Genomic DNA, 72,089 nt, shown 5'->3' with positions numbered 1-72,089 from the left:
TCTTGTTGATATACAATTTATAAGTAAAGCAATACACAATACTTGATTTTTTTTATATTTAGCTATCGGGGAGGCTGTCCGATGCCTGTGAATTCGGCAGTACGACAAAAGTTGTCAGACAGAGAGCTATCAAACTTCGGGGCGCTTGTCGTAGGACATGCAGTCGGTACGACTGTGCTTACGCGCCCTGAACTATAGAAGCCGCCTATCAGTCAAGCACGGAAGCCAGGCAAACCAGCGGCGAAGCGATGACAGTCGAGCATTGGCAAACGTCCAGTTAGCTCTCACTTTCCCAACACACACCTCTCATTTTCCCAACACACACACACGCACGTACACACACACACACACACACACACACACACACACACACACACACACACACACACACACACACACACACATTATACAACGTACATACACATATGTATCGATTGGACATTGGATTTCCCTTCTTTGAGCCATGTGACGTCAGAGGCCTACAAAACTTTATAATTGGGCGTTTCAGGTTGACCGAAACTTTAAAGGAACTACAAAACACACGTCATGTGTTTGATTGCATGTGTGTGTGCTGTTCAATGTCAAAACAACAACAAAGTCAGTACATGACGTGTGTTTTGTAGTTCCTTTGAAGTTTCAGTCAACCTGAAACGCCCAAATATGAAGCTTATGTGTTTGATTGCATGTGTGTGTGCCCGGGCTCGTTCAATCGTCAAAACAACAACAAAGTCATAGTACCTGAAAGGAATTCGATCGATACATAAATGTTATTTGCGTGTTTGACCAAAATATGACATTTTACACAGATCTCGACAGTCATTGTTCACCTCGACCGCTATCGCGGTCTCGGAGAACAATGACTGTCTCGATCTGTGTAAAATGTCATATTTTGGTCAAACACGCAAATAACGTATAATAATTGTGACCAGTATGAAGAGAGAGAGAGAGAGAGAGAGGGAGAAAGAGACACAGACACAGACAGACAGAGACAGACAGAGACAAACGGACAGAGAGAGGCCAATTTTCTGTATTGTGCTTGTAGTCTAGGAACTCGTGGCAGGATACTTCATATCATTGAACAAAGCACCAAAATTGGCATACATATACCTTTTTACATTCTCTATCGAATAAGAGAATGACACAACTGATCGGACGAGGTCATGACCTTCAAACCTATACTCTTCATAAAAAGAAATGCATCAATTCTTAAAGTCTCTATACTGCCAGTTTCTGTCAGAATCAGGTTTGCAAAATGAGAAAAAGAAAGCCCTTTAGTATTCCTAATGGCATGAGAGGATGACAATTTGATCAAATCATCACGATAATACTCGTCATAAAAAATAAAGCACCATTCCCTAAAATCGCGCACACAATTAGCAAGTTAGTAAAAGTGCAAAACAGAGCAAGAACACATCCTTTTTAGTATCCCCTGCGACAATTAAACACACAAAAGCACGCAGTCTCAAGTTCACAGTAAAAGAAATACACCTTTCATCAAATTGTAAACTCGGTTTCGGGGCGCGTGTTGCCCGCTTATACCCCGTCGCGATATAACCTTGAATGGTTGAAAACGACGTTAAACACCAAATAAAGAAAGAAAGTTGCCCGCTTATACAATAGGTAGGGGATTGTCTCCCGAGATGTACCCTCGGAGTACATTCTTAGTTGTCATAAACTGCGTGAGCTCTCTTTCTCTCTCTCTCTCTCTCTCTCTCTCTCTCTCTCTCTCTTTCCACTCCTCTCTCTCACTATGGCGATAGGTTCCCCCCTCAACTACCGTCCCACCGACGCTGCTAGACTGCGCCTGCCACGGCCTCTATACCTCCATCTCAAGGAGCTGGGAATCCTGCAGAGACCACCAACCGTAAGGGGCTGTCGCGCCGGCCGCTCGCAGCGTCTTCGAACCGCACAGCGACTTGCTGCCCTCAACCCTTCTCCTACCTCCACTTCTCTCACGCCCACCACCCCAACCCAATGTACCACTACCCCTCCCCAGCATCCCCCCACCCTTTCCCTGCTTCCTCTATCCCTCCCTATTCTCCCACCACCCCTCCCCATTCTCTCACCACCCCTCCCCATCCTCCCATCACCCCTCTCCCTCACCTCCCCACCCCTCCCCGTTCTCCCACAACCCCTCCCCAGCACCCGCCCACCCCACATCAGCATCCACCCACTCATTCCAAAAACACCCTACACCTCTGCCTCCTCAACTCCCAGTCAGTGAATCCAGAAGGCAAAGCAGATCTGATAGCAGACTACATTATAGAAAACAAGTTAGACGCCCTGTTCATCACCGAGACAACGCTGGGACCTGGTGATGACCCCAAGATCAAGCAGCTGACCCCCGCAGGGTACAAGACAGTCTCCTTCCCCCGCCCGGCTGGGCGTGGTGGTGGCATCGCCGTCGTCTACAAGGACCACATGCATGCTGCAGCGTCCTTCTCGGACAGCCTCCCCTTCCCCCACACCACCTTCGAAGCCGTGGAGATGACGGTCGCCACCACCACCACCCTCACCTTCCTGTGTATATATCGCCCTCCCCCTAACACCAAGAACAAGCTGAAGGACTCTACTTTCTTCGACGAGTTCTCCCAAGCCCTCGACCACTACAATGTGACGTCCCACAGCGCCATCGTCCTCGGTGACTTTAACATCCACTGGGACTGCCCTGCCAACGCTGACACCAAGCGGGCCCGTGCGCTGTTGGACAGCTACAGTGTGGACCAGGTCGTTTCTTTTCCCTCCCACTCCCGTGGCCACATCCTGGATTGGATTGTCACTCGACCCTCGGACAATCTGGTCTCCAGCCTCGTCGCCAACGACCACCTTGTCTCCGACCACACTGCCATCAACTTCGTCGTCAACATCACCAAGCCAGCACAGAAGCGGAAGATGGTCACACGTCGCAAGCTACGAGACATTGAGACAGATGCTTTTGGAGACGAAGCTGCCCTGCTGCTTGCCCAGCGAGACCTGTCCTCTGACCCCGCCCATTTCTTCAGCTTGACTCTGCGCCAACTCCTCGACAAACACGCCCCGCCATCCCTATGCGCAGTCTCTGAGCGACAGCCGGCTCCCTGGTTCTCTGAGGACATCACAGCCGCCAAGATCGAGAGACAGCGAGCGGAGCGTGCATGGCGACACTCTGGCCTGGAGGTTCACCGGCAGATTCTCAGGGATGCGCTGCTTCGAGTCACGCAAGCCATCACTGCTGCCAAGGTCGAGCACTTCCACGACCGCATCGCCAACGCCTCATCATCCAGGGAGCTGTTCTCCATCATGTCCTCTCTCCTGGGCTCCTCCCCCGCTGCCCCCTTACCCACTGCTCACCCACCACAAGATATCCCGGAGTTATTCTCGGAGTTCTTCAAGGACAAGATTGACAAGCTTCGGAGAACACTCGATCAGCAGCCCTTCGTCCCGTCCCCACCCTCCCCCTCCTTCTCCGGCTCCCCCCTCACGTGCTTTCAGTCTGTCACTCAAAACCACGTCAAGCAACTCATCACCAAGACGGCCATCAAGACCTGCGAGCTAGACCCCCTGCCAGGCTTCCTCTTCACAAAGTGTCTGGACAAGCTCCTGCCGTCTATCACAGATATCATCAACATCTCCCTGGCCACAGGCGTCGTTCCCGACTGCTTCAAGTCTGCCGTTGTCCGCCCACTCATCAAGAAGCCCGGCCTTGACGTCAACGAGTTGAAGAACTACCGTCCTGTGTCCAACCTGCCCTTCCTCTCCAAGCTTCTGGAGCGTATCATCCTGGAGCAGTTGAGCGCCCACCTTTCTCGGAACTCGCTGATGCCAGTGTACCAGTCAGCGTACCGCCCTCACCACAGCACCGAGACGGCGCTCCTGCGAATCACCACGGACCTGAACGCAACAGATAGCGGTCTCGTCTCTGCCCTTGTGCTGCTGGACCTTTCCGCGGCCTTCGACACGATCGACCATCACAGCTACTCGTCGATCGCCTCAGTTCCACGTTCGGCATTCACGACACCGCCCTCTCTTGGTTCCGGAACTACCTCCAGAACCGCTCTCAGACTGTCACCACTGATTCGTTCTCTTCTCAGCCTGTCTCTGTCCGCTTCGGCGTCCCACAAGGGTCTGTCCTCGGCCCTGTCCTTTTCACCCTGTACACCCAACCCCTCTCCCTGGTCATCGAACGCCACGGCTTGAACTACAACTCCTTTGCCGATGACACGCAGCTCCAGAACAGCACCAAGCCGGAGGACGTTGACCATCTCCTGGGATCCATCTCCAGTTGTTTCACTGACATCAAGAACTGGATGACTGAGAACAAGTTGAAGCTGAACAGTGAGAAGACGGAGGCCCTTCTCGTTGGAACACGACAGAAGATTGCTTCCCTCACTGTGACCGACCTCCAGCTGGATGACGCGACTGTTCCATTCTCCCCTGCTGTCAAGAGCCTTGGCGTCTTTCTCGACTCCACTCTCTCCATGCAGACACACATCTCCTTCATCATCAAGACCTGCTTTTTCCACCTACGACGCATCGCCTCCATCCGTCGCTACCTCACCCACGACGCCTGTGTCAAGCTGGTTGTCTCCCTCATCTTCAGTCGTCTGGACTACTGCAACTCCCTTCTGGCTGGCCTCCCCGCCTCATCCATTCATGGCCTACAACGAGTCCAGAACGCTGCTGCCAGGCTGACGTTGAGGAAGACGAAGCGAGACCACATCCCCCCCCTACTTTGCTCCTTGCACTGGCTCCCTGTCAACACCCGAATCTCCTACAAACTGTCCACTCTGGTCTACAAGTGTCTCAACGACTCTGCTCCCGAGTACCTTCAATCCTCCCTGGACCTGTACACCCAGCCCTCCGACCGTCCCCTTCGTTCTGCTGCTGACCCACTCCGCCTTCACATCCCTCGCTAGAAACTCGCATCTGCTGGTCAGCGTGCATTTCCCTCCGCGGGCCCCTCCGTCTGGAACTCCCTGCCGCTTGAGCTTCGCCAGAGCCCCTCTCTTGACGCGTTCAAGAGTAGGTTGAAGACTCAGTTCTTCCCGTAGCTGGCTGCGACTTTCATGTTCGACGTGATGTGTTGTGCCCCAAAAGACATTCTTATGCTGTGCTCTGTGAGAGGTGTTTTCTTTGTGTTTAATATTATTTTGTTTGGACCTAGCTATTGATGTGTACATTGTTGTTGTTGTTTGTTGTATGTTTATCAGGGTTTGCTAGTGTGTGATAGGGTTCGTGTCCGTCTGTAGATGTTAGTTTCTTTGTTAGTCCTGTGTTGACAACTCTTCGACAAGCGCTTAGAACTGTACCCACGGAATACGCGCTATATAAGCTTCATATTGATTCATATTGATTTACTCGCGAAAAGGGAAACAATGCCTACGCGACATCTTCTCAAACTTTCTCAAAACAGCATTGTTTGATGGATCCATATCTGCTTATCAGAGTAAACAATGTATCCATTGGAAAGGTAACAAGGTCACTAAATCGCTTGACACGCATTTTGAGTGATCATGAGCTTGATATCACTTACCTTACTTTCCCGCAAACAACAATACAGAACTTCACGCTTGATTACGTAAACTCACCTGTAACTGCCGTCTATCTCGATGTTTATGAGGCCTGGATGTCACTCCTGTAGCATGAGCCGCCACAGGAGCACATGACTTCCTTCTGCCTTGTTCTGAGGTATATAAGAAGGCCAGTATATATGGCCAGTGGTGTTTCCCTCGACGGTGAGTGAAATGACCTTGAAGATGTGGGTCGTTTACTTCTCTTGTCTCCTTTCCTTGTGTTGAACATCAGAACTTCGGAAACGGACGACACTGACTTCTGCTTGTTGCTGATCTCCGTCAAAGTCGAACCAGACACGTTTCCATGCATTATCATACCTGTGAGTGCACGCAGACTTTCGGGAACAACGTCTGCTGAGGCCTTAACAGTACCGTCAAAACAATAGTCTTTGGAAAGGATATCTTTACGGACAATCTGTGCGGCACGTGCAAGATGAAATGCGTCATCATCTAATGTTCTTGCAAAATTCAGCAAACTGCTGACGTCTGTATCGAAAATAAGGACTGTTTCTTTCCCTTGCCTTTGCGCTTGCAGATTTGGCACCATACGAAGAAGTCTTTCTTTGAGTCTTGTTGTATGAACCTTTTTACATGTTGCACAGTTCAGACATTTTGAACAGTGACATGGACTTGCTTTCTCTCTCTTCTTCAATGAAAAAAAGGAGTTGACTTAACACTGTTAACTCATTTTGTTCGTGTGCGTCATTAATTCCCTATGCATAGGCTTTTTTTAAAAGATTTATTGTACAAAGTCAACTTGCAAGATGAATGATATTTGGCGTCCAAGGCATGCATAATTTTCCCAAGAATGATCGGTCCTGCTCAATCTCTGCATATTCACGAATTGTTTAGTCGATGGTAAATGTACATGCGTTCACAAGTTTTTCACAAGTACCATCTTGTCCGCATCGCGATCACACACAGGTCCTATCGTCCTCCTTGTTTTGAAGGGGCTATGCAGTTCTTTCTGGTCAATATCTTCTTCTTTCAAGTATCTCTTCTCAGCACGAGCAACTTTCTGGTTATCAAATTTGTTCCTGCAGGTTCTGTGCCATACAGCTTTTTTCTCTTCAAAGGTTGTCTTCATATCGTTACCTTGTTCAAGGAGATCCTTGTTCAAAACAAACACAGACGAATCCCCAAGGGCTTCAAGTTTCAAAATATTGTCGACGACACGACCGTACCCAGTCTGCACGCCAGCTTTGGCAAATTTTGATTGTGTCGGATTTACTCATTTTTCTTCTGTTTCTGTTTGGCATATCGCACATAAAGCCCAGTCGATCAGGGCACGGGCAATCCTGAACTCAGGTCAAAATGAGTTCGGCTCATTCTCTCCCTGACAAGATGCCTTGTGAGTTTCCTTGTCTGGCAAGGAAACCGATTTTTTTTTACATATTTAGAGCTTTTTGTAATGTATTATTGATATAAGCAAATTCGCGATCGTCGATAATGATTTTTCATGGTGTTGTGTAATTTTTAAATTACAAAGGAATTGATTTGTAAGACAGTTTCAAGGGAGCTATTTTTTCGCGGCTGTATTTACTGTGCAAACAACTCTAGATATGGCAAAAGTGTCACGTGATAATCAACCGTTTTCCCGCAGTGGGGCACTGCGGTTATGAAATTAAAGGCCCCTCCTGTTTTTGGAACCGCAGGAGCTTTCTAGTTTGCTGTTAGGTAGATTTTTGGTTCCTCTTTCCTGTCATGCTCTCTTTTTCTTCATGAATTCTTTTCTTTTTTCTGCCTTCTTGCTCATTCACCTGTATTTTTTCCAAAAATCTCTTCTCTTGCCGCTTGTCTCGCGATTCATGTATAGTTTAATCTGTTAGTGTTCTGATGTAAGTCCAGCAGTAGATAGGTTAAGCCTATTTTAACATACTGGAAACTGGTAATCTTCCAGTAGGTATTAATTTAGTTTTACTAAAGCCTGCTGGGACACAAGTAATGGGTTAGTGCATTTGTAAACAGGAATCGCTTGACAAGTGGCCCCCTTCATCCCCCCCTTCCTCGTCCTGATATGGCTCTGCGTAGTCGGCTGGACGTTAAGCAACAAATAAACAAACAAAAATCAACCGTTTGGTTTCGGCGCTCGCTGAAGCAGACGATTTTTTCTGTAGTGATGCAACCATATATGTAGAGGTTACATGCCGAGTCTCAGTGATTATCAAAAATAATGGTCGAAGTTAGCGGATCATGAAAAATGCGAGCTTCAGCGAGCTTTTTCATGACCGCGAACTGAGACCATTATTTTTGAAAATCACTGAGACGAGGTATGTAACCTCTTTATTCCTCCTTTCTTCAGTTATTCAAAGAAAAGAGGAGTTTTTGTGCGAAAGTTTGATCGAATCATATTCACCCAACCAGTCTACCTGCGCAGGCGATCGATTAATGCGCTGTTGCATAGTTCCGTGCAAATCATTCAATTCCGTTAACACTTCTTGTCAGTTTCCATGTTTTGAACTAAAAATCAAGTACACAGTTATGTTGTCATTCTGCTGTGGCAGTAAAGGCAGATAGTGTGTGTTCTGTTCATGTTTTGGTATCGCTCAGGAAATGTTCTTTCCTCGAATGTGACTAGCAGACGAAGGTTTACACCCGTGTCCCAACGTTAAAAACTGTATGAAGTTCAGTTTTCTGGGGCAAAATAGTGTATGAAACCGCTGCATATTCTTTAAGTTGATTAAATGTTTACAATTGATTGCGTGTGATCTGTTTATAAAATGAAATATTGTTGAAAACTGACCGTCGGATTGCAGTCTTGTCGATGCAGCCGAAATCTGGAAGGGGAATTACTCGTGTCGCTAGACAAAATATGAGAGTTACTTTTCCTTGGAATCTTGCTAGCGATAAACGATTGTGCACGGCGGATCTGAATTCAGAAAACAACCAAACTCATGGATTTTATATTGAGATTCATGTGTTCAAGCCTGTAGTTGCTGGTTTAAATGCGGCATGGTTGTATTGTTTGCTCCAGAAATGTATATTTTGTACATTAGAGTGTTCTGAACTTTTGAGTCGCAAAAAGTAGATCCACAATGTGTACAGTACACTTTTGACACTCTACCAGAAAGAGGTGACAGCTATGATGAAGCTGTGGCAGCACTTGATGCGTACTTCAAACCACGACAGAACTTCACTTATGAAAGGCATGAGCTATCGAGGATTCAGGCCCGTTGTTGGGTAAGTGATTTTGGTTGTTGGGTAAGTTACCGAAAAATAACTAGCCCTACAAGTTTACAGAGAGAAAGAAGCAGAGGGGGAATAATACGGTCTCCTTCCGGCAGCAGTCCCAAAATTTCGACTTGTTTTGACCTTAGAACGATGTCTTTATCATAACTGTGAAGAACAGAACGGAGATCACTGTCGAAGTCGGCCAATCTGCAATCATTTTCGTCTCGCGAACACTAATCTCAAATTTAGATCAATGCTCGCGAAAAACATATGGGAGATAACTCTGTATTCCTAGTTTTGACAGATTCGCGTAGGACTGTCGCGTCCGGTCAGGGAGAGAATGAGTCGAGTTCAGTAGTGGAATGCATGAATGGAGACTATTATAGTTAGCAACTAAACGTAGGTTCGAACTACGCAGTTCGTAACTAAAGATTTAGTCAGTCTGCAATGCATGAGAGCGAACTTGGTCGAGACTACTTAGTTACCAGCTAAAAGAGTAGGTCATAACTTTCAGGTGACGTCATAGGGAAATCCCCGTCATTGCGCAGGCGCGGTGAACTCTTCACCTTCGAAAGTGGTAAACAAACCAGCATGGGATTGGGAGCATGGTAACAGTGCGAACTTGAGTGGTTGATCGATGCAATATTATTTTGGCGAGCAAACAAGACAAACATAGGCAGAACGCAAATGTTTCTCTCAGTTCTTCCGCACATTACGAGAGCTAAAACTGCCCGACCGGGGAGATGTACGCAGCATATAGGCTGAGTCAGTGTCGTCGAAGATTTGAGTGATGGCTCAGTCGGTATGTACTGGGAAAAAGTCCGTGTCCCTCATACTGATTGTGCATTTTAAAGCAAAGCTGGAACTTTGTAACAGACAATGATGTATGGATGTATTTAAGTTTGTGTTTCAATTTATGGGAGCGAAACTGACATTTCTGAACTGAAAAAAGTCGTGTTTTGTGGAGTTTAGAGTTGTCAGTAGAGACCGAGTAATCGTTGAAGAGAAATAATTGCATGGTTCACCGATGGAGAGTTAAACGACCATAAAACCGCACCACAGGTATGTCACGAAGCTGTCTAAGTTCTACACTATACAACAAAAGAAAATTGAATGAGGGAATCAAGACAATAGATCAACTCTCTCTCTTTCTTTCTCTCAGTCTCTATCTCTCTCTCACACACACAGGCATACGCACACACTAACACACACACACACACACACACACACACACACACACACACACACACTCACTCTCTCTCTCTAAACCGCTAAGAGGGAGGGACAAAGTTGAGAACAAGAGTGCCAGATAAAGGAAGGAATGTAATTTGGAGCGATCATGAAACAAATTAAGAAACAAGCAAGTTAGCAAGCAAATCCTTGAAAATGTGTGATGTCATACAAAAGGAGCCAACAATGTTTTGGCCTGGTGTTCTACTTACAAAATAAACTAGTAAAAGAATTGTGAGATGTAAAGACAAGACATCATCAGTGATTTGAATCATGCACTTATGATTTTCTTCCTTTTTTCCAGATCGGGTAGAATACTTTATGTCAGTGACATATTTAAATGATTGCAATTTTGTGCTGGTCTTTAACATGAATAATTAGATACAATGAATACATTATTCAATGAGTAGGAAGTGACAATATTTTAATGTGTATGATCTTGTTTGATGAATGCCGCAAACACTCTGAGAAGTTCTTCTAAGCAAGCAAAGAAACAGAGGTAATGAAGTTGGATACTGAGATGACTATATTTTGTAACTTAGACACTCTGTCTATAAGGAAGCTAGCTGTTTCTTGAACATCATTTGAAAATTAATCTGCGCCAGTTTAAATGCATTGCTTCGGTATGGTAGAGCTGATCATCAAAATGCATCTCATGTGTGAAATTTTAGCTTTGATGTTGCACTGACTTCAGAAGACTAACCTGTTTCGTGAGTAAAATCTGCAAACATTTCAAGCTGACAAGAACAGAACGATGTTAAAATATAAGATATGATAAGGGAAATGTGAAGGCTAAATTAAACAAAGAATGAAATTGTAACCCACTCTGTACAAGTGGCGCGTTTTGCTGCAGTGATCATCTTTTATTCTTTCATGTGTGCTTTTGAGTTTCCGACAACATTTGTTGTGTCATTGTGTATGAACGTTTTAATTTAAATGATGATAAACAATGATTGCATATTTTGTGTAAACGATTTCGCTCAACGTCTCAGATGTGGCATGCAGGCTTCACGTGGAATAAAACCATCCCTCCACTTTAACATATACCAGCTGTCAAAAACACGTGTGTTTACTTTGAAGTGTTGGAATGTTTGATCAATTAATTTGTTTAACTTCTACTGGCATCAATCCGCAAAATGTATTCATTCAAACATTCCAACTTTGCACATGACCCAGTCAGAATGTAAATGTTTGGTATGTATCAAAGTGTATAGATGGCCTAACCTCATGTAAGAGCCCATGCAGATATAAAATAGTAAGCCAAACTTGGCGTTTGCAAGAAGAACGGTGCCTTGAAACTGACAGCAGCAACAACAATTTAATTATCCACAATCACAGTGTCACTCAGCTTTTCACCCCATCCAAACCACCAGCCATCCTCTCACTAAAAACCAAAACAAACTCCCCAAAACACACACACACACATTAAAACACAGAGAATCATGAGATTTGTTTGTTTGTTTATTCATCCTGTAGAATGTTTCTTTAGCCACTGAGCCAACTATAATACTCGTCATAAAAAGTAGGCAGATCCGTTTGAGGGCAAATCTTTATGATGAGGCCGTTTATTAAAAAAACCAAATACAGGTTGACCCAAAAACAATGCAACCCACAACAAGTTAATAACCTACATTTGTGGACATAAACTTCAGCCTATGCATGACCCTTCTACAAAGTGACAATTTTGAAGATCAAATAGGCTGACTTTTGTGCAATTTTAAATTAAGTTCCCAATTTTGGGGATCGACTCAACGGTACGGGTTTTAAAATTGAGCGGTAGCCAAACTTGCCCGATCTAAGCGCTCAAGATTGTAACATTCGGGGCAATTCGAATCACAAAAGTATACAGCAGTACCTGCGATGTGTGGACCCTCTCGTGAGAGGACACCTCCCTTAAAAGGACACCTTCTCTTGTCCCTTTTTATATATTATCTCTACCAAAGTATACCTGTCATGAAAGGCCACCTGCAATGTGGGGACACTTTTGGCTGGTCCCGAGGGTGTCCTTTCATCACAGGTACCACTGTACCTTAATCAACATTCAGACCTGGGAATCCCTGTTTTGGACTTGGAGTATTCTCAAACAAACTTGGTGTATTTTTTTTTAAATGAGCGTACTCCACATTTAAACATGCTTCACACGCGTCTGTCTATGAGTATATAACTGCTTTCTTCAGGTCACCGATGATCTAGGGGGTGTATACTCAGACATTCAGATAATATAAAAGCTAAAAGTCTGGAGGGTTTAAATTAAGTAAGTATTGATACCGTTCATGGTCAAACTTCGTTTTAGTGAATCGACCGCCGAATTTGGAATTTATTTGTTGAAATAGAGCACAAAAGTCAGACCATTTGACCAGTTACATTTGATCTACAAAATGTCCACTTTGTGGAAGGGTCATGCACTGGCTGCGGTTTATATACCTTAAAAATAAAGTGATTCGGTCAACAGATGTAGAAGTTATTAGCATTGTTTTAGTGTTACATTTTTTTGGTTTATCCTGTATATGACTGAAAAAAGCCATTCATTCCCCAAACCTATTCAGAAAGCAGATTGGGTTTATATGACATAGTGTTTATACAGTGGAAAATACAACACAGACACCCTGCAAAATCAAATTCGCAAAATCAATGTTCCCGCGTTAAAATTGACAAAAAATAAGAACTGCCAAAACAAAACATCTTCTGCACGGCAATAGAAAAAACAATCAAATCTGCATCCAAATCAGTCAGTTTTGTTCACATATCTGGTCTAACACTGACATTAAGGCATGTTGATTTGTGTAGGTGTCATTCCTCTGAGAAGCTGTAAAAGGCAGTTTTAGTGGGTAATGAGACAAAAACCGGTACGTTTTCGTAACTCCTCAACGCATTGCCTTCAACGTTGCGGTGATTTGTGCTAACAGTAGTAACACATGTGGGAAAGTTCATACGGATTTTAAAGTCATTTGAGACATTAGTCTGCTGTTAATTGACATGCCAGAAAGAGTTCTTAAATTGATGGTAGGTCTTCGCTGACTCATTGAAAAACAATTAATTTGTTGTTATCTTCAAGAACAATAACAGATGCGCCACACAATTAAATTTCATGTACATATTTTATCAGACATTGGCGGTATGAGGATTTCAACGCGAACATTAATATTTTGCCTCATTCAGAGCGCTGAGCGCAAATGTAGGCCTACGCCTAGAAAAGCTCACGGCTGACACGCTTAACTGATCATGGCTCTTTCATTTTCCAAGAATGTGTGTGTGCGTACAAGTGCGCTGTGAACAGTCATAGTTGAAAATGTATGAAATTAAAGGTAAATTGAAGCTTTCATTTTTCTTAATGCATGCTAATTACATTTAGTCAAGTTTTGACTAAATGTTTTAACGTAGAGGGGGGAATCGAGACGAGGGTCGTGGTGTATGTGCGTGCGTGCGTGCGTGTGTGTGTGTGTGTGTCTGTGTGTGTGTGTAGAGCGATTCAGACTAAACTACTGGACCGATCTTTATGAAATTTGACATGAGAGTTCCTGAGTATGAAATCCCCGAACGTTTTTTTCATTTTTTTGATAGATGTCTTTGATGACATCATATCCGGCTTTTCGTGACAGTTGAGGCGGCACTGTCACGCCCTCATTTTTCAACCAAATTGGTTGAAATTTTGGTCAAGTAATCTTCGACGAAGCCCGGACTTCGGTATTGCATTTCAGCTTGGTGGCTTAAAAATTAATTAATGACTTTGGTCATTAAAAATCTGAAAATTGTAAAAAAAAATAAAAATTTATAAAACGATCCAAATTTACGTTTATCTTATTCTCCATCATTTGCTGATTCCAAAAACATATAAATATGTTATATTCGGATTAAAAACAAGCTCTGAAAATTAAATATATAAAAATTATGATCAAAATTAAATTTTCGAAATCAATTTAAAAACACTTTCATCTTATTCCTTGTCGGTTCCTGATTCCAAAAACATATAGATATGATATGTTTGGATTAAAAACACGCTCAGAAAGTTAAAACAAAGAGAGGTACAGAAAAGCGTGCTATCCTTCTTAGCGCAACTACTACCCCGCTCTTCTTGTCAATTTCACTGCCTTTGCCATGAGCGGTGGACTGACGATGCTACGAGTATACGGTCTTGCTGAAAAATGGCATTGCGTTCAGTTTCATTCTGTGAGTTCGACAGCTACTTGACTAAATATTGTATTTTCGCCTTACGCGACTTGTTTTTATATTTAGTCAAGTTTTGACTAAATATTTTAACATCGAGGGGGAATCGAAACGAGGGTCGTGGTGTATGTGCGTGCGTGTGTGCGTGCGTGCGTGTGTGTGTGTGTGTGTGTGTGTAGAGCGATTCAGACTAAACTACTGGACCGATCTTTATGAAATTTGACATGAGAGTTCCTGGGTATGATATCCCCGAACGTTTTTTTCATTTTTTTGATAAATGTCTTTGATGACGTCATATCCGGCTTTTCGTGAAAGTTGAGGCGGCACTGTCACGCCCTCATTTTTCAACCAAATTGGTTGAAATTTTGGTCAAGTAATCTTCGACGAAGCCCGGGGTTCGGTATTGCATTTCAGCTTGGTGGCTTAAAAATTAATTAATGACTTTGGTCATTAAAAATCTGAAAATTGTAAAAAAAAATAAAAATTTATAAAACGATCCAAATTTACGTTTATCTTATTTTCCATCATTTGCTGATTCCAAAAACATATAAATATGTTATATTCGGATTAAAAACAAGCTCTGAAAATTAAATATATAAAAATTAGTATCAAAATTTTTTTTTCGAAATCAATTTAAAAACACTTTCATCTTATTCCTTGTCGGTTCCTGATTCCAAAAATATATAGATATGATATGTTTGGATTAAAAACACGCTCAGAAAGTTAAAACGAAGAGAGGTACAGAAAAGCGTGCTATCCTTCTCAGCGCAACGAATACCCCGCTCTTCTTGTCAATTCCACGGGCACTGCCTTTGCCACGGGCGGTGGAGTGACGATGCTACGAGTATACGGTCTTGCTGCGTTGCGTTGCGTTCAGTTTCATTCTGTGAGTTCGACAGCTACTTGACTAAATATTGTATTTTCGCCTTACGCGACTTGTTGTACTTAACGACGTGTGTTAGCACAAATCACTGACAGTTTTAAGACAATGCGTTGAGGAGTTCTGAAATGTACCATTTTTGGTCTCATTACCCGCTAAAACGACTTCAAAAACTGAGAGGATTGACAACTACACGCTCAGCATGCCATAGCGTTCATGTTAGACAAGATATATGTGAACAAAACGGACTGTTGTGGATAAAGATTTGATTGTTCAGTCGAATGACATGCAAAACATGTTTGAGTTTCGATTTAAATGTTCTGATTTGTGTTGTTGATTTTAACACGGGAAGCTTGATTTTGTGAATTTGATTTGTGGGAGGGGGGGGGGGGGGGGGGGGTGTGTCTGTGTTGCAGGTTTCACTGCATAGACACTACGTCATGAAAACCCAATTTTGTTTCTGAATAAAGTAGGGAAATTAATGGCCTTTTCAGTCATATACTTGGTTTTTCAATCAACAGCCTCATCAGTAAGATCTGCCCTCAAACGCATCTGCCTACTTTTTATGACGGGTAGTATAGTGTAGAAACCTCTGCAAGCATTCTCAGCCGAATCAGATGGAAAAGCACAGAATTGTGATGGTACTCTGAATTTGATCATCGTCCCCAGCGAACCCAGGAACCAAGGTGCAAACAGCCTTCCCTTAATGTAGCGGTCCTTCCTGAAAAATAAAGAAAACATATAACTGAGCACCTTCAGTATTCACGGGGTTGGGTTTTGGTTAGCGAGGGGAGGGTGTGTGTTGGGGGGAGAAGGTGTGTACGTGTTGAGCAGTGTGTGTGTGTGTGTGTGTGGGGGGGGGGGGGGGGTGAGGAAGCACTTGCTCTTCACATGACCATTGGGATCGGGGATGGTGTGTGTGATATTGTAATCTAAACTATTAAAAAAAATCTGTGCGTGTATGAACTTTGTGCTCGGCAGAAATGTTTCTCGATTTTAGTCAAAAACAAGTGTGCCCTCAACCCACACACTTTCGCTCTTCAGCATCAACACTATACAGTTTGAGTTTCATTGGGAAATGTGTCTCGATTTCAGTCCAAAACAGAACTTTCAGGATCCAAAGCACTCGCCTGTCAGCCTTTTTATTAAAATACATTCAACCCACTACATTTTCCAGTGATGAAGATTCTGGGGATGTGTGTTGATCCCATTGATTTTGGCCATTTCAGATCTGGCCAGTTGTACATGGGATAGGAACATAACTTCACCCAGACACATAAAATATTGACACCCTGACAGTCAGTGACTGCTTCATGTGCATAGTTGAATTTTGTTTATGAACGAATTTCTCAAAAGTCACTCGCAGAAGTAAAGAAGTAACATTTTTGTTAATCTGAGAGTGGTTTCCACAACAAAATCTAACTCTGAGCAGGAAGAAGCCAGGGTGTTGAATTTAGAAGTATCCCAGTGAACAGATTCATTCTTATTCCACGTAAAAGCCTGGCAAGATCTAGGATGGTGAGCCAAGGGAAGAATAACTGTATGTGCCTTTAAAATAATTCCAGTAAATTAGTACAGTAAAACCTGCGAGCAAAGGACACCCTTGGGGAACCTTGCCACTGTCCTTTGTACAAAGGTGTCCTTTCTTTTGAATATGAATGCGCAGACATTATTTGGGAAGAAAAAACCCAGCCAAATAGTTTTATTCTAAACTGTGCATTACATTATTATTATTTATTATTATTATTCTCTTTATTTATATGTAGTCATACAGAAAGTGACAAAGAAAACAAGTTCAACAATGATGCAACATGTACAAAACCAGAATCAGTCTGGCTTGGTTCAGACGCACATCTTCAGAATGCTACTCAAGTTCATGACAGCTGTCAGCATTTCAGGGAGAACGAGCGAGAGAGAGAACGAGCGAGAGAGAGAGAGGGAGACTGAGAGAGAGAGAGAGAGAGAGAGAGAGAGAGAGAGAGAGAGAGAGAGAGAGAGAGAGAGAGAGAGAGAGAACGACTGAGCGAGAGAGAGAGAGAGAGAAAGAGAGAACGGAGAACGAGCGATAGCGAGAACGAGCGAGAGAGAGAGAGAGAACGACTAAGCGAGAGAGAGAGAGAGAGAGAGAGAACGACTGAGCGAGAGAGAGAGAGGACGAGCGAGAGAGAGAACGAGCGAGAGAGAGAAAGAGGTGCAATCGGTTTCTTATCTGAAGCAATGGGCCATTCACGGGAATATTCTTTGATCGAGCTCTCGAAAACCACTCGAAGAGTTCGCCGTTCAATTTCTTTATCACATCGACTCTTTCTTCTAAAGTCAGAAATTTCCGTTTTGACATGATGAGACCGCGATCGACGAAGGATGAGACGAAGATGCATCACAGTACAGAAAGTAGAAACCCTAACTTGTTTTTGTTTGTGAGTTCAGTTCAATTCACGGCATCGACCAATGAGCGATCAATCTTTCAAGTGCTGTCGTTGGCTTACAAAATAAGCTTCTCGCGCGTTCACATCGCCAGCGAGATTGTTTGCAGAACCAAGATGGCGGACCGTTGTTGACAGGTAACGAACCAAATCGGGACCAAAAAAGAGTGTCCGCGTCCGCGCCTTTGAGGTGTCCGCTCTTTTAAGGAGTTTTTGAGTGTAAAATACATCCGTCCTCACTTGAAGTGTCCGTTATGCAAAGGTGTCCGCCGAATTAAGGGTCCGCTGGATGCAGGTTTTACTGTAATGATTTCATTTTATCTTGCAATTTTGTTTTACTTTCCTGTGCTGCATTAGTTCATTCACACTGTGTAATTTACTTTAAGAATAGTGGCAAAGGATTTGAGAAGAGAAAGAGAACTAAAACCAAGCTTTATGTACCATTTTGTATAAATAGTACAAATTGTACTATGCAAGGATACATACAGATGTAAGAATTTATTTTATACAAAGCCGTAATGTTTTTGTGTCAATAAACTTGCATCTCCTGCCACTACTCTCAGATTCAGATGTAACAAGTGTTGACATAGCTGAATGTATCTATCTAGATTGTAAGTGCATCTAATGTGAAACGCAGATCTCTTTACAACACAACGTACAAAAGTCTGCCAAAAACATCTACACAGCTTCAAACTACTATCACCAGTGCCAATTTACATATCATAAATCAATTTTACAATAACAATTTAATAGGCACAAGCAGGTACTTGGTAGTGGTACAGAAATGTGTGACTTACTCTTCATGGTAGTCTGTAAAGCAGCATGTCCACTCAGTCTGAATCCTCTCCAGAATAATATCTGAATGCAAGAGCTGTATGAACACTTCATCACACATCATCTCTGGTTTCTTAGGAGGCCTGAAAAAACACACCATAAAATAATTAATTAACAATAAATAATAACTGTATTATAATTAAACCACTCGCTCATTGATTCTTTTATTCCCTCTTTCACAATCATAGTTTATACAGCAGCATTTACCTCTGACTCTGTTCATGCAGAGTAAATATCAAGTATTTAAACAGAAAAATAAGTCATTCTTGAATAACCCTTCTAAAAATACACAATAGACACACTTTCAGTGGCAGTGATTCAAGTGAAGTCAGTTTCTTTCTTCATTTGTATACACACAAAAATTGTTTTGGGCCAGTTAGTGTTACTCTTGGCTTTACACACTTACTATATCAAATTATACATGCATTCAGCTTAGAAAACATACTTCTAATGTTGGGAGTGCAGTGTGAGCCAGGACATTTACAGCAAATAAGGATACACAACAGTTCATTCAGAGATAGATTTGCCATTCACTGCATTATATTGTTAGTTGAATGAGATAGATCTACAGCGATGCTTCAATGCATTAGATTAGCTTTGTTTTAGTGTCTACTGTTCATTGCTCCACCGTGGGAAATTCAGTCAACAGTGCACAGTTCCGAAGAAACCGATGCTGCTGTGCATAATCATTGATGCATTGACGATCGTTCATTGTCAATGTCACTGTCAGAAAAACAACAACTGTATCTTTCATCGTCACCACTACACAATGGCTCGTAGGCCTATTTTCCTATGACACTGAACACGGTTTCGGAGACACTCAGACAGTACTGCCTGGCCCATAGATCTAGATCTACCCTTGCTCTCACTTTCTAACAAACTGATGTATTATTGCAATATAATCTGACACACACTCACACACCGAGGCGCACAAACGAACACACACACCGTGGGACACACAAACTACACGCACACAACGGATGAATCTTGCTCTTACCTGTTGGATGATCCAAACCGATTAAAATCGGCGACAGGAAGATGTACAAGCCAAATTTGTACAGTCGCTGATGTAAAAAGTGGAAATTTAGTCAATGTTCATAGCAAATCTCCCGACTCAAGGTAGATCGTGTCCCAAATCAGCTGTGCCGGTCACTTCACGACTTGTATTTGAACCCCCTCCAAAGCGCAATCAATGTTTCAACTTCTTTGTCGACATCATTCTTTGGTTCATGCGTCGGACTGCCGAATATTTGATTTTTTTGTACAGCAAAATCAAAGACTGTCATGGCGGCCGCCATTTGTATTTTTGCAATAGTTCGAAACTAAGGAATTTGGTCCTCCTCGGAGGAGGACCAAATTTAGGCAAGTTAGTCACCAACTTAGGTCGGAACATATAGAGATTACACAACGTCATCGAGTGAGGGACCGAAAAATATTGAAACTCGAGGATGATTTTTTTTGTGGTATCAACCGAGACCGTAGGTCGAGGTTGATACCACACAAAAAAATCATCCGAGAGTTTCAATATTTTTTGGTCCCTCACAAGATGACGTTTGTGTAATTTGTGTATACAATGATAAATTGATTGTATACAATGATCAATCTCTATACCTTCCTGTCACTGGAAGCAGCAACACTTGAAAGCATAAGTTCCCTTGACAAACGTCATTTATGATTGGCGTCATCTATGAATGACGTCACTGTCTAGACAAGACAAGTGCCGGTATAGACCTTTTTCACTTAAATTTTGGCGCATGCGCTGTGAAGTTTATTGTCAGATCTACCGGAACTAGGGGGCAAAAGGAAAAATCGACAACGAGGCTTGGTGCAAAGTAAAGTGCGGAGACGACGAGACAAACTGTTGTGTTTACAACTGCAAGTGCAACAGTGGAATCAATGAAGACAGAGAAATACGGTGGACAGAATTTGTCATTGTATGGCTTTCCGACCGATGGGTGCAATTGCGAAGGCGCAACAGCGAAGGACGCGATGGGTGCAAGCAATCCGACGACAGGGGTTTGTTGTGCCCAGAGATCTGTGCCATTGAAAAGTCTGCTCGCGTCACTTCGTGTCTGGCAATGGCACGGCTATCAACGATGCCAACTCCTTTGACTTCGTACCCACCCTTAATCTTGGATTTGAGAGAACATCAAGAACAAGTGACTCTAGCAGAAGGACAAGGTACTGGTCGGAGACGTGACTTTGTCCGCTCAGTGAAGACCGACGACAAGCAAGCGGTTTTGCTTCCACCCCCCAGTGTCAACGCTGAAAATATCGTCGGATCTGGAAGAGACTCAGAGCCAAGTAAGCTTTGTTTGTTTTTATCAATTTATGATCTGCTGACTTCAAATTGTCTTCCTACATCAGTGTATAAGAAATTTAAAATGAATCGGCAGCCCAAAACGGATGCATAGGAAGGGTCACGAAACAATTGCAAGATTTTAGAAAACAAACAAACAAGATCTAGACATTGTCGACAAGCCGCGTGCATGCAATCAACCAGAGATCTGTTGCTACAGTATCTCTGAATCAACAGACTCTTGAATCGAGAAGATTAAGGAGGTTACTTGATACAGATAGTGATGCAGTTTTCAAGACATCGATAAAGCTCATGCTGAATCATTTTTTTTATTCCCAGAAATGTACCATTAATTGATGCAACAACAAAAATAGCACTAGATTTCTACAATTTTGATTTTGCATGGAACACTCCAAAATAATTTCCGGGGAGCATCTCCCGCACCCCTAAGTTTTTTTCAATTTCAGGAGTTATTTCCCTCAGGTATTTTCATGCTTAAATGCTGTGAGTGTGATGCATGTGTAATCTGATAACAAGATCATTGATGCTGATTATATTGCTAATGTATACATTTGATTTTGTATTTACAGAAGCAGCCATTCCTTTGCCCTCTGCATCTAGTGAGAGCTTAGGACCAGGGCCAGATCATGCCTTTGCAAAGAGGGACACGACTACATGTGAGGGTATTGTTATTGGAACACAGACTACCTCAAGTTGGCAGAGCTGCAGATGATAATTACATAACAGGCCTCTGTGATTAATCGTCTGACTGAAGATGTTTCTTGCTTGAAGAAAGACAACATGAAGGTGAAGGAGAACATACGCTCTTTTTCTGTTGATTCTCTACTGAAAAATGACACTGCAGTATGGTTTCACACATATGGTGATCTTTCGGTATGCATGTACCTACTTCGTAAAAAAAGGCAGGTCTACATTACTGGGTTGATGAACTGCCAAAGGCCACATCACTCCAAAGAGCAAGAAGCTTATTTTGTCATGTAATGGTTTATATAATTTACTCTGGTACTGTATAGAATAAAGGGCCCATTATCAATCAAATCTCTGGTCTGGTCTGAGTTTGTTTCATCAATGATTGTATGTGAGCTTACGAACATAACGATTCCCACTTTAAATAAATGCGATCAAGATAATTAGGTAGACAACATGTCAAGAGACGTTTATTCCTTATTTCTTGTTATAATTGAAGGATATTATTATGCAATATACTGCTTTGTTTTTTAAAATGGCTTCAAATTGTCTCCCTTGTACCGACACTTTAGTACACAATTTGTGCATTCACTTGAGTTATTTCTTAAAGAAAATTACCCCCCAAAATTATTCAAAACAGTCTTTGACATATCTACAGTTTCATTAAAAGAAAAACTGTATTTTATTTTAAGTGATAAATAAATATAGACAAATCTTGGGACTGTGCACAAACTGATCGGCTTGAACTCAAAAGTCGCAGCCAAGAATCTTCTGCAACTTTTGAGTTCAAGTCTGTCAGCTTGTGCACGGTCCCACAATCAGTTCAAAAAGAATTTTCCTTGATATAGCCTTGAGAAAAAAAAAGTAAGTAACAAATTTTGTACAAACAAATTTGTTCAAGGGAGACAATTGGAATCATGTTTTTTAAAATCGGTGAATTGCATTATAATTTCCTCCCAAAAATAACAAATAACTGTGAAATAAATTGGAAAAAAGTGCTAACATTATTACCTTGATCAGATCGATGTGTATGACAAGGAATTTCTATGTTTGCTGATTTGGTTGTCCGGTAATGACTTTCATGCACAGGGCTTCTAAATTCACTCGCTCAAACGCTCATGTCTGCACCAACATTCACACACGTCCATATTCATAAGGGATGGTGACAACACGCTCTTGAACAACAAACATGGCACAAAACGAATGAACATTTCAAACATTTCGCTATTGAATGAAATCATCAGTACATGGATATCAAATCATAAAACATCTCACAAAATACCTCCTTGCCATTCCGAAGTTGAAGAAGAATACAGTCCGGCATTAAACACACTACACTTTCATCACTGAGAATCGCTGTTCACAACACATATCCTCGGCTCTGATACGTTCTCCGAATAATACACACAAGTCATGGATGATGGTATAGTCCGTACGAAGCCGAAACACTTCTTACTATCCTCTGACACAAGTTCTTATCAGCTTCCACAATCTTCTGTCTTAACTGCAGGCATTTAAAAAATTAAACCTGAACTCATACACAGAGGTGACAGCACTACATACCCTCCCTCGCTGTAAACAAAGTACTGATTTTACCTGTCCATATTGAAACTACATACATTTTTCACTTGACAGAACAGTTAACTGTTGCTACCAACTTAATTAACTGGTATTGGAAAAAAATATCACACCTTGAAAACCCTAGTTCAGTATATCATAACTATATGCAGCCTTCAAACGGTTGGTACCGGTTGTTGAAGATCTCTTAGTCGCGCTTCCTTGCATCCGGACTTCTTGGTCAAAATTGAGGCCTTGAAGAGTCGTCCGGGGAAACTTGTCTTGTCTTGAAGCATACCTGAAAATGAAATTATTTTTTTTACTTGACACTAAAGCAAATCTTATGCTGGGTACAAATGCTAAAACAAGTTGCGCCAGTCTGTCAAACATGTATAACGATACTGAACGCAGTACATTTCACAAGGACAATGCTTAGCTGAAAACCAGCATCCACGTCGAATAAGGTAAATGGCAACCCAGCATAGCGCAGTAGCAAAACTGTCCCACAGGAAATCACGCTTCCCTGTGTTTAAAACAAATCTGTTTAACTTTCTAAGCTTGTAGCCCTGAAAGTCAAAAAATTATGCACTAGCCTCTGGCTAGTGATTCTGAAAACGTACCAGCCAGAGAGCAAATTTTACGAACCAAACCAACAATTTGATTCAGCATCTTCACTCGCATTTGGCGAGTAGATGAACACTTCTACTCACCAGATGCATGCTTCTACTAACTATGGCGAGTAAAATACTTGCCACTTTCACTGTTTCAGGGCTGGTTTGTTTTTAACCTTTAGAACATAATGTTGTAGTTTTCCAGAAATTGCTCTACACACAAACATACACCACCGCCCTGGTCTCTTGACTAAATGTAAAATGCATAGTTTGTTGATAATGCACTTTATAAATATCACTGTTTCTCTTTCCCCAGTCTTGTAGCTGTTGTAGTTAACAAGCTCTATATTTTAACTTTGAGACTTATGTTCTGAAAAAAATAGATCACACTCTGATGTAAACCTCTAGGTAATGCAACCCTATTAATTATTATACACACTTACTTAACAATTTGTATGTCATCGAGAGCAGCTGGTGCAGTTTTCATGGCAGCATGCCCCTTCCACATACATTTGTAGTGTGTACAAGTTTTGTCTGCTGGCACAGTGTCGATTCCTTCAGCCATGTAGTGTGAAGCAGCAAAAAGGGTGGCGGCCACATGGTTGCAAGACTGTCCTTTCTGGTAAAAACAACAACACACATTCAAATTCCGTTTGTGTCATCTTGATTTTCCTTAGCCTGCTAGTAATAACAATTAACTTTATCTTTCCTAGGAATTCCTACAGAGAGCTTGTAAGCGCATGCTGTTGATATCTATATAAAATATATACCGGCTCAGAATGGAATTTGATCTTACTGCAGTGATAACCTTCATTGACAAGAGGATTCACAAACACATGTGTACGTACACATTAAATAAAACTCCGCACTCAGGTACCTGGTATTCTATTGAACATGCCTAGCCAACATGGCATGGTCTCCTGGAGATACTGATTGAAATTACATTAACATGCTGCTCATAACTTTGTCAAAAATGACAGCTTTTGCATGCAGACATTTTTAGTAGAGAATTATGAATCTCTGTGTGTGTTTGTCACTTTGTGTGCCATGCATTATATGACTGAGTATGAAAACTGATTGTGTAAGATACCAAGTAACGCAGCCATCAAGTTAATCCCACAAAACATACAAGGCCAACAACACTTACCCAGCAATACACTCGCAGTAGGCTCCAAGTGCCTGTCCGGTCAGCGTCCCCCCACAACAGCATACACTTCGTTGCGAGTCTGCTTCATTGACGTCAGCACACTCGCTCTGAGTCTGATCACCACAGTTGCTTACTAGCTGTTGTGCCATGCAGAAAGACATTTTATGCACACAGTATGTCTATCGTTTACCCCAAGGTTTTGCATTCTTTGCGCTGGATGCGTCGTATAACTTGTCGAACGTCGACGCAGTAGTATCAGTAAGAAAGTTGATCCAGAGATCTGTAGATCTGTGGTCGATCACCTCTGCTTCGCTTATGCAGGGGAAGTTCGCCAAGTCTTTCGTCCATATACCACCAATAGCCGTTTCAAACCATACCTTCATGCATGTCCTTGACTTTTAGTTCATGATTTTGAACAAGATAATCCGTTTTCTTGCAGAATTTCTCAAAGTAATCCTCTAGCAATAGTACTTCGAGCACCGACAGTGAAAGAGGTATTTCAGGCCAGGCACCTATTGCCCCTTATTTCCGGTTATCAGAGAGAGGCTGCCGTGCCCTAAAATCTGATTGGTCGAAACGCTGGGGGCAAAGGTTATACGAAAAAGGTCTATTGGGAAACCTTGTCGCGGCAAAGGCGTGCCTTGATACCATTGAGATCATAGGAGATGCACAGCAGTGCCGATACCAGGTTTCTTTAGCTTCACTTTAAAATGATATCAGAACGATAGTTATTCACTTGAAAGTGAACACAGGAGAGTTGTATACTTGAAAATATCGTGCCATGCATTGCGCACTAGAGCGATAGTTTCGAACTTTGGATTTAGTTCCCAACTAGCTTGATAGTCTCCATTCATGCATTCCACTACAGGATGGGCACGGGCTGTAGTGTATTAATAGAGTTACTGCCCTTGAACCGGGGGGGTTGCTCTCCCTTGTATCACGGCCATGTGAGAAGTACGAAATAAATCGGCTGTTCATTGAAACCGTCTTCGAAGTGTTTGTATGCCTAGAGCATGACTGGAATATGGTAGTTGCATCAGACAACACTATTCTACAATTGGCGACGAGGAAAAGGAGTGTGAACAAGGTGAGAAGCGGCATTTTTCTGTCAAGAACTTTCGTGTGAATCAGAAAGAATTTTCCAGACTGCGTGACGTCATCCGACCACGTGCGCGAGAGAAAAAAAAGATGGCAGGAAATGGAAATGATAACGCTGACGCTGTTCCTCAGCAGAGAGTAATGAGCTGTGCTAGTGGCATAGGAAGTGTAGGACCATTTGATCCAAAAGGCGATCCATCTAGTGTCTCTACAAGATGGACGAGGTGGAAGAGAGGTTTTGAACTTTTTCTGGTGGCAAGGGGTGAGACTCCGGAAGGTCAGAAAAAAGCGCTGTTACTCCACTGTGCAGGCTTCGAAGTTCAGGACACTTTTGACACTCTACCAGAAAGAGGTGACAGCTATGATGAAGCTGTGGCAGCACTTGATGCGTACTTCAAACCACGACAGAACTTCACTTATGAAAGGCATGTTTTTCGGCAAATCGCACAGATGCCAGAAGAAACAACGGCTCAGTTTGTGACAAGGTTGAGACAACAAGCTACAAACTGTAATTTTGCCGACAAGGTAGATGAAAACATCAGGGATCAAGTGATCGACAAGTGTCGAGACAAAAGGCTCAAGTCAAAGTATCTGGAGAAAGGAACTTTGACCGTGAACCAACTTTTGGATATTGCGCGTGCGCATGAAGCAGCAGCGAGGCAGTTAAAGATGATGACAGACACTGATTCTGAACCTGGTCAAGAACTGGTTGGTGCTGTGTCCAGGAGAGAAAGAGGAAACAACAGACGTTGGCAAACTCATTCTGAATCTACTCATCATGGAGGTGCTAAAGGTGACCAGAAAGACAAGAAACCCCGTGAAGTCAGATCTAGTACTGACAATAAACTGTGTTACCGCTGTGGCAAATCAGGACATTATGCCAAAGACATGACATGCCCTGCCAAAGGGAAACGCTGTGCAAAGTGCAAGAAATTGAACCCTTTTGCTTTGGTATGCAAGAGTGGGAGAGTGAACACTGTCAGTGAGAATGATGGTGCTTGCAATGTTGTGCATGTTGATGATGATGATGTTTGTGCATTCACAGTAGACGGGAAAAAGTCACTTGCTGTCGTTGATGTTGTTGTAGGGGGTGTTCAGACATCATTTGTAGTGGATTCTGGAGCAAGCAGCAACATAGTAGACAAAAGCACATGGGAAAACATGAAACAGAAGCACATCAAATGCAGATCGCATGCAAACACTACAGGAAAACAGCTGTACGCTTATGGTAGTGACACACCATTGAAGATTCTAGGCTCATTTGAGGCTGACATTTCATTGCAACATTTCTCTGAAAAGGCATGCAAGGCACAGTTTGTCGTTATAGACGGAAAGGGAGTTTCACTTCTGGGGAAAGAAACTGCAGAGAGTCTGGGGGTACTCAAAATTGGGATTTCACTTGTTGGATCTGTGAGTGAGAAACCTGAAACAAAAGCAGAATTCAAACCATTGTTTTCTGGGCTGGGAAAGTTGAAGGACACACAGATTCATTTGCACATGAAAGAAAACGCAAAACCCGTAGTTCAGTCAGCTAGAAGACTGCCGTTCAGTCTCAGATCAAAAGTCGAAGCGAAAATCAAAAAGCTCGAAGAACTCGATATCATTGAAGGACCGACTACATTTGCTAGTCCGATCGTGGTTGTGCCGAAGCCGAACGGAGATATTCGTCTCTGTGTAGACATGCGTCAATCGAACGAGGCGATCGAACGTGAACGATTCCCGATGCCGACGATTGAAGAAGTACTGGCGGAAATGAACGGTGCGAAAGTGTTCTCAAAACTAGATCTAAATTTGGGCTTTCACCAACTCGAACTTGACGAAGAATCTCGACCAATCACGACATTCGCCACTCACATCGGGTTGTTTCGGTATAAACGACTAATGTTTGGAGTGACGCAGGCAATGCACACCGCTACGATCGTAGTCAACTCGTAAATATCTCCTGCTGCACAGCAGCGTCAGAGGATGACTTGAGTCCCCTGGCATATTACCCTTCGCTCGATCGCAGCTTTGGTTTACAACGACGAACGACAAAGCTACGATCGTCTCGGCGAGGATCACCAAGGTTCACCGAGGATATACTCTACAGCCGATCAGATCGGAGACAGTGCCGATTCTTTCGTAAATATTTGACAATTGCAATAATTTGAATAAAAATTTAAAAAAGTACTCTTGATATTGAATTCAGACACGGTACAGATCTGGTTGTTGTTTTTTAAGGGAAAGTAGCATTTCATATCAATAAAAAATAAAAAATAAAATGTTTACGTTTTGTGTAGTCTCATTCAAAATCTCACTGTCCCTGAGACTTTCCGTCCGGGTCCGTGTGGAACACCAAGACTGATAAGACTGAAATGATCTCTCGCACAGAAAGAGAGGGATTTATCGAAATTATGTAAAACACGCACACACACACACACACACGCACACAAAACCAGGCTATATTCAATGATATGATCATTTGTTTCACTGTCAGACTGTTGTCGGGCCTAGCTTGATGATGGACTAATTTATGCCGCCGGGAACACCGCCAGATTGCTAAGCTGGCAGGGTCAGGACTGACCTCAAACATTGGGGTTGAAGCAAGTACACGAACAGTTGCCAAAAGGTGTGCGATTCGGGAAAAATGTTCAAATTTTGTCTGATTTTGGTTATAAGACACGTTGAATCTCGCGGAAAGGCGAAGCATGCGGGCATGTTCACTGTGTCAAAACACTGACTCGGCCCCACAAGCTGTTGACAGCAGTTGAAAATGGTAAGCCTAGTTGCAGCGGGAGATGTTGCTGCTACTTGTTTGAAGTATATGAGTTCTCAAAGGTGAAATTCACAAAAATGCTGCAAATTTATTCTCCTTGTGAAACGGACCCCGCCATGATCTCATTCTCAATGAGTTATGCCCCTTGAACATGACAGTATAGGCATGGGGAAAGAAATAATTTTCAAAATGAGCTTGCCTCATACTTGCCTTTTAATGTTGTACATTATTAGATGCACATTTAGATATGTTTCCTATTTACAGGACGCAAGATATGTTTTCTATAGTTTACAGGACGCACCCGCCAACCACCAACCCAGGCCGGTTATCCAGATCCAGGACAGTTCGGTGCTTAATTTGTATTTGACGTTGTCTTGACCATCAACTGAAAACTGAGTCCTTGCAGTGTAAATCATAGTATGTACAATATTACATTTATATATATATTAATGATATATAATTAATATATATTATATAGAGGGCTATTTATTTTTCCTGTTTTATGGTAGAAGAAGGCACAATGCAGGGATGTTGCTACAAATTCATACCTATAGGACAAATGTCCTGAGTTTTTCAGCATCACTAGGACATTTGACCGCTTTCAGAAAGTGTAATAGGACATTATAATTATGATTTTGCGCCAAACAGCTTATAACACATTTCATGGAATTGTTACAATGTCGATCATGCGCCCACACACACCCACGCTGTAGAATACACACATAATATAGTAAATTATACATCAACACAGTGTGCGTATAATGTTGTATTTGTTTAGTTTCAAAGAAACCACAAAAAAGAAACCAACATGAACAACTTCAGGATAAAAGTTGGAAAACAAAATGATCAGTTTGATCTAATGCTGATCTTTTGCAGGCTTTAGGTTTTTTTTCAGCGGCATAATTCAGTGCTTCGTCTCGTATCGAAAACAAAAGCAGACGACAAATTTAGTCGGAGTTGTCTCCCATACTCCTGTAATCCACTATTATTTTTTAGATCAGTGCGCTGCACCCAGACGGTTATACCCAAACGGCGCATACCGCAAACGGTTTGGGAATTCCCGACAAAAGAAAAGATCCGCACGCGGCACTGGCAACTGCAGTGTCTGTATCTGTATATGTGCGTTACGTTGCTAGCATCCAGATTGCTGGTTTTGGCGCTACGGGTGTCAGCTGAACACGAGAGCGTTCGGTCTTCTTGAAGATAAAGTATCTTGAAATGAAAATTAACGAATATCGCGCTGTCCGAAGGAATGGAGTACATATCGGACAATGACCACGCTCAGGCTAAAATGATAGGACATCTGACCGACATGCGGCAATGTGAATCGGACATTTGGGGATTTTGTAAAATGTCCGATGTCCGACGCCTAACGACATTCCTGACTATGGAATATAATAAACAGAAACATCTTCATCTGAATTGCAATAGTCAAAAGTTGATTCTGACAGGTTGTGTACATTCTTTTTTCTTCTTCATTTTTTTCTTCTTATTTCTATTTTCTTTTCAGACAGTGCTTCAAGCAAGACAAGATCCCATGGATGAGATGTTGTACCTGCCATATCACTTCGCTCTCAGTCTCAAGGTCCTGTTCAAATTATCACATGCCTGGCTTTAGTATGTAGTAATACTTTTGATAATGATAGTTATATTTAGTCAAGTTTTGACTAAATATTTTAACATCGAGGGGGAATCGAAACGAGGGTATGGTGTATGTGCGTCTGTCTGTGTGTGTGTGTGTGTAGAGCGATTCAGACTAAACTACTGGACCGATCTTTATGAAATTTGACATGAGAGTTCCTGGGTATGAAATCCCCGAACGTTTTTTTCATTTTTTTGATAAATGTCTTTGATGACGTCATATCCGGCTTTTCGTGAAAGTTGAGGCGGCACTGTCACGCCCTCATTTTTCAACCAAATTGGTTGAAATTTTCGTCAAGTACTCTTCGACGAAGCCCGGGGTTCGGTATTGCATTTCAGCTTGGTGGCTTAAAAATTAATTAATGACTTTGGTCATTAAAAATCTGAAAATTGTAAAAAAAAATAAAAATTTATAAAACGATCCAAATTTACGTTTATCTTATTCTCCATCACTTGCCGATTCCAAAAACATATAAATATGTTATATTCGGATTAAAAACAAGCTCTGAAAATTAAATATATAAAAATTATTATCAAATTTTTTTCCCCGAAATCAATTTAAAAACACTTTCATCTTATTCCTTGTCGGTTCCTGATTCCAAAAATATATAGATATGATATGTTTGGATTAAAAACACGCTCAGAAAGTTAAAACGAAGAGAGGTACAGAAAAGCGTGCTATCCTTCTCAGCGCAACGAATACCCCGCTCTTCTTGTCCATTCCACGTGCACTGCCTTTGCCACGGGCGGTGGAGTGACGATGCTACGAGTATACGGTCTTGCTGCGTTGCGTTGCGTTCAGTTTCATTCTGTGAGTTCGACAGCTACTTGACTAAATATTGTATTTTCGCCTTACGCGACTTGTTTTTCTTTTGGTTTTATAGAGGGTGGGTAGCAGATCTATCATCTATACTTACATTTTTGTCATTTAATCATACAATGCTGTTCACACTGTGAAATACATATAAACAAAACCATAATCTTGAGAGATAAATGTCTTGTTAGTGGAGAATGGTACTGACTGGATGTCTCATTAATGGGGTATGGTACTGGGGAGATGTGTTAGTGGTGGAATGTTTCGTTAGTGGGGTGTGGTACTGATGGGATGTCTCGAGAGTGCGGTGTGGTACTGATGGGATGTCTTGTGAGTGCGGTGTGGTACTGATGGGATGTCTTGTGAGTGCGGTGTGGTACTGATGGGATGTCTTGTGAGTGCGATGTGGTACTGATGGGATGTCTGGTGAATGCGGTGTGGTACTGATGGGATGTCTTGTGAGTGCGGTGTGGTACTGATGGGATGTCTTGTGAGTGCGGTGTGGTACTGATGGGATGGCTTGTGAGTGCGGTGTGGTACTGATGGGATGTCTCGTGAGTGCGGTGGGGTACTGATGGGATGTCTTGTGAGTGCGATGTGGTACTGATGGGATGTCTTGTGAGTGCGGTGTGGTACTGATGGGATGTCTGGTGAGTGCGGTGTGGTACTGATGGGATGTCTTGTGAGTGCGGTGTGGTACTGATGGGATGTCTCGTGAGTGCGGTGTGGTACTGATGGGATGTCTTGTGAGTGCGGTGTGGTACTGATGGGATGTCTTGTGAGTGCGGTGTGGTACTGATGGGATGTCTTGTGAGTGAGGTGTTGTACTGATGGGATGTCTCGTGAGTGCAGTGAGGTACTGATGGGATGTCTCATGAGTGCGGTGTTGTTCTGATGGGATGTCTCGTGAGTGCGGTGTGGTAGTGATGGGATATATATGTCTTGTTAGTGTGGTTTGGTACTTGTGGGATGTCTCACTAGTGGCATGTGGTAGTGGTGGAATGAATCGTTAGTTGGGTGTTGTACTGGTGGAATGTCTCGTTAGTGGGGTATGTTTCTGGTGATGGGATGTCTCGTTAGTGGGGTATACTACTAATGGGATGTCTCATTAGTGGAGTGTGGAACTGGTGTGATGTCACGTTAGTGGGGTGTGGTACTGGTGGGATGTCTCATTAGTGGAGTGTGGTACTGGTGGTATGTCTCGTTAAAGGGATGTGGTACTGGTGTGATGTCTTTTTAGTGGGGTGTGTCCACCGTGTGATACTGGTGGGATGTCTCGTTAGTGGGGTGTGGTACTGGTGGGATGTCTCGTTAGTGGGGTGTGGTACTGGTGGGATGTCTTGTTGGTGGGGTGTGGTACTGGTGGGATGATGTCTTCTTAGTTGAGTGCGGTACTGGTGGGATGTCACGTTACAGGGGTATGCTAGTGATAGAATGTTTTGTTAGTGGAGTATACTACTAATGGGATGTCTCATTAGTGGAGTGTGGTACTGGTGTGATGTCTCGTTAGTGGAGTGTGGTACTGGTGGGATGTCTCGTTAGTTGGGTGTGGTACTGGTGGAATGTCTCGTTAGTGGAGTGTGGTACTGATGGGATGTCTTGTTAGTGGGGTATGTTTCTGGTGATGGGATGTCTCGTTAGTGGGGTATACTACTAATGGGATGTCTCATTAGTGGAGTGTGGAACTGGTGTGATGTCACGTTAGTGGGGTGTGGTACTGGTGGGATGTCTCATTAGTGGAGTGGTACTGGTGGTATGTCTCGTTAAAGGGATGTGGTACTGGTGGGATGTCTTTTTAGTGGGGTGTGATACTGGTGGGATGTCTCGTTAGTGGGGTGTGGTACTGGTGTGATGTCTCGTTAGTGGAGTGTGGTACTGGTGGAATGTCTCGTTAGTGGAGTGTGGTACTGATGGGATGTCTTGTTAGTGGGGTATACTACTGATGGGATGTCTTGTTTGAGGGGTATACTACAGATGGGATGTCTCATTAGTTGGGGGTGGTACAGTTGGGATGACTTGAAAATGGGCTATTGTACTGGTGGGATATCTCATGTTAGTAGGGGGGATGTACTCATGGGATGCCTCCTTAGTTGGGTGTGGTACAGGTAGGATGTCTCGTTTGTGGGGTATAGTAGTGTGTGGATGTCTTGTTAGGGTGGTGTGGTAGTGGGGGGATATCTCATTCATAAGTGGCGTGTGGTAGGGGTGGGATGTCTCATTCATAAGTGGTATTTGTGGGATGTCTCATTAGTGGTGTTTGGTAGTGGTGGAATGTCTCGTTAGTTAGGTGTGGGATGTCTCATTAGTGGGGTATGGTACTGGTGATGGGATGTCTCATTGGTGGGGTATACTACTAATTTTGTTTGTTTGTTTGCTTAACGCCAAGCCGACCACGAAGGGCCATATCAGGGCGGTGCTGCTTTGACATTTAACGTGCGCCACACACAAGACAGAAGTCGCAGCACAGGCTTCATGTCTCAACCAGTCACATTATTCTGACACCGGACCAACCAGTCCTAGCACTAACCCCATAATGCCAGACGCCATGCTGAGCAGCCTCTAGATTGCCAATTTTAAAGTCTTAGGTATGACCCGGCCGGGTTTCGAACCCACGACCTCCCGATCACGGGGCGGACGCCTTACCACTAGGCCAACCGTGCCGGTCTATACTACTAATGGGATGTCTCATTAGTGGAGTGTGGTACTGGTGTAATGTCACGTTATTGGAGTGTGGTACTGGTGGGATGTCTCATTCGTGGAGTGTGGCACTGGTGGTATGTCTCGTTAGTGGGATGTGGTACTGGTGGGATGTCTTTTTAGTGGGGTGTGGTACTGGCGGGATGTCTCGTTAGTGGGGTGAGGTACTGGCGGGATGTCTCGTTAGTGGGGTGAGGCACTGGCGGGATGTCTTCTTAGTTGAGTGTGGTCCTGGTGGGATGTCTCGTTAGTGGGGTATGCTACTGATGGAATGTTTTGTTAGTGGAGTATACTACTAATGGGATGTCTCATTAGTGGAGTGTGAAACTGGTGTGATGTCTCGTTAGTGGAGTGTTGTACTGGTGGGATGTCTTGTTAGTGGGGTGTGGTACTGGAGGGATGTCTCGTTAGTGAAGTGTGGTACTGGTGGGATGTCTTGTTAGTGGGGTGTGGTACTGGTGGGATGTCTCGTTAGTGGAGTGTGGTACTGGTGGAATGTCTCGTTAGTGGAGTGTGGTACTGATGGGATATCTTGTTAGTGGGGTATACCACTGATGGGATGTCTGTTTCGTGGGGTATACTATTGATTGGATGTCTCGTTAGTGGGTTGTGGTACTGATGGGATGTCTTGTTAGTGGGGTATACTACTGATAGGATGTCTCATTTGTGGGGTTTACTGCAGATGGGATGTCTCGTTCGTGGGGTATACTACTGATGGGATGTCTCATTAGTTGGGGGTGGCACAGTTGGGATGACTTGTAAGTGGGGTATAGTACTGGTGGGATATCTCATGTTAGTGGGGGGGGGGGGGGATGTATTCATGGGATGCCTCCTTAGTGAGGTGTGGTACAGGTAGGATGTCTCGTTTGTGGAGTATACTACTAATGGGATGTCTCATTAGTGGAGTGTGGTACTGGTGATGTCTCGTTAGTGGAGAGTGGTACTGGTGTGATGTCTTGTTAGTGGGGTGTGGTACTGGTGGGATGTCTCGTTAGTGGAGTGTGGTACTGGTGGAATCAGGAATGTCACGTTAGTGGAGTGTGGTACTGATGGGATATCTCGTTCGTGGGGTATACTACTGATGGGATGTCTCATTAGTTTGGGGTGGTACAGTTGGGATGACTTACTCCCCCCAGGTTAGGGGGAGTCCCATATTGTTGGGACGAGAAAGAATTTACCCGATGCTACCCAGCATGTCGTAAGAGGCGACTAACGGTTCTGTTTCTCCTTTTACCCTTGTATAGAATATAGTCAATGTTTGTAAAGATTTTAGTCAAGCAGTATGTAAGAAATGTTAAGTCCTTTGTACTGGAAACTTGCATTCTCCCAGTAAGGTCATATATTGTACTACGTTGCAAGCCCCTGGAGCAATTTTTGACTCACATGCGAAGCAAAAGTGAGTCTATGTACTCACCCGAGTCGTCCGTCCGTCCGTCCGTCCGGAAAACTTTAACGTTGGATATTTCTTGGACACTATTCAGTCTATCAGTACCAAATTTGGCAAGATGGTGTATGATGACAAGGCCCCAAAAAACATACATAGCATCTTGACCTTGCTTCAAGGTCAAGGTCGCAGGGGCCATAAATGTTGCCTAAAAAACAGCTATTTTTCACATTTTTCACATTTTCTCTGAAGTTTTTGAGATTCAATACCTCACCTATATATGATATATAGGGCAAAGTAAGCCCCATCTTTTGATACCAGTTTGGTTTACCTTGCTTCAAGGTCAAGGTCACAGGAGCTCTTCAAAGTTGGATTGTATACATATTTTGAAGTGACCTTGACCCTGAACTATGGAAGATAACTGTTTCAAACTTAAAAATTATGTGGGGCACATGTTATGCTTTCATCATGAGACACATTTGGTCACATATGATCAAGGTCAAGGTCACTTTGACCCTTATGAAATGTGACCAAAATAAGGTAGTGAACCACTAAAAGTGACCATATCTCATGGTAGAAAGAGCCAATAAGCACCATTGTACTTCCTATGTCTTGAATTAACAGCTTTGTGTTGCATGACCTTGGATGACCTTGACCTTGGGTCAAGGTCACATGTATTTTGGTAGGAAAAATGTGTAAAGCATGTGAGTCGTATGGGCTTTGCCCTTCTTGTTTGATTAGTGCTTTTGTGAACAAGAAACAATTAACAAGTGGCTCTATCCCATCTCCCCCCTTTCCCCGTCGCGATATAACCTTGAACGGTTGAAAACGACGTTAAACACCAAATAAAGAAAGAAAGTTGGGATGACTTCTAAGTGGGGTTAGTACTGGGGGGATGTGCTCATGGAATGCCTTTTAGTGGGGTGTGGTACAGACAGGATGTCTCGTTTGTGGGGTATAGTACTGGTGGGATGTCTCGTTAGTAGTGTATAGTACTGGTGGGTTCTCGAGTTAGTGGGGTGAGGTACTCCTGGGATGTCTCGTTGGTGGGTATGGTACTGGTGGGATCCCGCATTGGTGGAGTATAGTGTCGGTTGGATCTCATGCTTTTTGGGTGTGGTACTCACGGGATGTCTCGTTAGTACTCTTGCCTCGGGTTTAGGGTAAACAGGTCTGGGGGTGTGGTTCTGGTGGGATCTCGCGTTAATGAGGTTTAGTACTGTTGGGATGACTTATTAGAGGGGCCTGGTACCGATTGGATCTTGCGTTAGTGGGTATTGTACTGGGGATGTCTCACTTGTTGGGTGTTGTAGTGGTAGTATGTTTCGTTAGTTGGGTATAGTGCTTGTGGGATTTTGCGTGAGTGGGGTATAGTACAGGTGGGATGTCTTGTTAGTGGGGTGAAGTACTGGTAGGATCTCATGTTAGTTTGGTGTGGTACTATCTATGGGTTCTTGCGTTAGTGGGGAGTAGTACTCATGGGGATATCTCGTTAGTGGGGTATACTACTGGTGGGATGTCTTGTTAGTGGGATGTGGTTCTGGTTGAATCTTGCGTTAGCGGGGTATAGTACTGGTTGGATGTCTCGTTAGTGGGGTTTAAGGCCAGAAAGTGGCGAGTATTGTACTTGCCATGGTTAGTATGCATGTAACTGGCGAATAGAAATGTTCATCTACTCGCCAAATGCGAGTAAAAGTGTCATTAGTGGGGTCTGGTACTGGAAGGATCTCACTTTAGAGGGGTATTGTATTGTTCGAATGTCTCTCGTTAGTGAGGTAAAATACTGGCGGGATGTCTTGTTAGTTGGGTGTGGTACTGGTGGTATGTCTTGCTAGTGGGGTTATGTACTGGTGGTATGTCATGTTTGTGGGGTTTTGAACTGGTGAGGTGCCTCGTTAGTAGGGTCTGGTACTGGTGGGACCTCCTGTTAGTGGGGTATTGTACTGTGGATGTCTCATTTGTGGGGTGTGGTAGTGGTGGGATGTATTGTTAGTGGGTTATAGTGCAGGTGGGATTTCGCGTAAGTGGGGTATAGTACTGGTGGGATGTCTCGTGTTAGTGTGGTGTGGTACTCCTTGGTTCTCGTGTTGTACTTATGGGATGTCTCGTTAGTGGGGTGTGGTACTGGTGGGATCTTGCATTGGTGGGGTATTGTACTGGTGGGATGTCTCGTTATTGGGGTGTGGTACTGGTGGGATCTTGCATTGATGGGGTATTGTACTGGTGGGATGTCTCGTTATTGGGGTGTGGTACTGGTGGGATCTTGCATTGATAGGGTAAGTGGGATGTCTCGTTAGTTGGGTGTGGTAGTGGTGGTATCTCGCATCAGTGGGGTATTGTACTGGTGGGATGTCTTGTTAGTGGGGTAAAGTACTGGTGTTGGTTGTTGTGCAGGTGGGATGAGTGATGCACAATGCAATTAGTATCTAACTTGGTGGCTCTTTGTTGCAGACATCTTCCTGGTGTGTTTGTTCTACTTGCCTTGCCTGGTAGGAAGAGCATTCACTGGTTTAGAAGCTTGCAAGATGACAGCTATGCTAACCACATATTGGAGAACATTGGCTGACTGGTGCAAAACAACATATCTCATCAGCTTTGTGATGTGACTGTGGAATGCAGCCTACTGAATACAAGTGAACATCATGCTGACTGTCTGTAAGTGTACCGGTAATTGAGTGTATAGATCTCTGCATCTGCATGCAAAAAAAAGTGGTCACTCATGGTTCATGTATTACGGTTGCTGTAAGCCATTTACCCAGCATATGGCAAAAAGAAAGAAAACACTTATACCAAAGGCAAAGAAATTATGACAAAGAACACATAATGAATCGTTGTGTTTAACATATGTGATCCATATGCTTCTTACTTTATGGTGTAAGGATGAGACAGAAAACCAGATAAAGAGTCTTTCTTGACCACACTCAGTATCAAGTTCCTAATATTGTTGAAACTGGATTTATCTTCAAATTTGCTTACACCTCATTTCTAACATAGTAGCTGTCGGTCATCACTTGGTATGTCTTGCAAATCTCTCACAGGATGTGTACGCATCACTTCCTCACAGGCTACAATCAGTTAAAGGAGCAAAGGACACACAACTAAGTGCTTTAAGTTTGTAAGTGTATCTGGAAGGCCAGTAAAATAAAATAGAACGGTGATAAATACAAGACTTATTTTACAACCATTTGAAAAATACATACATCCTCCGTGGCTGCCCGCATAACGAAATCGTTTTTCTCGTGTATTGAACTTGCCAGTGTTTCATCACAGAGCAGAGTCCGTCCCACACTTTGCTTTGTGTACATTACGTGAACACCCGCACAACACAACATTTTCACGAGAAAAACACGTTTATTTGTTTGCTTTGTCTGTATTACACATTTCTATTTACATTTACCACTGACACACCTAATTGCATACTTTATAGTTTGCAAGTGAACCGTTATCATACAAAATAACGTTATCACGAGACGAACAGAGATATCAGAGATTGTCTGCTTCTCAAATGTTTCGCGCAAATCATGTAATATCTATTTTTGCGAAAACCTCCCGAAGAAATGCAATCTCAGCGGCTTCAACCTGCAACATATTCGTGCTTATTTGGAATGTGACGTCCTGTTCTTCGTCACTAAAACTAAGCATCGCACAGAACCAGCGCCCTTCCATTAGATAGCAACAACTTGTTTTGAAGCCAGAGCCACTACCGACTGAGCTGTTTTACCACCTAATTCCCTAATTGATGTTAGCTGAGAAATTATGGTACTCACATTCATTCTAATTGATATTCCATCAGGTACACAAAGATATTACCAGATATTGCCCATCAAGAATTTCTTTAGCCTTCAATTGTACTGGAAAGTCTGTTTTCTTGTCCAGTGTAAATTTTAGTTTCTTTTGCATACAAACTCATATGAGTAAAACATCTCTTGATCATCCTTTGAACTTCAGAAATAAGAGCATTGTTTGTAACACATTCACACGTCCAAACAGGATTACATATCCTGCTGTTTTACACGTAGAATATAACTTAAAAAAACCTAAAAAACATTGTAAAATTCCTTCACAACATCCATATGGTAAGATGTCGGCCTCCTAATCAGGAGGTAGTGAGTTTGAATCCCGGTCGCTGCCGCCTGGTGAGTTAAGAGTGGAGATTTATTTGATCTCCCAGGTCAACTTATGTGCAGACCTGTTAGTGATTTAACCCCCTTCGTGTGTGCATACAAGCACAAGACCAAGTGCGCACGGAAAAGATCCTGTAATCCATGTCAGAGACGATGGGTTATAGAAACACAAAAATACCCAGCATACCTCCCCTGAAATCGGCGTATGTTGCCTAAATGGCAGGGTAAAAATTGTCATACACATAAAAATCCATTCATGCTAAAAATATGAGTGAACGTGGTAGTCTAAGCCTATGAACAAAGAAGAAGAATAATATGGGTTGAGTGTGAATCTTACAATCTGTTCCCCATGGTTCAAAATCATGCAACTTGGTACATATTCTTGTATTCAAAAGGTAAATATGCCAATGAATAAAATTGATTTTATGTGGGAATGGTTGTGTCATATAGTGTTAACTGTTATTTGGTACATACTTGCGTTGAGAGATGAAAAACAGTTGGAATCAGGAAGTCAAATCTATAACCTAGGCAGAACACACCAGTACATGTACATGCAAGTTGGCCAGCGTACACATATTCCATGCTACTTGGGTTTAAAGCGCATTGCACAGTGTAAACAAACATTGTTCAATACATTGTCTAGAAAGACCACCCAAGACAGTATTTATGTTTATGTTAATACTAGAACGTTCAAACTCTTATTCCAAGGTATTCCTCAAATACATGTATGTTGTCATCAATACAAACCCTAACCAAACTCTGTTGCTCTTTAGGCGATTTTGAATACGTCCAGCAACAGCATGTGAATTGTAGGCTGCTCTTCTCAGGGTCGGAAAGTAGGAAGAAAATCAAAACAGCCACGGTGCAGCGGAAGAACTTGGGGATAAATACTCATGTCCAAACAATACCATAAACACAGCTGTTTTAAATTGGAATAACTCGGTGCTCAAAAACTTATTTTAAGTATTCCTGGTGTTTTCAGTAACATGATTCCAACCCCCAGCCCAAACTCTATAGCTCTCAGTCCTTGGTGCACTTTATTCCTTTAATTAAACAAAAAGGATAGCTCACATTGGAATAGAATGTTTAACACAAATGCATTGTAACTTTTGGTGTTGTTTGTTTTGTTACAGATTGATCATGCTACCTTCCTTGGCCTCCCCTGGAACGGATGTTTCCTACAGGAGTCGAATTTTCTGCTGTTATTGATTAGACACCACTGTCACATGTCACACAGAACAGTGAATTCTTCAACTCATAATAAAAAAAAATAACAGTAAAAAGCTACCTTTCTTGATTTTGTGTGTGATTTGCCAAATGTGAGAACAGATGAGTGTGTGACATATTGTGGGATTTGGGTCTTTCTCAGAAGTGGTGCTCAAGTTTCCATGTTACAGCTGTCATCAAATACATTTCATATTTCATTGTGTAACTCGACAGATCAAATGACTACAAACAAAATTGGACACAGAATGCTGAAGGATTCATAAACAATTCAAGAATGCATTTGATTTGATTTGGGTAAGCTGAGCAAAAATTAGTTTCATGCACCACTTTTAAAGGCCACTCCTCCCTCCACCAGTATCATCATTGTGTAAAGCAGACCCATGGCTTTATACTAAATGTGTTTACTTTCTCTTTCTGAACACGTTTAGTTAATGCATATGTAATTCTTTTGACTATGATTTCTGAGGATGACCCAATTCACTTGTTTTTAAAGGCAGAGATGACCCTTCCGATTTTAAGATTTTATTCTTTGGCAAACTTTTTAATTCTTATTTCAAGGTTCTTCATAACAATTCTAAGAAAAGGTGTTTCTTGTTCTAAAACGTTATATTGAATTATGGGTCAAAGTGGACCTTTTTAGGGATTAAACATGTAGTTTTGTGGAAACATTCATCTTCTGGAAAAATGAACTTACAACTTTGAAGTATGTTTTGTTTTACTCTAAACAGGTCTCTAGAAGCAACAACATTTTGTTTACAACATAAATTTCAAAAATAAAAGAAAGTTTTTGACAGAATTTCTAAAATCATGTAATTCACAAAAAGCCTGTTACTGTATTTGTTTGTTTGTTTGGTTAACGCCCAGCCGACCACGAAGGGCCATATCAGGGCGGTGCTGCTTTGACATATAACGTGCGCCACACACAAGACAGAAGTCGCAGCACAGGCTTCATGTCTCACCCAGTCACATTATTCTGACACCGGACCAACCAGTCCTAGCACTAACCCCATAATGCCAGACGCCAGGCGGAGCAGCCACTAGATTGCCAATTTTAAAGTCTTAGGTATGACTCGGCCGGGGTTCGAACCCACGACCTCCCGATCACGGGGCAGACGCCTTACCACTAGGCCAACTGTGCCGGTCTGTTACTGTATAAAAACGCATTTCTGGTGAAAGTAAGATCTGACAAAGTCTAGAAGATGACTAGTCGACTCTTTACCAATGAGAAAACAGCGTCTAAAGTTTTCAATATGGTGTCAACAGTAAATACAATACATGTACTTTGAAAATGATCAGTTAATTGCAAAAAAAGAGGATGATAATTACACCACACAATGATTTGTGTGGTGTTCAAAGAACCTACAAATGCGCAGAAAACAAAGAAGGATGTGTTTTGACCCAACGGTTGTGCCATCTCGCTTTAAGAACCTGTCGGTGCCATAGACTTAAATAAATATTCTTGTACAAATATGTTGAAAGCATCATAACATGAAGATTTCAAGTGACAGAGAAAAATAAAACACAAAATATATTCAGCATACTTTTATGGACTTTCAGCATCACAGTGAATGAGACTTAACCTTTGCCGGATGCCGCTTTTGACTACACACTCCCGACGATGCGGGTTTGTCTGAACCCATACATTTGAAAGAGGGTTTTTACCGTTTATTCCTCTAACGACGATGTGGGTTTGTCTGAACCCATACATTTGAAAGAGGGTTTTTACCGTTTATTTCTCTAAAGACGGGGTGGGTTCAGGGAAACCCACAGCGCTACTTCAGTGGGTGCATCGAATTTCTCCCTTCACCGACCTCTTGCAGGGGAGGGAGAGGGGGAGGGAGAGACTGAGAGAGACTGAGAGACTAAGTAAGAGAGAGAGAGAGAGAGAGAGAGAGAGAGAGAAGGAGATAGATATAAAATAGAAAGAGAGAGAGAGAGAGAGACTAAGAAAGAGAGAGAGAGAGACTAAGAAATAGAGAGAGAGAGATTAAGAAAGAGAGAGAGAGAGAGAGACTAAGAAAGAGAGAGAGAGAGAGAGACTAAGAAAGAGAGAGAGAGACTAAGAAAGAGAGAGAGAGAGACTAAGAAAGAGAGAGAGAGAGACTAAGAAAGAGAGAGAGAGAGAGACTAAGAAAGAGAGAGAGAGAGACTAAGAAAGAGAGACACAGAGAGAGACTAAGAGAGAGAGACTAAGAGAGAGAGAGAGAGAGAGACTAACAAAGAGAGAGAGACTAAGAAAGAGAGAGAGACTAAGAAAGAGAGAGAGAGAGAGAGAGACTAAGAAAGAGAGAGAGAGAGACTAAGAAAGATAGAGAGAGAGACACAAATAAAAAGAGAGAGAGACAAAGAGAGACTAAGAAAGAGAGAGAGAGAGAGACTAAGAAAGAGAGAGAGAGAGACTAAGAAAGAGAGAGAGAGACTAAGAAAGAGAGAGAGAGATACTAAGAAAGAGAGAGAGAGACAAAGAAAGAGAGACAGAGAGACTAAGAAAGAAAGAGAGAGAGAGACTAAGAAAGAGAGAGAGAGAGACTAAGAAAGAGAGAGAGAGAGAGACTAAGAAAGAGAGAGAGAGAGAGACTAAGAAAGAGAGAGAGAGAGACTAAGAAAGAGAGAGAGAAACTAAGAAAGAGAGAGAGACTAAGAAAGAGAGAGAGAGACTAAGAAAGAGAGAGAGAGAGATTAAGAAAGAGAGAGAGAGAGAGAGACTAAGAAAGAGAGAGAGAGAGACTAAGAAAGAGAGAGAGAGAGACTAAGAAAGATAGAGAGAAAGAGAGACAAATAAAGAGAGAGAGAGACTAAGAAAGAGAGAGAGAGAGAGACTAAGAAAGAGAGAGAGAGACTAAGAAAGAGAGAGAGAGACTAAGAAAGAGAGAGAGAGAGAGAGAGACTAAGAAAGAGAGAGAGAAACCAAGAAAGAGAGAGAGACTAAGAAAGAGAGAGAGAGACTAAGAAAGAGAGAGAGATTAAGAAAGAGAGAGAGAGAGAGAGAGACTAAGAAAGAGAGAGAGAGAGACTAAGAAAGATAGAGAGAGAGAGACAAATAAAGAGAGAGAGAGACTAAGAAAGAGAGAGAAAGACTAAGAGAGAGAGAGAGAGAGAGAGAGAGACTAAGAAAGAGAGAGAGACTAAGAAAGAGAGAGAGAGAGACTAAGAAAGAGAGAGAGAGAGACTAAGAAAGAGAGAGAGAGAGAGAGACTAAGAAAGTTAAGATAGAGAGAGAGAGACTAAGAAAGAGAGAGAGAGAGACTAAGAAAGAGAGAGAGAGAGACTAAGAAAGAGAGAGAGAGACTAAGAAAGAGAGAGAGACTAAGAAAGAGAGAGAAAGAGAGACTAAGAAATAGAGAGAGACTAAGAGAGAGAGAGAGACTAAGAAAGAGAGAGAGAGAGACTAAGAGAGAGAGAGAGAGACTAAGATAGAGAGAGAGAGACAAATAAAGAGAGAGAGACTAAGAAAGAGAAAGAGAGAGAGAGACTAAGAAAGAGAGAGAGAGACTAAGAAAGAGAGACAGAGAGAGAGACTAAGAGAGAGAGACTAAGAGAGAGAGAGAGACAGAGACAGAGAGAGAGACAGAGAGAGAGAGACAGAGAGAGAGAAACAGAGGGAGAGAGACAGAGACAGACAGTCAGATAGACAGACAGTCAGATAGACGGATAGACAGATAGACGGATAGACAGACAGACAAACAGACAGAGCAACTGACAACAGACAGACAGACAGAGAGATACGGACAGACAGACAGAGAGACAGACAGTCTCTTGGAGACAAACAGGCAGACAGACACTGTTCCGCCGCTTTGGTAATTATGGGTGTAGCAGAACCCGCGCCGTCGGCAGAGGGATAGTTACATTCACTACTACTCTTTAAAAGTATGGGTATGTGTGAACCCGCGCCGTCGGCAGAGGGATAGTTACAATCACTACTACTCTTTAAAAGTATGGGTATGTGTGAACCCGCGCCATCGGTAGTGTTTATGTAAATTATCATAATCAATTAATTTTAATGTTTTGTCATGTACACACTAAAAATTTGCAGACAGAGAGCAAATTAGGTGTGTGAGAGATACTTAAAATTTCAAAACGATACCTTTAATGGTTCCAGAGTTACAATGATTTTAGTGTGTCTCTGGGTACAGTCAAAACTTGACTAAATATAAAAAAAAACCACATGCATTAAACTACGCTGCTGAAGATCACAAACTTGATTTTGTAAAGCCAGGTTTTATTTAGAAACCTACAGGTAACGTTTAAAAACGAAAATAGAAAAGATATGCAGTAATGTATATTATTACTGTATAAACGTATTGTTTAAAGGTATCGCAGATGGTGTGGTATTGTGCAGTCTGTGTTGACTGCAGTGGCTGATCGAGAAAAAGTGCCCATGCAGTTGTGATTACATTGTATCAGTGTAGGGTGGTGTGTATATGTTGTCTGCAGTAACTTCATCAAGGAAAAAGTCCTACGCAGAAGATGTTGATGCATTGTGTCACTGTCGGAGTAAATAAATCTGCATAGACTACCAGCGTCCAGATGTGTGTGCTCTCTCTCTCTCTCTCTCTCTCTCTCTCTCTCTCTCTCTCTCTAAAAAACTGCATTAACCTTGAAGTCAATATGAATGCCGAAGAAGGCCAATTCGGTCTTTTGAGTATGTAAGACTCCATTATTACAGCATTCCAGTTTTTGAGGTCAGCCAACACTGCCGATACGAAACGAGGAAACTGCAAAGTCACCTGTGTACAAGAAATGAAAAAGTGCCCATGCAGTTGTGAGTATCAGTGTAGAGTGCAAAGGTATGGTTGTACCCACAATGTGATGCCCGTCAGAAGGGTGTCCTTTCCGTCATTGTGATTCTCAAATTACTTAGGATCATATCAAGTAACTGCATGTCTGCCACGAGAGCACTTTCATTTTAGAATATTTTGGCCCAAATGTATTACGACACCACATGATATTCAGATGCCCGTGAAGGTGAATACATTTCGCAGGCTTATATAGTCATGAAAGTTTGAAATTCAGAAACACTTGACTGAAAAAGATCACCAGGAGACACAACCACTCAACACTCACACAGACATAATGGAAAAGGAGTTCGTAATTGGACACCTTTGTCAGAGCTGATGAAAATAACAGCGTGATTAGGAGGTACCAAGATGCCCGGACGGGCCTGCAGGGCCTAAAATGAACAGCTTGCTGCAGTCGGCACCGACCCCATTCAGGTATAGTACATAACAGAATATCTTGCACACGTACCTGTACCACAGGTATTTGAATGCACTTCTGCTGTAACCTGTCATATACAAGTCGTCAGTGAAAGCAGTGTGATCAGTCGAAGCTGCCAGGTGTGTTGCGGCAAGAAGACTGAACTTGCAAAGAACTCCAGGCCAGGTGCCTGCTTACTTAGGACTGACACCATCAGTATTCATTTTGGGGTGGCTTATCCCACCGCTGGGAGTATTTCAGGCGACCGTGCTCATGCGACACTGCGCCGACAAAATCATTTACAAGCAACAACATGAAATACAATTAAATTTTAAAAAGCCGCTGAGAATCTCCCTACTGAGTGTCATTAAATTCAATTCGCCTTTCAGATTGTCTCACGGTCAGTCAGTTTATCATTATGTCAGGTAACCGCTGCGCAGGCACGCAGCGCGCTGACTGACCCCGGGGCTGCAGTCTTTCTGAATGGGCCGGCAGACATATGAACCGTGAAAACTACAGTTATATTATTTCGTTTTGCTGATAAACTGACGGTATTTTAAGCATGGCAAGGCGGTTGGGGCAGATGAAGCCTGCGGGAGGGGGTCTGAAGCACAGAGATATAGAATATTCTTTGTGGTCTGAAGCCATGCAGCCTTACTGTCACCGTTATGACTGACGGCCCTTCCACGCCGGTCCCCGTTGTCAAGGCTATTATCATATCCTTCAGGCTAGTCCTTAAGAGTCGCAACCTCAAGTTGTGCCTGTACTGAGAACATTAATATTCTCAAGTTCCCGTTCAACAGTATTCACTGAGTTGTCCATGCAATACTCAGTCAGTTAAACGCACGATCCTAGCAATATACTGCGACAACTGAACAATTGAGCTCAAGTGACGGAACCGATATCTAAAGTGGACTGGCTGGACACTACACTGACTTGAATATTACGGTCTTCGGGATAGTGAATGGGACAGACACTGACTGTGTGTTTTGAACAACTTCTCAGCCGTGGGGAGGCTCGATTGATTGAGGACCCGTTATGTGTTCACTGAGAACACTACTTCTCAGTGAGGCTGGATTCAGTGATTGAGGACCCGTTATGTGTTCAGAACAACTTCTCGGTGAGGCTCGATTGATTGAGGACCCGTTATGTGTTCAGAACAACTTCTCAGTGAGGCTCGATTGACTGAGGACCCGTTATGTGTTCAGAACAACTTCTCAGTGAGGCTCGATTGATTGAGGATCCATTATGTGTTCAGAACAACTTCTCAGTGAGGCTCGATTGATTGAGGATCCGTTATGTGTTCAGAACAACTTCTCAGTGAGGCTCGATTGATTGAGGATCCGTTATGTGTTTAGAACAACTTCTCACTGAGTGAGGCTCGATTGTTTCAGAACAACTTCTCAGCGAGGCTCGATTGATTGAGGCCGTTATGTGTTCAGAACAACTTCTCAGCGAGGCTCGATTGATTGAGACCGTTATGTGTTCAGAATGATACTGACACCCCGGGCCGGTCATATCCATTCGGCATTCCGCGTGTTGGTCCACTACGCCACACCATAGCATAGACCATTGGTCTATGGCCACACCGAGTAGCCTCCGCGGCGGGACAGCTCACTGCAGGTCTCATTTCTGGCGTTGACCGACACTGGCACTGCTGTCTGACTGGTTTACTTTTCCGCATTGCCATTGGCCCTGGTCGTACAAGTTAGACTAAGATTTCAGTAATATGTTGAAACATAATCTGTAATTTCTTCTTGTTCTTAAGTCAGTCAGTTTGCCTGTTCAGTTGTCGGCGCCGCGATGCCAGTCACTGATGGACACTGTGCTATGTTAGCCTGGCCTGGTGCGGGCTGCACTGAGGCTGACATAAATACATGTAAGAAGTTCAGTTTTCCGACCTGCTAGGTCAACTTATAAAACATAAGACAGAAAAACATAATTGATTGTATTACAACCACGTGCAGTACACAGGAATGTTGCTTGGCTTGCCGGGGGTCCTGATTTGGCCTATTATCGGGTCCGCTGGACCCGAAAAGCAACAGCAAATAAATAAATAATGCTTGGCTTGAGTACACTGCGGCGCACACACACGCATGGACGCACGAACACACACACGCCCGCCCGCCAGCAGGCACCCACACAACAAACAACTTGACAAACTGACACTGACACGAAGGCATACACACACGCACCCACGCGCACACACATGACTCCGGCACTGACACGCAAACAAACACACGTGTGTGTTGGTATTCAGTCTGTGTGAATAAACTGATGTGTTTGTGTTTAGGTTTGAACAAAAACAACAGTCTTATCCGCGTGTGCGTTCGCGTGAGTGTGTTCGAGCGCGCACGCGCACACACACGTGTGTGGGTGTGTGGCGGTGTAAATTTGAGTCAGTGTTTGTGTGTGCGTGTCTTTGTCTCTGTGTCTGTTGTTTTGAAGCATGTGAGAAAGATAACTTTTAATATTTAATGACAGACAAACAGCGATCATCAAAGTGACAGTTGGCGTCCATTTCAGCACTGCGAAGCGCTCTTGCGTGACATCTTCGCGACTTTGTTTATCTGTGTATGGATGTGTGTGTGTGTGTGTGTGTGTGTGTGTGTGTGTGTGTGCGTGTATTTGTGTGCATGTGTCTGTAAATATGTGTTAAGGGAGGGGGGAAGAATGCGTTTGGCTTCATAGTACTTGCATACGAATGACTATCGCTAATCGATCGATGTTCACACAAAAAAGAAAAAAAAGCGCAGGATTTTTTTTCTAGTCAAAGTCTGAGTCTGTTCGTGTAGACCCGACACTTGGCCACAAATAGCACCTGGTTTTCAAAGAAATCATAACGTCGATTTCGTGCGAATGAGCTTTTGCCAAACAACCCTTTTTAACACTAAGTGATCTATGCTCATTTGTTGGAATATTAAACGCTTTGGCGAATAATTTTAATGGAAATGATCTTGTTGAAAAATGAATTGCCTCCACAAGTGTCTTTACCTTCTTTAAAAAAAAAGAGCATCTTTACGATATTTGTAGCGAGTCACGTGAAGTGACACGTTTTGCCTGCATTCACGACTCGCTTGACCCCTTCCCTGTATAACCCAATTTATGAAAAGTAAAAAACAAAAACGACTAAATACTATGCTGATGCACTAATCCTAGAGCCAGTAAAATGTCCTCCACGAATCTGTTTTTCTTTTTAATTTACCTTATCTGGTTCATATTTTACAATTTGAAAAATCACTTGCAACTGTGGGCGTGAAGGAAACTGTTCTTTCGCCGGGTACTGTACATGTGTTTATAATGCAGAATGCTGTCTTACAGGTGAAAGCAGGTATCTTAAAAATGCACACTTTGTGTGTGTGTTTGTTTGCGTGCGTGCTTGTGTGTGCGATGTCAACCTTTCGGGTGTTGAGGAGGAATATTTTTGCTTTCAAGCCCATGCTTCATTTAAGTTCCAATTTCAAAATATATGAAATAAGAGACAGAGAGTGCAAGTTAGTTCCTGCAGTTAAAGGCACACTCCTTCATTGATAACATGTATCACTATCTCAAATATGGCCAGGCTCTTAAATGAGATAAAACCATCTCTCCAGTAAACCAAAAATGAACAGCCTAGGTGCTCTCTGTCAACAGTGGACATTTTCTGATGAATTAATGTCATTAAAACAAACCAATGGCCTTCGAGAAATTATTTCCAACAAAATCCAAATCAGCACAAGTAGTTAAGGTATTGATTTTGAATGTGTTCAAGTGGAATAATGATCTTATCCTATATAACTAGGTTAGAGATTGCTTGGATCTCAAATTGTTTTCATTAGAAGGAGTGAGCCTTTACCCACTGGAGCTTGTTGTGCACTTCACCCATAATCAGAGAGATATAGAGAAAAGACAACCTGGCAACACAACAAACAAGTTCAGTAAAACTGATTTAATAAGTAAAGCTTGCAAAACCTTTCTCTGACATGTTCATTTACCTGCCAAAAGTACCATGTTGAATAGACGAGTTAGAAGAAAAAAACGCTTTTAGGTTTGTATGTGTTGTGGAAGGGTGACCTTTTCTTGCAAAACCTATGACAAACAAAGGAGGGGCCAATCAATAGTGAGGGGTGTGTCACATGGACCAGAGCACATGTTTCCAACACACCCATCACTAGTGATTGGCCCCTCCAATGTTTGTCAGAAGTTTTGCAAGAAAAGGTCACTCTCCCACAACCGATACAAACCCGACATTTATTTTCGGAATTCGTCTATTTGACAGCAAAACTGAGAACAAATGTAAAGTGACTGACTTGGCAGGGGAATAACATTGGAAGTTTAATCAATCATACACACAGTCATTTGTATTACACGTACTCATATAGGCTGACACATAACTTTTCTGCCATCTCCAAACAACCATCCTTAATTTTTAAAGCAAAGAATTAACGTACAACTTGGTACACACAATATACAAAAGAACTTGATGTGTAGTCTTTTGCAAAACACAAAATGGATAAGCATGTGTCATAAACAGATGTTTTGATCAGTAGTCGTTTCTGCTTTAGGTAAAACTTATGTTGACAGGTTTCTTTTCTATGCCATAATGAGAGAGAACACCGACCTTCTCTTGTGCTCAAGGGAGATACATAGACATAATGTATTGAACAGAAAAAAATGTAACATTTCTTTCCGATGAAGTCTTTTGCGATTCTCAAAATGTGGCTAAAATAATTACATTGGAAATGATACAGGTCCTATAATGTACTTGTACTTGTACGACGATTTAGGTTAAAAACCTGTACGCCGATCCACAAAAGTAAGCTGCATACGCGGGGGGGCTAGTAGCAGCTTGGTGTGTAGACACTTGATGTGTCTTTCCAGTGGCTGTCCAGTCGTGCTTTAAAGCAGTTAACGCTATCAGCTGTCACAACATTGTCGGGCAGGGTGTTCCAGTCTAAGACAACTCTGTCTGCGAAGAAGGCACTCCTTACTTTCGACTTGGCAAAGTTTAAAACTGTTTCCTCTCATGTCCCTTTCAGTGGGTGGGGGTCTGTGTAGATTGGGTTTCTGGGTAATGTATATACCTTTGAGGTATTTAAAAGTGTCAATCATATCACCCCTGCGCCGACGATGCTGGAGACAAGGAATTCCCAGGATCCTAAGCCTTTCTGAGTATGACAGTTCCTTCAGACTTCCAATCATCCTTGTTGCCCTTCTCTGGACATTCTCTAGGTCCACATTATAATTAAGGAAAAATCAACAACAACCAAACATAATTGAGCCAATACAAGAAGTAGCCACGCTACTAGGTTTTAGTGTTAGTCTAAAAAGACAATATTCCATGAAAAAGTCTGAACAGATTTGGTGATTTACAATAATCATAGTCAACTGGTGCTCATGACTAAGATTATTGTAAATCACCAAATCTGTTCAGACTTTTTAGTTAGAGTGAACTATGAAGAAGAACAGTATTCTCCAGTAGTGTATTTTCACAAAACAACATTGGTACAACGTTCATAATTAGGTGTGAGTAAACTATACTGAAGGCATCAATAATGGGCAAAGGAAAAACTATAAGCATGTGCACATGAAGTAAACCAACAAAAACTCAGAAACATTTTGTAAAGCCTCTAAGTCGAATCAACCCCCCAAAAATAATCTCACAAGGATCCAAACTAATGTATAACACCTGCTGTAAATTGAAGTACATGTATGTACTTCAAAAGGACTGCCCAGAAGTCAATAAAGTGGTAATGTTCTCCCTTCAACAAGATACAAAGTCACAAAGATGACAGAAACTATGTGATGTCAAAATAACCAATGCATATATACAGTGGAGTCCGGGTACTCATTACATCTACAGTGCCATCTTTCTTCAAGAAAAAGGGGGAAATACATGCAGATGAATTGTGGAAATAACTTTTCTGGGTTGTATGGGTTGTAAAAGAGTGAGTACTCAAGAGTCTTCATTTTGCTCCGACAAATATTGACATGTGGTTCCTTTACACATGTATGAGACACACCCTCGCTAGTGACTGGCCTATGTCACATGGGGAAATATCTCACTTGACATTAGTGGCCAGTCACTAGTGAGAGGGTGTCTCTGAAACACGTGTACAGAAACCACATGTTTATATTTGTCGGAGCAAAAGCAAGAGTACTCACTCTTTCACAACCCATATAAACCCAACAAAGTTATTCAGGAATTCGTCTATTGATACAGCAGCCAAGTTCAGACACACACAGAGCAAATAAATGTTCATTGTCTTTTCACACAATAGGATATTTCATTCTGTTAAAAACAACAAGAAGGGCAAAGCCCATACGACTCACATGCTTGACCTTGACATGGTCAAATAACTAAACCTAGCAATGACATCATACACTAAGAACTGCGACCTTGACCCAAGGTCAAGGTCATCCAAGGTCATGCAACACAAAGCTGTTAATTCAAGACATAGGAAGTACAATGGTGCTTATTGGCTCTTTCTACCATGAGATATGGTCACTTTTAGTGGTTCACTACCTTATTTTGGTCACATTTCATAAGGGTCAAAGTGACCTTGACCATGATCATATGTGACCAAATGTGTCTCATGATGAAAGCATAACATGTGCCCCACATAATTTTTAAGTTTGAAACAGTTATCTTCCATAGTTCAGGGTCAAGGTCACTTCAAAATATGTATACAATCCAACTTTGAAGAGCTCCTGTGACCTTGACCTTGAAGCAAGGTAAACCAAACTGGTATCAAAAGATGGGGCTTACTTTGCCCTATATATCATATATAGGTGAGGTATTCAATCTCAAAAACTTCAGAGAAAATGGGAAAAATGTAAAAAATAGCTGTTTTTTAGGCAACATTTATGGCCCCTGCGACCTTGACCTTGAAGCAAGGTCAAGATGCTATGTATGTTTTTTGGGGCCTTGTCATCATACACCATCTTGCCAAATTTGGTACTGATAGACTGAATAGTGTCCAAGAAATATCCAACGTTAAAGTTTTCCGGACGGACGTCCGGACGGACGACTCGGGTGAGTACATAGACTCACTTTTGCTTCGCATGTGAGTCAAAAATGGCCCTTCCATGCAATTTATTTTCTGATGTCTCTCGGTCCCAGTGACTGAAAAGTGTGATACAGTGTACTAAACAAACCGATTATAACACGTATGCATCATAGACTGTGTACATAGTCATTAAACAAGAAGGGCAAAGCCCATACGACTCACATGCTTGACCTTGACCTTTACATGACCTTGACCTTCAGGGTCAAGGTCAAATAACTAAACCTAGCAATGACATCATACACTAAGAACTGCTTTACACATTTTTCCTACCAAAATACATGTGACCTTGACCCAAGGTCAAGGTCACCCAAGGTCATGCAACACAAAGCTGTTAATTCAAGACATAGGAAGTACAATGGTGCTTATTGGCTCTTTCTACCATGAGATATGGTCACTTTTAGTGTTTCACTACCTTATTTTGGTCACATTTCAAAAGGGTCAAAGTGACCTTGACCTTGATCATATGTGACCAAATGTGTCTCATGATGAAAGCATAACATGTGCCCCACATAATTTTTAAGTTTGAAACAGTTATCTTCCATAGTTCAGGGTCAAGGTCACTTCAAAATATGCATACAATCCAACTTTGAAGAGCTCCTGTGACCTTGACCTTGAAGCAAGGTAAACCAAACTGGTATCAAAAGATGGGGCTTACTTTGCCCTATATATCATATATAGGTGAGGTATTCAATCTCAAAAACTTCAGAGAAAATGGGAAAAATGTGAAAAATAGCTGTTTTTTAGACAACATTTATGGCCCCTGCGACCTTGACCTTGAAGCAAGGTCAAGATGCTATGTATGTTTTTTGGGGCCTTGTCATCATACACCATCTTGCCAAATTTGGTACTGATAGACTGAATAGTGTCCAAGAAATATCCAACGTTAAAGTTTTCCGGACGGACGGACGGACGGACGTCCGGACGGACGGACGGACGGACGACTCGGGTGAGTACATAGACTCACTTTTGCTTCGCATGTGAGTCAAAAAGCATCAGGTAAAATCAATAAGGTGCAGGAGATCATTCAGACAATAGAGTTACATGGTGCAACCGTTCCAACTTTTCACAGAAAATGCATGGGGTATTAAAAGTGTATTCAGCTTCTGCTACATTGCCAAGCTTGCCACGGAGATAAAATAGTTGCACCTGCCATATGAGAACAGCCTATGATAAGAAGAAACCTTGCAATAAAGGACTGGACACCTGAATTCCCTTTTTTGGTTATCTTCAGTAACATTATACATGTCATGACAGGCCACCTGCAATGTAGGGACATTTTTGGCTGGACCATAGGGGTGTTTTTTCATGGCAAGTACCACTGTGATATTCCGGTACAGAGATGTTTGGAAAGTATTTATGCTGCACTCCTAGCCATGAAGGACACTTTGGAGATCAAGGTGTACTTATTCTTCTTCTTCTTGTCGATCACTCAGATCAAGGTGTACTAAAAAATGTGAGAAAAAAAATGGAAAAAAAAAATTCACAAGAGAAAGTTTAGACACAGAAAAGCAGGGTTTATTTATTTTTAGATCAAGGTGTACTAAAAATAAATAAACCCTGCTTTTCTGTGTCTAAACTTTCCCTTGTGACAATTTTTTCACACGGGAAAGAAGATATTACACTTTCATACATAAATAAATTCAGGTTTCTGGGGAACACAAGAAGAGAGTAAAGACATCTGTTAGGGGAGGAGATCAATTCTATGGTGGTCTCAGAAAGCTAGGTTCTATTGTACATTTACTTAGACCACTGTGTGAAATCAAATAAGAAGCTGTATATCAATATACATCACTTGAAAATCCCCCCAAAAGACAAAGTTTGAACTAACATGTCCATAAAAGCTGCAAAATACACCACGAACATATAGAGTTAGACAATAGAATTGATGAAAAATGTACAGTGAGTGTTTACCAAACTGTATCTTCCCTTGTTTGTCCATAGTAGTCCTCTATGGCTCTTAAAATAAAACTGAACATGTCTGAGGGCTTTAACATCAATCTTCACAGCTACTGCCTGGTGGTGATACTAGAACTTCCTGTGTTGATGTCTTTTTATCCCAGCCTTGTTGTGCCCTGATTGGAAGACAGTATCACAAGTAGTGGCCACCATCGGACAAAACACTGTCTGTCTTGCACTGGAAAAAACAAAACATTCTGGAATTACAAAGATATAAAAACTTTTTCAAACAAACCCGAAGGTTTGTTGTATTGAGCTCCCTACATTCGCTCAAAGGGAACACACTATCATTCATTTATAAACAAATAACCACACACACACACACACACACAAACAAATAGCACACACCCAAAAACATAACTTTCACAACCAGACTGGAGAACACACAACCCTTATCTCAAATTTTCTTCCTGCAATAGAAAGTGAAGGCTGTACAGTGTATTGCTAACAGTAACACACAACCATAAGTAATTTTGCTGTTCAAACGGTCATTGTAAATCATGAATGAATTAACTCAACATAAACTTAGAGACACAAGTAATATTATATTGCTGTGTGTGTAAAACAGCGTTTGAGCTATTGTTTAGGCTAGCATGTACGTTTTAACTTATACAGTACCAGAAGGTGCACAAAATACCGAACCATTTACCATTCCAGCAAGAGTTTTCTAATAGACGATGTTCAGAAATAACTTTCAGGATTTTCAAGTCTATTGCTATTAGAGTAAGACTAAGAGCCTCTTTTAAGTGGTCAAGCTTTTCAAACTTAGACGAAACAAGTATTAAGCTTCTGAACAGGTTTATCCTGTGATCGGGACTAACAACTAACTCTGATGTGTATGTTATGCAGCGTGTGCACAATACTATGCCACTTTCTGTAAATGATCAACGTTCACAAGTTTATCAGAGTTCCCGATGATTGCTGGCCTATGTGCTATAGTGATCCCTCTCAACATGTTCTGATTGATGTGACGTGAGTTTCATAAAACACATGTGCTTAGAGAACACTTCCACTGATCTGCAAACAATCGGCTCTGATGTGCATAGTTTTGAAAGAAAAGGGTATTATAATATAATTATATATGAGCGCCGACTGCATAACATACATATTAGAGTTATTTGTTTGTTCTGATCGCAGGATAAAGCTGATAAGAAGTGTGGTGCATTCTTCGCCTTGTTTTGAAAAGCTTGTCCTTGTAAAATGAGCTCTTCATCTACCACACCGACCAAACATCGGGACAAAAGTTATTTCCGTAAGACGTCTATTCACAGTTATCTTCAAACAGGGGAGGGTAGCGAAAGGGGTAAACAAAATCCCAGGACCACTTAACTTCTACAAACTTAAAAACATACCTGAGTTCTTCCGGAGGCGGCCACCATTTTGACCCTTGTGAGTTGTCCCTCTTCTCTTACTCCAACAGCTTGTCTGTCATCAGTTTCTTGATGAACAATGGAAATAAATTAGAAATCAGTTACAAAGTTACATAAGTCAAAACATTTTAGCGACAAAACAATGATAACTGTTCACAACCACACACTGTTGACTGTACTTAAACCTGTCGTCTATCTATGACTATACGTGGCTCCATGTTTGAAAAGATAGGGCTTAGAAGCATGTACCGAACTCAGTACAGTGAAGGCGGCCTGAAACCTTGACAGATTCATTTAACGCTTGACTTTTGCTGTGATAACTTCCTGTTTGCTCCCTCTATATTCAAGAGGCACCAAAGGGAACAAATACGCCTTAATTGGTGGAGATTCAAACTCAGGAACTCACGATTTCAGGGCTGATGTTCTAACCACTTTATACTACTGCGCCAATTATGACAAGCGCTGAACAATTTATACATTTTATGTTATTTTTGGAGCAGCATCTATTTCATACCTTTATCCATCAATTGCTCAGGAGTGAATTTAACTACTTCTTGGATAGCTATACTTGAACTGCACAGAGATTTGGAGAGATTAAATCAATAAATTACTGTTCTTCTACTTAACTTGTATGTTGTAAATAGATATCACATTCACAGCCATCACATCGCGTGAATGTCGTGTAGCATGGTATTGGTAACATAAAACATGTGCTGTAATTTCGTGAAACATGTTTGCAAAATAACGGCGAAGTTTACAGACAATTTTGACGCTATTGCAATGCATGAATCATTGAATGGTATTAATTCCACCTTAGCATAGAAACAAATTGTAACTTTTGCATCTTTGTTAAAACTGATGGAGTGGCCTAGTGGTCATGACATCCCCCCCGAAATCTTGAGGTCCGAATCTGGTATACTATGAGTAGCAACAAGAATAATGTGTATGCTTCCTTTGACCCTAGCCTGTTTATTGCAAACCTAAACCGATTAGTAGTGGTGACAGACAGGGCTGGATTTAACACAGATGAATATATGTGTGAGTTATTAATGTAATGGTCAACAAGTTACCATACTTTTTTAAATGGAAGAAGAGCATTATCACATTGACCATTGTTGGCAGCATTGTGCAAAATACCCATACCATTCTGGATTATTGAATTGATTGACCCCAACATGGACCAAAACTCATTAACATTATTAAATAACAATCACTCTGTAATGATTAACAACTTTTGGTTACATTTTCAAATGTTACTACATGTAGTCAGAAAGAGGTGTACACCACTGTATAGAATTAGAAGAGTATTACTATTACTAAGTTGCAAACCCCACTTTTATAAAGTAATTGCTAGAGAGAATTTCAAACACCACCAGAATAATGTAATGAACATCGGGTTTTCTTTTCAGATCTCCTGGATTTATAAACAAAAGCTGCTAATTCAAAACCTACAACTCATCCAAAGATGGAAAAAAAACATGGTTCGAGATTAGCATTGCGATCATCCTTTAAAATAACACAGCTTAAGATTTGAAATACATACTAACCAAGCCTATGTATACAACTGCTTGTTGTACTACTATGGTCACAAAACTGCCATTGCCAGGGAATGCTAAAACAGATAAAGGCGATGGATATAGCTTTCTGTCAGCACATTGAATAACAGTGAAAATGAAATTAAGGGATGTCTGGCTGACGATAACAATAGCAACCACAGTCAGCATTAACCGGAAAGATTTGTGTGTGTAGCCAAGCCTAATGATATTCACCTGTTTTTGCATGATGAAGGAGTGGTATATATGCAGAAATTCCAGCAGCGGACCCAGGTATCCTAGACTGGTCAGGCTCTGAATGTACTCTTGCCATAGAACTTCTTTGTGAGAGGCACCCACCAATAAGTCGTCGGACCTGAAAACAACACATAAAATACAGGATAAGAATAAGGATAAGGTGTGATAATTGATATAGTCCTGTGAGATCAACCTCATGGCAATCCGGGTTGCTTTCTCTCTGGGGAAAGTGAACCGCCATACACCGAGTCAATAACACTGATACAGTACACTACAACATTTTTTTCTACAATCTTTTTTACCGTTATTTCCACTTTGTGATTCATGCGATCTTATGCATGACTCCTGATAATGTCGTCTGGCGTCGGCAACACTTCCATATCAATATTAAAGCTTTGAAAACATTGTTATCTTTTGACCTAACCGGTTTTTTTAATATTCCTAGCAGTAGCAACCTCCTTGCGGAAACTTCCAGCCTGCCCTACTGATGTCGTTAATGCATCACGTTCAAGTTCAGGCCAGTCCACCTCCTCCAAATGTTTTGCAACCCTTCAATGGCTTCATTCAGTCCTTTCATTTTTCTGAGATGTTGAATTGGCAAAATGGTCTTATTTTAGGGTGTGGCACAAAGTGAAGCACTGGGAATCTCGCCATGACCCATTTCCAAAAGAAAGATAAAGCAAACATTTACTTGAATCAAACCATTTAGGAACTGTGGGATTCATGGGGGTTTATCCATTTGAGAACAAATCTGTTTCCCTTGCCAAGTAACATTTCCCTTTATTTTCCTTTTTAAAATTTTGTTTAAATAGAAATTATTAAAATAGAAAGAGGTTTTTAATATGTACAGAATAAAAAAAACGGAGGAATGTTTGCGTAAAGAAGGAATTTCCATAGAAACGAGTTTTCACTGGTATGTAAATTGATTTAAAGAAAAACTCTGAAAGGGGTGTGTGTGTGTGCCTGTATGCATGATCTGTTGGCAGGTCCAGATTAAAAAACAAATTGAAAAAATAAAATCTGTGCAATCTTGCATATTAGCAAGATCTAGATCAGCACTTTCCAGGACGTGTACGGGTAATGTGATCAAATGTAGTTTTTACATCACGCGTTTGCCAAGATCTGCAGTCTTGGTGGGAGCAAAACAACACATGCCTTTGGAACATTGGAGAAAAAAGTGAGTCACGGGTGACGCAATATCTACACGTACAGGCCTTTGCTACACGTTCGACCACCCAGAACACTGTATTCTGGGAATGGGAGTATCTTTCATGAATAATATTGTACACAGCAACAACAACAAAACTGACCGAATTTAGTACATGTTTTGTATTGCGAGTAACCAATAATCATTATAACCCAAGTTTAACTGAATTAATATTATTTGAACATACTTACTCTCCAGGACCCCCTTTCGAACTGTGCACTACCCTACTGAACTGCGTTCAACATTATGATCGCTTTGCGTGTGCCACTTGTAGGAGCTAGCTCATTCAAACAGTTTTCAAAAGTGACTTACACGGGCGGAATCTCACTGAATGAAGGGACGGTTTTATGGAAGACTTTGGTCTACTGGGTAGATTGTTCTATTTGATTTTTGTTCCTCGATTTTGTTTTTCTCGGAAAAGGAATTCTGTTCTCTCTGAAATGTGTAGCTTTTCTCGGAAATCCTGGGATCCGAGGAGAATTTATCTATGAAAAAAACAAAAACAAACAAGTCGCGTAAGGCGAAAATACAATATTTAGTCAAGTAGCTGTCGAACTCACAGAATGAAACTGAACGCAATGCAACGCAGCAAGACCGTATACTCGTAGTTGCGCTAAGAAGGATAGCACGCTTTTCTGTACCTCTCTTTGTTTTAACTTTCTGAGCGTGTTTTTAATCCAAACATATCATATCTATATGTTTTTGGAATCAGGAACCGACAAGGAATAAGATGAAAGTGTTTTTAATTTGATTTGGACAATTTAATTTTGATAATAATTTTTATATATTTAATTTTCAGAGCTTGTTTTTAATCCGAATATAACATATTTATATGTTTTTGGAATCAGCAAATGATGGAGAATAAGATAAACGTAAATTTGGATCGTTTTATAAATTTTTATTTTTTTTTACAATTTTCAGATTTTTAATGACCAAAGTCATTAATTAATTTTTAAGCCACCAAGCTGAAATGCAATACCGAAGTCCGGGCTTTGTCGAAGATTACTTGACCAAAATTTCAACCAATTTGGTTGAAAAATGAGGGCGTGACAGTGCCGCCTCAACTTTCACGAAAAGCCGGATATGACGTCATCAAAGACATTTATCAAAAAAATGAAAAAAACGTATGGGGATTTCATACCCAGGAACTCTCATGTCAAATTTCATAAAGATCGGTCCAGTAGTTTAGTCTGAATCGCTCTACACACACACACGCACATACACCACGACCCTCGTTTCGATTCCCCCTCGATGTTAAAATATTTAGTCAAAACTTGACTAAATATAAAAAGGGTAGTAAAGACCATCAAATTGTACTCACTTGATAAAGTGTTGTTAGTCCTAAGTTTTCAAGTGATGGCTGGCTTTCTGATTCTTGTAAGTTGTATTGAATCTTGGTCTCTGTCCCATACATCTCTTGTGGTGACAGCGGCAGCATGAATCAAACTGCACATTGAGAGTCCACACACACTAAAAATAAAGAGTAGCAAAATGGTTAACCAGGAATAGTCGAATCATGATGGTTAGTGAATTCCCAGACATGCATTCAATACAATGATCATAAAAGTATAACGTATAAGATGTCAACATACATGTATAATACATACATTACATGTGACCTGGGGTGAGGTGCAAAAAGCCAGACTCTGAGCCACCGAACTGGGTGGAAATCGCACGCGGGGTCTGACTGGTTGAAATCACAACAAATCTTAATTTCAACCAATCCAACCCTGCGACTGTGTAACACCAAGTTTTGCACCCTGCACCTCAGCCCAGGAAACCTGATTATCAAATACCTGAAGTTTGTTAATGTTAGTTGTTACTCTGTGTGTGGTCATTGAGCGAGTCGTACTCATAGACTGGGTGTTTGTTATGTCATTGTCCATTCAGTCACAACTTTGACAGCCAGCCAAGACTCAGTCACTGAGTCAGTCAAGGCTATTCAAGACTCTCACTCTCAGCTATGTCATGTGTTTCTGTGTGCATGCAGACCTTTGACAGTTTGAGCATGTTCATGTGCTTGCACATGTATGTGTGTGCACAACTGCTTAAGACTAAGATTTGTAACTGTAAGACTGTGTATTTGCAAGGATTGTTGCGTTTGTGCATCTATTTGTTCTTTATTGTTCCCATGATAATTAATGCCTATGTGTTCTAGTGTGCGTGTGTTTGCTGGCTTTCAACTTTTAATCATACATCATTACATGTGCAAGTGCCACCTTTTGTTTGTGTGTGTGTGAGTGTGTACTTTTTTGTGCTTGTTTGTGTGTGTACATGTATGTGTTCATGCATGTGTCATTGTGCAATGTGTGTGCACAAGCTAACAAAAGGTATTTTTGTGCGAGACTTTGTGTGGTTATCAGTTTGACTGTTTGTCACTGGTGCCTGTTTTAAATCTCTTTCTCACCATCAAATGACTGTACTTGTTTTCAAAATAAATTGGTAAATTTGCAGCTCGTACATTATAACTTGACAGTAAAAGAATTGTTCAAATCAGAGGATAGCATTCAGAATCACTCAATCAGTCAGTGGCTAGTCAATGCCACCCTAAATAGACTCAGCTTGGCTCAAGTAAGTCGCAACTGGTCACCAGTTATCGAACAGCACAGCGATCAGTATCACCATCACCAATCAAAGCAGTGCAGACAGTATTCAGTATCAGTTATCACTGCTCCTTTCTTTGCTGCATGCTCGTTGGCTCGGCTCCTTTTGCTTTAACTCCAAATAAGGCCCCCCCCCCCCCCCCCCCCCCAAATAAAAAAAAAGGTGTGGTTAACTGAAGGTAACATAGCCCCCAAAAATATGGTAGGAAGCTAGGCAATCACTTTTTTTTTTTTAATGTGTACAAATTAAACCTACTTGACAGGGAAATAAGTGTGCGACTCGAGCGCTTTCGCTGCGTTTTCTGCACTCGTTTTGTTTTTTTGTGGTTTTTTTGGACAAATGTAATAAAAAGTTATAGGGTCGGCCCCTAAAAATAGGGTAGGTCGGGTTACCGTAACCACACCTATTTTTTTTAGGCCTACTTAATGTGATGCGCTGCCTAGCTGTCAATTGCTGTGGACATCCATCCCCCCCCCCCCCCCCCTTGATTGCTGGGCCAACCCCGGGCCCCTCACCTCAGACAAAGGGGGACTGATCATAGTCAGTCGGGGCTAACAAATAGTAACATGACATTGACAGCTGCGGGTTCGGGTTTGGGGATGCAGGTGCGGTAGGGAGGCAGAGTGGTTAATGTTAGCCAGCAAAAAAAAGAAGCAAGGAAAGGGGGTATTGGGGGAGGTGTGACCGTAGACATGAATACACTGTTGTCTGCAGTCTGCTTTGATTGGAATGCCGGGCCGGTCAGTTCGATCTTGGGTAGTCTATCCTCCTAAAATACTGAAGACCATCATCACCGGAACCACCATCACCCAAGCGTAGCAGATTCATCACTGTTACCTACCAGTACCACCAAGAAAGAAAGACCACGGATGACTTCTAACACACACATGATGAAACCATGCTAAAAGTGACCTCTGAAAGCCGACTTACCATGCCCCAGGAGATTGTTCAAGTTACTAGCTGCCCGCCACGTCGCTGTAATTCGTGGAAAATCCTTCTTATGCAGAAAGTTCCACGTGAAGCTTGGTGGCCGCCATTTTGGTTCGGAATCTTAACTTCCCGCTGACGATTGAAAGTCGTGAAGTTGAAATTTATCCTATTTGTGTTGATTTATCCTGAAAGCGACGTGTTTCACACAATAATCCATTGTTGTTATGTCTACAATGTTCAGATTCTATTACTTAATGTCACTGGTTATTATCGCAGTGGAATCGACGAACTGCTGATCACGACAATCTGTCACCAGTGATAAGCGATCATGATTGGATCGATTGTTTTTGATTGGCTGATCGCTTGTTCGCTCCTATCGACCGAACGATATGCCTACTAAACCTGATTGGCTGTCGTTGTGATAGCTGCGATCGTTACCAGTACTATCCCCTGGGGGGTAGGGTGTGTTGCTGAGGCTGCTGCGCAGCACGAGATATTTACGAGTTGGCTTCGATAGTAGCAGTGTGCAATGGGTGAGTGACGTCTGCGCCGGAGATCTATCCGTACACGATACAGCAAGCGTTGCAAGGTTGTATTGGTGCTCGAAGCATGACAGATGACATCATTATCTTCGCAGATACAGTCGAGGAACATGACGCGCGACTTGAAAGCGTACTCAAGAGACTGAAAGAAAAAGGGTTGACGCTGAACGCAAAGAAATGCGAATACCGGATGAATGAACTCAAGTTCATGGGGTATCTCTTATCCGAAAAGGGGGTAGGACCAACTGAAGCAAAGGTTGAAGCCGTTCGGAAGGCTGAAAGACCGACTTGCGCAACAGAAGTTCGTAGTTTCCTGGGCTTAGTGAACTTCAACGCACGTTTCATTAGTGACCTGGCTACGAAATCGGAACCGCTGCGTAAACTGACAAGAAAAAACACTCCATTTGAATGGAATGATGAACAGGAGAGAGCGTTCAATCTCTTGAAAGAAGAGATCACAAAAGCCGAAACTCTAGGGTATTTTGACATGAACGCGACCGAGACACGTATCATCGCTGATGCTAGTCCCGTGGGGCTGGGTGCAGTGCTAGTACAAACGCAGAACGGTGAAAAACGCGTGATTTCCTACGCGAGCCGTAGCCTTTCAGATGTCGAAAGACGGTACTCGCAAACAGAAAAAGAAGGTCTAGCTCTTGTGTGGGCTTGCGAAAGATTCCATCAGTATGTGTTCGGAATTGACTTCGTTCTCGAAACTGATCATCGTCCGCTTCAGTTCATTTATTCGAAGAAGTCAAAACCGTCCGCTAGGATCGAGAGATGGGTTCTCAGGCTGCAAAGCTACAACTTTCGTGTTGAATACAAACCCGGACCGCAGAACATAGCAGATTCGTTGTCGCGACTTGTGAGAAAAGAGGAGAAACGGAACGACAGAAACGTAGCTGAAGAGTACGTTTACTTTGCGGCGGAACAAGCTGTTCCAAAAGCCATGACTGCTCGCGAAATCGAAGAAGCATCCGCGGAAGATGAAGAGTTGACAGAGGTGCGTAGGTGCATCAAAACCGAGAACTGGAATGATTGTCCGAATCCTGTCTACAGAACACTCAGGAACGAGCTGACTACACTCGGAAAACTAGTTTTGCGAGGAACACGGATTGTGATTCCGAAAAGTCTCAGAGACCGCGTGGTAGATATCGCACATGAGGGTCACCAGGGGATAGTGAAAACAAAAGAGAGACTGAGAACAAAAGTTTGGTGGTCAGGGATGGACAAAGATGCAGAACGCCGTGTACGATCGTGCTACGAATGCCAAATCGTGAGTCAACCATCCGTACCGGAACCGATGGTGCGTACAGATTTTCCGGAGGCACCTTGGGAAGCCATTGCTGTGGATCTGTTAGGACCATTACCGGATGGAAGATCCATACTTGTAGTCGTAGACTACTATAGTCGTTACTTTGAGACCGCGATACTCAGGTCGACAGTGACAACCAAAGTGATCGAAGTGTTGGAAGACATTTTTGCGAGGTATGGTTTACCCAAATCGCTGCGTGCGGACAACGGACCTCAGTTTGCTGCGTCTGAGTTCAAAGAGTTTCTAGAAGTGAACAACATAGAACTCATTCAAACTATTCCGCTGTGGCCGCAAGCCAATGGAGAGGTTGAAAGACAAAACCGTACACTCCTCAAAACACTCAAGATTGCTCATGCTCAGAAAAAAGACTTAAAACGCGAACTAAACAAGTTCTTGATCGCGTACCGCAGTACACCACATCAAACGACTGGTGCAACACCAGCTGAACTCATGTTCAAGCGAAAGATTCGAACCAAGTTACCTGAATTATAGATCCGGTGCCGAGAAAAGAGCTTGAAGAAAACATTCGCGACCGTGACAAATTCCGAAAGGAAAAGGGGAAGGAATATGCAGACATGAAACGGTGTGCAAAGAGTCTGATGTGAATGTAGGGGACGCTGTACTCCTTCAACAGAAGAAACATGACAAATTGACTCCGACCTATGATCCAGAACCGTACAAAGTCGTAGAGAAAACAGGTTCTCAGGTTGTAGTTCAGTCACCAGATGGAGCGAAAAAGTACAAAAGAAATGTAGCACACACAAAGAAGTTTGTTACTCGCGAACAACCAGGAGAGACAACAAATACAGATACAGGCATACAAACTGGCACAAACACAAACTCTCACACAGAGGACATCATTCATGAAGACACAAACAAAGCAGAAAACACTGACATACTGAGAAGGTCTGGGAGAGTGCGAAAAGCGCCAGACAAATTCCAAGATTATGTTGTCGAGTGAATGAAGATAAATTGAAAGTATGGAAGCAGTTTTGTGCCAAATATTGGTTCCATGTCCATGGTTTGATAAATGTAAGTTTTTGAAGTTACATTGAGATTATTGTTTGAAAGAAACAGATTGTTTCTCTTTCACTTAAAATGATTGTGTTTTATTTCTAGTCAAGAGTTGGGAATCAAAATGATAATGCGTATTTGTTGCAGTTAATCATGTTTGCAGTTATTTGAAAAGAGAAAAAAATGAATGAAGAAAGAAAGGGATTGTAGTGTATTAATAGAGTTACTGCCCTTGAACCGGGGGGGTTGCTCTCCCTTGTATCACGGCCATGTGAGAAGTACGAAATAAATCGGCTGTTCATTGAAACCGTCTTCGAAGTGTTTGTATGCCTAGAGCATGACTGGAATATGGTAGTTGCATCAGACAACACTATTCTACACGGGCCTCCAACATTGATGGGTGTGAATTACCTTCATGAACCGCTTCTTCTGAAGACTCCTCTTGTGTTGGCAGTGGTCTGGGATCCAAGCTTTTTTCCTGGACAGATTGTGAGTGTCCAGGGAAGCCTCTGCATCCACGATGAGATAACCTAATCAAAACAAACAAGGGCAATAAATCAACTGCAAAACAATTTTGTCTGTGACTTAATCACACACACACACACACACACACACACACACACACACACACACACACACACACACACACACGCACACTCTCTCCTAATACACAAGCGAGCACGCATATCCACCCCCACACCACCCCCTCACCCTTTCGCCACATACCTTCGCGAACCGCGTCTTCGGAAGACGTTCCTTGTTTTGGTTTTGGCAGTGGTCTTGAATCCATGCTTTCTCTTGACTGATGCAAGGGTCAGGGAACGTCTCTGTATCCAGAGTGATAAAACCAAATCAAATACAGACAAACAAGGAAATAAATCACATGAAAGACAATGCTGTATGCGACTTAACTACCCACACTTAAACACACACACACAAACACACACACACACACACACACACACACACACACACAAACACACACACACACAAACACACACATGCACACATACATTCTCTCTCTCTCTCTCTCTCTCTCTCTCTCTCTCTCTCTCTCCACACACACCCACACACGCACACGACCGCACACACACGCACACACACACACACACACGCACACACACACACACACGCACACACACACACACGTACCAACACGCATGGCTAGGATATTATTAGGTTACATTAGATATGTGTCCTGTGACCTGATCGTCTACGGCTCTGTGCAGCGAATGAGAGAACCCAGTAGTGACCGCACGCAAAACGCACGTGGATTGAATGAAGCATGCACTTCAAATGTCTTGTGTTTTCTTATGATACCTATAATGTTAATAGACTGTCGTACCGATTTCTGTACATGCATTATATTAATGCTATAACATGATCAAGATTCAAGAGTTAATTACCAATTAGGGGAAGGGCTCCTAATATGGACCGGCTCCTAATATGGACCACCACCAACTAACGGCGCTAGAGCGCTCAAAAAAGTTTTATTCGCTGTATTCACCCTCTTTGGATAACTTGCACATGTCAAAACAGTTGCAGAAACACAAATCTCAAAACCGTTAGGCTTTTTCTCTTTTTTCACTTTTGTCGGCGTTCACTCTAAATTTGCCGCCTAAAACGGACTCGTTTCTGTCTACAGCCAAAGCTTTTATCAAACAGAAATGGCTATATATGACAGCTAAAACCGTATTTGTTACATTTTAGCAGTGTTGACCCCGAGTTTCTACTGCAAACAAAAAATAATAGCCAAACCTCAAAGTATGTGCGAGTCCCCCTAATATGGACCACCTTCGGGGCGGGGATGTAGCTCAGTCGGTAGCGCACTGGATTTGTATCCAGTTGGCCGCTGTCAGCGTGAGTTCGTCCCCACGTTCGGCGAGAGATTTATTTCTCAGAGTCAACTTTGTGTGCAGACTCTCCTCGGTGTCCGAACACCCCCCGTGTGTACACGCAAGCACAAGACCAAGTGCGCACGAAAAAGATCCTGTAATCCATGTCAGAGTTCGGTGGGTTATAGAAACACGAAAATACCCAGCATGCTTCCTCCGAAAACGGCGTATGGCTGCCTAAATGGCGGGGTAAAAAACGGTCATACACGTAAAATTCCACTCGTGCAAAAAGCACGAGTGTACGTGGGAGTTTCAGCCCACGAACGCAGAAGAAGAAGAAGGACCACCTTCAACAAATCGAAGAAAATAAAAGCTAAAGGCTATTTTCATTAATTCATTAAGAAGCTTGCTGGTAATAACCTATAACTAGCCCTCGAGATTTAAAAAAAATGCAACAAAAAGTATTCTTTTCGTGGAAGTTGATAATTTCACTTATTTTCACTCTGTTTTTGATAAGCTTCTTTAGTTTCCTGGTGTGCTTCAAATAATGCTCTCATCAACCCGAAACAGATAAATCTAGAGCATATTTTAATTAGGCTGACTTGTACACTAAGTTGTATCATGTTATTTTGAAATATAGGGGGCTTTTTACAGTGATTCGAGAAGGCCGCTTCACTGGTCCATATTAGGTGCCCAGGCTCCTAATATGGACCCTTTGTGATTTTTTCTGTATTCAATTTTTGCTGAATGTGTATCAAAGCTATTTTACTCTAATTAGGCCTAACGGTTAACCTAAGAAAGAAGGACTACCAAACACAAAATGAAACTTCTTTGCACGAAAACAAGCTAGTTATCATCAATAAACAAAAAGTGGTCCATATTAGGGGCCCTTCCCCTACATATCGAAGATATACAAAATTCACTTTGATTTCTGACTGGCAGTGCCACATAAAAACGAAAGCAAGGTAAACACGAACAGATCTAAACAGCAAGGCGTTTCCAAGATTGTGTGTCAACAAATATTGTTGAAACAGTGTTACGAACAATAGCCGCTGCTTTCAAACTATTCCTGGAAAAACAGACATTCACAGGAACTCTTATTTTCCCAGGACGATCGTAGACTGGAACCATCTACAGGACGATCAAATTCTGGCAGGATCTGTGGAGATCTTTAAATCTCATCTCCACCCAGTTTAGGACTTACTTATATGCGCACCTCCCTTCCGTCGATCAATGCCAGAAGTGGTTTTTCAACGTATTGACACAGATACAGATCTGGCATTCATTGCAATCACTTTCGCGCCCCCTTCCCCCCTCCCGTCTACCATCCCCCCCCCCCCCCCCCCCTTAAAAACATGTATACATATAAAGCATCTTACCGTTTACTCCAAGGTCGTGGGTGCAAAATATATAGCAGGCGCCTTCATTCTGCAAACTCAAACGCCATCCTGTTGCTCTTCAAGCAGACGACAGGTATTCCGCGCAAAGCGATACGTCTAAAATCTGATTGGCTAATATTCCCAAGGTCGCGGATAACTCGTGTTGGAGTTATCTCCCGCGCTGCATTGTTTACCTTCGAAACGATTTTTATTTAATTACTTTTTTCACCCTTTCATACTTGCTGGATGACTTGTGTCATCCTCTTAATCGATTCTTTGTACTTTTATGTGCAATTGCTGAGAAAACTACAATTTGTTCAATGATTTGAAGTATTGTGGTGTATTCTTGCCACGAGTCTCCAGACTATTGGGGGAAAGAACGTCGCAAGATGTAGTCATAATCTCTTGCCAATCAATATGACGTCATTTGCGTGTTCCAAACTCGATATGACGTTTTGTTGTCTCTGATTCGACTGAAAAGGAACTGTAAAGTCAAAGGTTTAAAAGCTTGCTATCCTTTTAACGAATTTCTTAATTTTGAGCGTGTTTACCACACAAACACAATGAAACTATATGTAGATATATTTTTGAAATCAGAAGATGAAAAGGAATAGACGAATGATCCTTTTAAAACTTTTGGTCCATAATTAAAGAAGGTGACTATTTAACGGTTTTCTTTAATTTTAAGCACATTTTTCAATCTATTACAACAAGACCATATATTTTCGGATACAGGAGTGTTAGGAAACGCTACCGTTGCTGAGCTTTGGTTCAGTTTTGTGTGTTGCATGTAGTTGACTTATTTGTACTTTGTGGGAAAGTACCGATATTATATTTTGTAAACACAATATTTATGCTTGGGCGAGAATGCAGGTGAACTTTCTAGTCCTGTCAAAACAAGTTGTTTACCACGCTGTTTTTAGTCGTGAGTTCGTGGTGTTCGCTCGGATTAAGTGCGTCGGCACCTTTGATGTACGTCATAGAGAGCGTCACTATTCTAGTTCAAGGACAGTTCATATAATGTAGTTGTATCATGTTCGGTCTGGAATATTCTCGAGATTGAGTATTTGCTATATATGCCAGCGCGATTTGAATGTTAAACAAGTCGCGTAAGGCGAAAATACAACATTTAGTCAAGTAGCTGTCGAACTCACAGAATGAAACTGAACGCAATGCAACGCAGCAAGACCGTATACTCGTAGCATCGTCAGTCCACCGCGCACGGCAAAGGCAGTGAAATTGACAAGAAGAGCGGGGTAGTACTTGCGCTGAGAAGGATAGCACGCTTTTCTGTAACTCTCTTCGTTTTAACTTTCTGAGCGTGTTTTTAATCCAAACATATCATATCTATATGTTTTTGGAATCAGGAACCGACAAGGAATAAGATGAAGGTGTTTTTAAATTGATTTGGACAATTTAATTTTGATAATAATTTTTATATTTTTAATTTTCAGAGCTTATTTTTAATCCAAATATAACATATTTATATATTTTTGGAATCAGAAAATGATAAAGAATAAGATGTATGTAAATTTGGATCGTTTTATAAAAATTTTTTTTTTTACAATTTTCAGATTTTTAATGACCAAACTCACTCATTAGTTTTTAAGCCACCAAGCTGAAATGCAATACCGAACCCCGGGCTTCGTCGAAGATTACTTGACCAAAATTTCAACCAATTTGGTTGAAAAATGAGAGCGTGACAGTGCCGCCTCAACTTTCACGAAAAGCCGGATATGACGTCATCAAAGACATTTATCAAAAAAATGAAAAAAACGTATGGGCATTTCATACCCAGAAACTCTCATGTCAAATTTCATAAAGATCGGTCCAGTAGTTTAGTCTGAATCGCTCTACACACACACACAGACAGACAGACAGACAGACACACACACACACACACACACACACACACACACACACACATACACCACGACCCTCGTCTCGATTCCCCCCTCTACGTTAAAATATTTAGTCAAAACTTGACTAAATATAAAAAGCTTCTACTTTGAGTTCTGCTACGATGTGCAGTTGTATGTATGGAATGCTAAATAAATCCTCGAACTCAATTTGACGAGTTGTTTTCTGCTGCTGCGAAGACGGGCGACGTAGAATAAAAGAACACAACTATACGACATTTGAGAACTTGTGGCAATCTCAAGTGTCGTGTAACAATTGGGGGCCAAGCCGGGATTTGGTGAGAAGCAGGAAGTGACTGTTCTCAGAGATTCGGGCTGCAATGGGGTCATCGTCAAAGAGGATCTGGTGCCAACAGAGAAGTTCACTGGTGACTTCAAGTGGACGCTCATGGCTGACAGCAAATGCGTGAGGGCACCAGTGGCAAAGATCCAGATCGATACTCCATACTTCACCCTAGAAGTTGAGGCCGTCTGCCTGAAGAAGCCCTTGTACGATGTACTAATTGGGAACATTGGGGGTGCGAGACGTCCTGATGACCCTGATTTCGAATGGAGAATGGGCTCAGCTCAGCCTGCTGCTGAGGAGGAAGACCCACTGCCATTCGCGAATGAAGATATCAGCGAACTGTTACGAGATGACAGAGCAACTGTGCATCGCCGCGACCAGCTGCAGGTTGTAAGCGCTGTGACGACCAGAGCCCAGGCGAAGAAGGACAAAACAACTACGCCACTCAGGGTCACCAACAGTTCTGCAACTGCTGTCGTGGACAGGGATCGGCTGATTCAGCTACAGGAAGCTGATTCGACCTTAACAAAGTACAGGAGTCGTCCTGTCAAGGAGATGACTAAGGGCGAAGGCACTGTGCAATTTGAAGTGAAGGCCAAGATTCTGTACAGAGTGTTCCAGCACGCGAGAGTCAACGGTGGGAAGCCATTACGTCAAGTTCTGGTGCCTCAACCACTTAGGCGCCAGGTGATAGAGGTGGCCCACGACTCTATTATGGGAGGTCACCTGGGTGTCAAGAAGACATCGGACAGAATCCAGGCTGCGTTTTACTGGCCAGGACTGCATGCAGATGTGACTCGATTCTGCCGATCGTGCGATATTTGCCAGAAAACCATACCTCGAGGAAGGGTCCCGAAAGTGCCGTTGCAGAAGATGCCTTTGATCGACCGACCTTTCAAGAGGGTGGCCATTGACCTCATCGGCGAGATCAAACCGCCAAGTGAAGAGGGTCATCGTTGGGTACTGACCCTGGTAGACTATGCAACCAGGTACCCAGAAGCCGTGCCTCTGAAGAAAATTGACACCGAGACTGTTGCCGAGGCACTTGTGGACATTTTCAGCAGAATTGGGGTTCCTGAAGAGATCCTCACAGACCTGGGGACACAGTTTGTCTCTGAATGCATGGAAGAGGTCAACAGGCTGCTGAGCATTCGTCACTTGACTACGACACCCTATCACCCGATGTGCAATGGGCTGGTAGAAAAATTCAATGCGACGCTGAAGTCCACGCTGAAGAAACTATGCAGTGAGCAGCCAAGGCAGTGGCATCGCTACATCAATGCCTTGCTGTTTGCATACAGGGAGGTGCCACAAGAGTCCACTGGATTCTCCCCGTTCGAGCTGATGTACGGGCGGACCGTGAGAGGCCCGATGCAGATACTAA

At 42.2% G+C, this 72,089-nt stretch overlaps 1 protein-coding gene and 5 long non-coding RNA genes across 6 annotated transcripts; 3 read left to right on the top strand and 3 right to left on the bottom strand.

The window, feature by feature from the left end:
* The first annotated feature begins 1,750 nt into the window (after positions 1-1,750).
* LOC138953152 (uncharacterized) lies at positions 1,751-10,266 on the top strand. Its single transcript, XM_070324951.1, has 4 exons — positions 1,751-1,864; positions 2,218-3,417; positions 8,598-8,732; positions 10,258-10,266. The coding sequence occupies exons 1-4, from the start codon at positions 1,751-1,753 to the stop codon at positions 10,264-10,266; spliced, it is 1,458 nt and encodes a 485-aa protein (XP_070181052.1).
* Positions 10,267-15,303: 5,037 nt separating this feature from the next.
* On the bottom strand, positions 15,304-19,641 carry LOC138959051 (uncharacterized). The gene is made up of 3 exons (XR_011453588.1): positions 19,252-19,641; positions 18,218-18,337; positions 15,304-15,718 (listed from the first exon to the last, which is right to left on the bottom strand). It is a non-coding gene; the product is annotated as an uncharacterized lncRNA (long non-coding RNA).
* Positions 19,642-19,978: 337 nt separating this feature from the next.
* On the top strand, positions 19,979-21,616 carry LOC138959053 (uncharacterized). The gene is made up of 2 exons (XR_011453590.1): positions 19,979-20,558; positions 21,144-21,616. It is a non-coding gene; the product is annotated as an uncharacterized lncRNA (long non-coding RNA).
* An 851-nt stretch (positions 21,617-22,467) lies between these two features.
* Positions 22,468-25,179, bottom strand: LOC138959050 (uncharacterized). The gene is made up of 3 exons (XR_011453587.1): positions 24,577-25,179; positions 23,873-24,048; positions 22,468-23,116 (listed from the first exon to the last, which is right to left on the bottom strand). It is a non-coding gene; the product is annotated as an uncharacterized lncRNA (long non-coding RNA).
* A 3,100-nt stretch (positions 25,180-28,279) lies between these two features.
* LOC138959047 (uncharacterized) lies at positions 28,280-40,372 on the top strand. Its single transcript, XR_011453585.1, has 5 exons — positions 28,280-28,429; positions 28,724-28,846; positions 29,940-30,014; positions 37,417-37,620; positions 40,223-40,372. It is a non-coding gene; the product is annotated as an uncharacterized lncRNA (long non-coding RNA).
* Positions 40,373-53,666: 13,294 nt separating this feature from the next.
* Positions 53,667-62,866, bottom strand: LOC138959045 (uncharacterized). Its single transcript, XR_011453584.1, has 5 exons — positions 62,419-62,866; positions 60,206-60,330; positions 57,657-57,795; positions 55,870-55,955; positions 53,667-54,695 (listed from the first exon to the last, which is right to left on the bottom strand). It is a non-coding gene; the product is annotated as an uncharacterized lncRNA (long non-coding RNA).
* Between the last annotated feature and the right edge of the window lie 9,223 nt (positions 62,867-72,089).

This window comes from Littorina saxatilis, linkage group LG2 (genome assembly GCF_037325665.1).
Source record: "Littorina saxatilis isolate snail1 linkage group LG2, US_GU_Lsax_2.0, whole genome shotgun sequence".
NCBI lineage: Eukaryota > Metazoa > Mollusca > Gastropoda > Littorinimorpha > Littorinidae > Littorina > Littorina saxatilis.
This window is presented reverse-complemented; position numbering and strand designations above follow the sequence as displayed.

Bases quoted from the DNA above. Each gene is read 5' to 3' on its own strand.
- LOC138953152 (XM_070324951.1), top strand. From the start codon at position 1,751: ATGGCGATAGGTTCCCCCCTCAACTACCGTCCCACCGACGCTGCTAGA. The intron at 1,865-2,217 runs GTAAGGGGCTGT...CTCAACTCCCAG, and splicing joins TCCTGCAGAGACCACCAACC to TCAGTGAATCCAGAAGGCAA. The intron at 3,418-8,597 runs GTCCCGTCCCCA...CAATGTGTACAG, and splicing joins CACTCGATCAGCAGCCCTTC to TACACTTTTGACACTCTACC.